Genomic DNA, 71639 nt, shown 5'->3' with positions numbered 1-71639 from the left:
TGTGCAGTCCTGGTTTTGAGCCCCTGCTAGATCTTTTCTCTCAGTCAGAAGCACATGAAGGTTTCTGTGGAGGCATGAGGCTCCAAGGATATATCTCTCCTTTCTGCTGAACACTGATTTGGGTCACTATTGCTGGACTATGAAGGCTGAGCTTCTCCTGAACAGGGAAGAAACACTGAGAATTGTTCATATTTCAGTAGATAGTGAAAGGAATGTGGCAACTGTAAGAGTTTCCTAGAAAAAAACATTTACGGATACAGACCGATCGATATGGTAGCAGTGGGCACCTTTCTGGACAGCTTGCTTTGGGACAGCTGTATAGCTACAGGCACGGCTAATACAGGGGTTCCTTGCAAGCTCATCATTTCAAGTAAAGGGAGCTTATAGGTGTGGTCTCAACCAGGGAATATAGTAGTAATGTCAAGTACCCTTGCATCACTCTTGAAGGTGATTAAGTCCTACACAAGGCAGGCACTGCCTGTGGCTCCAGAGCCTATTGATACACAGCAGCTTACAGAGATGGTCCCTACAGAGCTTATTATAAAAAGCCACACTATGGCGGAAGAAGCAGAGTGAATTTTCCTCAGGATCTCCGATAAAGAACCAAAAAGCATCTTCCAGAAAACAATACAGAGATGACACAGACAAAAGGAATATTCTTTCATATTTGGACAAGGTACTTTGCAAGAACACCAGGAGAAAAGCCCACACATTTAAAAAGAACATTGTGACTGGCTCCCTCCTTGCTTACATTTGCCTGAGGGCCAGCCCTGCTGCATTTCAAAGACATCTTGTGTGTCCACAAGCTTTGTGTGTTTGTTTCATCTCAACATCTCTGCCCTCCATCTCTTCATTGTGGCCTTCAGAGGTTGCTCCTTTGGTTAATGCTGGCTTTTTGCAATGACAAGGGTGGAGGCCAGTTCCCCACCCATTTCCACCCTCACTTATAATATGTGCTTTCTAGATCCTTTGCATTGCATCTCAGCTCTCTGCTGCTCCTGGCTCATATCCCCAGCCTCAACACCCAAGTTCCGTGGCTGCCCTGTAGCTAGACTCCTGTCCTGCTTTCAGCTGGGATAGAGTTAATTTTCTTCTTAGTAGCTGGTACAGTGCTATGTTTTGGATTTAGTGTGAGAATAATGTTGATAACACACTGATGTTTTAGTTGTTGCTAAGCAGCGCTTATCCCAAGTTACGGATTTTTCAGTTTCCCATGCTCTGCCAGCAAGCAGGTGTACAAGAAGCTGGGAGGGACCATGGCAAGGACAGCTGACCTGAACTAGCCAAAGCGATATTCCATACCATAGAACATCATGCTCAGTATATAAACTGAGGGGGAGTTGGCCAGGAGGGACGAATCTCTGCTCAGGCATCGGTCAGCAGATGGTGAGCAATTGCACTGTGCATCACTTGTCTTTTCTAGGGATTTATTTCTCTCTCTTTTTTTTTTGTTATATTCCTTTTCATTACGATTATTATTATTATTACCCTTGACTCAGGATAAGCACTACTTAGCAACAACTAAAACATCAGTGTGTTATCAACATCATTCTCACACTAAATCTAAAACATACTGTACCAGTTACTAAGAAGAAAATTAACTCCACCCCAGCTGAAACCAGGACAACCCCCTTAGCTGTTTCTTTCTTCAGGCTGAGGAGACTGAGGACATCCTTCCTGGTCTGGGCAGGAGAGGAGGTTTAGGGAGTGGACTTTATTTGCCTTCTTGAGAAGTTGGGCAGCAAACAAAGAGGTTTCCAAAACTGTTGATAGGTTATAAAGAGGGATTAAAGAGGATAGGCAAGTGTCTTGGCCAGGGCAGGTGAAAGCTGTGACCAGAGCAATCACTGCTGTATGAAGACAAGATTGTAGCTGGATGACTGTTGGGACAGGCATCAATCATGCCATCTCTACCCTGGGACTGTGCTGACAGCCAGAGAGGAAGGTACAATTGGTGTTTTCCTGGGGTGTTTTCCATCAGCTGGCAGAAAGGTATCATTTTTCTAGCTGGAATAAAATGTAAAAGTATGCACAAAGTAGAAATCCTTGTGTAAATATGTTTTTCCCCAGTTTGCCATGCAGTGGGTTCAGTTTAGATAAGCTCCTCTTGTTACATTAGATTAAAGCCCTAAAGAGCAGCTGCAGTCAGTACCCAAACACAGCCAGAGCAAGAGATATTGGTCCATGGCCTAAGGTTCAATTCTCAAATCTAAGTCTTTAAACTATATTTTTTTGCCTTTTTTCTATTACAGACCAGGTAGGACAATTTTCTTACTGGGAAGCTTATTGCACCGTGAATCCTCATGGATGCTGTTATTCCTGACTCACCCCAGGAAAGACAAAACACAAATCTGTCTGTCAGTCCTTACCAAGTCTGGGACCCTTAACTGCGTTTCTTAGACTTATTTCTGAGTATCTACTAGCATCTGAAAGTGCCTGTGCAGGCAAGTGACTGCCATTTGATGCTTTCTCACTTGAATTTGGCAGTCCCTGTTTGTTCAGATTTCTTTGTCAAAGGGCACATTACCAAAATTCCCCTCTCAGCCAGTAGCCCAAGGGATGGCTTGTTAGCTGAAGATTGTTACTTATTTACATGGCTTGTTGGCTGAAGATTGTTGGCCTTATTTACACTGACACTAATCAGGCTTCTTGCCTTCCATCTGGAAATCACTGAAGGTTTGTCTAACCAGGGCTAGCCTGACTCTCAAGAAAGTTCAGATGACTCTGCTAAGGTGTGAACTCCATTTCTACAAGTAAAAGCATGCTTGGTGCCTTCTGAAGGGGTAGGGTGCAGCTAAGTTGCTTTCATTTCTGTGGACTGAGTTTGCAGTTTTAGTTGAGTAATCCCAGTTTTCCCACTTGTCCCTGGGAGTTGGGCCAGCAATGGCCAAATTCCTTGGTCCTCCCTTCTGCATCCTTACGCTTCGTTGTGCCCGACGGCTACAAGACACCTACTACATACTGCACCGCCACGAGCTGAGAGGAGGGGAAATTCCAGGAGTGATGTGGGAGACCGCAGGACTGGGCATGCAGCTGGGTCCCAGGACAACCCTCCTGGCTCATTTCTTCCTGTGACTGAGCATTGGGGGTTACTTTTCAAAGGGGTAGCTTGGCTCTTGCTGACCTAGCAGTCTCTGGTTATTGTGTTCTTTTTCTGGCAGATCTGCAGGTGGCTCCAGCTCAGTGTCTGGCCTCCCAGTCACTAGGTGACCCTGGGAAAGCAGCAGGAAGGTCAGCCAGGGATGGGGAGGAGCAAGACCTCCACTTTCAATAGCGTCCTGTGCAGTTATGCTGCACTTGGAGTAACATAAAATTGCTTCTGGGCCTCAGCAAAATGACAGCGTCTCTTGCATCCCCAAGTCAATGAGAATTGGGGTCACGGTGCCATTTCCAGGAAGTCTTCTAGATCTTGCCCTTTGACGGCGCGATAAGATCACTGGCACGTATGACGAGATGGATGAGAGAGGGAGGAAGCTGTTCTGGCTGTTGTCATACCCTCATCTAGCCTGCGAGCTAACTCAGCCTCCCCTGTGACTCCCAGCCCCCTTCTCATTCACGCTGGAGAATCACCAGTATGTTTCCAAGTCCTTTGGGGATAGGGCAGCTGGTTCCCTCTGAAACAAACCTAGGTGCAGTGGGGAGAACAGTTCACCCCAGGATGGCCTGAGGAGGTGGTATGGGCAGTCTGCACTAGGTTTGCCTTCCTTCACTCCACATCGCCCTCCAGCACTGTCCCACACAGGCACCCCTGGGCTTCCCCATGACCTTACCTCACACGGCATGGCATGCAGCAGCTTGGAGGTATCTTCAGCTTCAAGCTGTAAAAATACGTCTGCAGTGGGCTGCGATGCAGCTCTCTCATTGCTTCAGACACTTTGAACTGAGAAAAGCAGAAGAAACACTGAACGTGTCCTAAAGCCCCAGCTGCACTGCATGGAGCCCAGAGGAGGGCTGGGGCAAGCCCACTGTGACCTGGATGTGGTCACCGTGCTCTAGCCCTGAGCAGTATGAGCACAGCCACTGGCACCGGCTGGCTGGGGCAGCAATCATGCATGCATTGGGGAAAATATGTTTGGCAGAGCATCACAGCCCATGATGTCCCCAGAGCCTTTCACTTCTCTTTAGGAGTCAGAGAGAGCAAGACTTGTCAATGACATCACCAGCTACAGTGCTGCTGCCTTCCAAATATAATTGCTCGTTACATCTTTATTACCTGTAGGAACATTAACTTGCAGTTACTGGCATAACTTAGCTACTGGTGAAAGGTCCTTTTTACTTTGTTTGCTTTCACAGACATTTGCTTGCTGTAATTAAGTAACCGCAGTGCTACCTTCATTAACAGGGAGAACTTTCTCTTTCAAGATGACTGCCTGGAAGGTAAAGCACCACTTGAGCCAAGGAACATTGTCAGGGGGCACACCTTTCCTTTTTTCAGTGCTTACCACATGGAAAAGGGCAGAGCTAGCAATGGAAATATGGTTTCATATGCCTTCTTTTTAAGAAGATGTTCCGCCTTGCAAACAATATTTAATAGTGTAATAATTTAAAGGGCATCACAGAGCTCCTCTGTGTGGGCAGAACTTCTTCATGAAGAGCAAGAGGTATTTGCATACACACATGCAATTCAAGAGAAGGTATTGCGAAAAAAGGAAAAAAAAGAGGATAATATATGCCAGCCTTATCCTCTTGATCTCTTTGCTTCTTCCTATATCCATCCCTTTTTCCATATTCTCTTCATGAGGATGGTATTTTTTTTACTCACCTGTAAAAAAGGAGTGTTGTGGTTTAACCCCAGCCAGCAACCAAGTACCACACAGCCACTCACTCACTCCTCCCCACTCCCAGCGGGATGGGGAGGAGAATGGGGAAAGAAAAAGTAAAACTCATGGGTCGAGATAAGAACAGTTTAATAACTAAAATAAAATATAATATAATGATAATAAAAAATTAATTATAATAATAATTGTAATGAAAAGGAATATAACAAAAAGAGAGAGAAATAAAACCCAAGAAAAGACAAGTAATGCACAATGCAATTGCTCACCACCCGCTGACGGATGCTCAGCCAGTCCCGGAGCAGTGATCCACCCCTCCTGGCCAACTCCCCCAGTTTACATACTGAGCATGATGTTCTATGGTATGGAATGTTCCTTTGGCTAGTTTGGGTCAGCTGTTCTGGGCATACTCCCTCCCAGCTCTTGTGCACCTCCTCACTAGCAAAGCATGGGAAACTGAAAAATCCTTAACTTAGGATAAGTGCTGCTTAGCCACAGCTAAAACATCAGTGTGTTATCAACATTATTCTCAGACTAAATCCAAAACATAGCACTGTACCAGCTACTAAGAAGAAAATTAATTCTATCCCAGCTGAAACCAGGACAGATACAAAGCCATCACCCTGCGTTGAGGCATTGGCCAGACCCTGGCAGTGGAGCACCCAGAGGACAAACTGACAACTGCCTTACATTGGGGAGTGCGAGGCCACTGCTTCTACGGGCCCTTTTCTATACATACACCCCATTTACCTGAGATGAAAGCACTACAGCTCTTATGTCTAGTGTATATTTGTGTGTGGGAGGATATGTAAATGCATAGAGCAACCAACCCAGGTGGAGGTACGAGCTACGGGTAAAGCCGAGGACCCCTGAAGGCCATTGCAGAGAGTGGAAGAAGAAATGCTATGGATCATACAGTCAAAATATCATAACTACCAAACTAAACCACAGCCCTGACAGTTGCATACCTGTGAGGGACATACAGATTTCCTTTGAGGGACATGCAGATTTCCTTTCTATGAAACCACAGCAAGCTCTGCTATAGCACAGGGAAAATTCCCACCAGAAAGAAGGAGAGGTTTCCTGGTGTAGGGCCAGAAAAGCATCTGAGGAATTATCTAGGATGACTCACAGAAATGTTACTTTTAACAGACAGAAGGATCAGCCCAGCATCACCTCAGCAAGTTCTGGTCTGTAGTAATTTCACGCTGCAAACTCAATTCTTGCTCTGTCATACAGCCAAATTCTTCTGCCTGGTTTAGGCAGCACTTCATTTCAGGCAACAGAAGACCTTTGTAATTTTTGTCGGTAAGATTGCAAGATTTTTGTCCTTGATGTTAAGGCCTTTAGTCTCCAAATGGACCCTTGTCTCCCTAGAGTTAAACTGAGAAGCTGGAGCATGAGCTCCTGTCACACCATAAAAATTGTGCTTGTTTAGAGCTTTTATGGGCCCTTAAGGAAGAAAAGAAACCCAGACTTTGGGCTGTTCATCCCCAAAAAGCCCAGTCAAAACCACAGGGTGCTTTCTGCATCCCCTGTGTTGGCTCTCGGTGCTGGCTCCTCTCTGCAGTCTTCCTCCAGAGCTTCACTCAGGGGCTCTGGATCAGTGCCCATGATGGAGGCAAAATGACTCTGGCCAGCTCTATCTCATCAGACTTCCACAGCTGGACCCCACATCCCACAGGCACCTCATATACTTGTGTAATATGGCATCAACGTGCTGTATCCTCCTCTCAGAGAGAACATGATGTAGATGCCTCCTTAGGATACCTGGATCTTGTCTGCAACTTGGACCTCCACATGACAGTGGGTGCTCTCACAGGAGTGGTTTTGGGTGACAGAGGCTCAGTGGTTTGCTGGTGCCTGGCACCCCTGTCCTGTGATCGCCCGCAGCAGAGAGGTGTCCCGGTATGCGACCCAGAGCTCCCCTGGGCATGCTGACCTGGGAAGAAGCACCAGATAGATGTCCTGCCCCTGCTCCGGCTGCTCTTTGAGGGGAGTGGGATAAATATGACAGCACCTCTTTTCCCAGCGAGACGTATCTGACAACACATTCCAGTATTGCTGTTATCAGGAAATACGGGTGGTGACTGCAACACTCCCTATTTCATAATAAGAGAAAGAAACATCTCTGACCCCATCTCTCACTAAAGGACAGCATATTTCCCACCATGGGTGTGGGATTAAACTGACACGGTGAAGCTTTTGAAGCCTGTTATTTTTCTGATTCGCTAAGGTGTCCGCACGGGAGCGGGCAGCCTGCTGTCCCCGATGTGCTCGCCTCCAACTGAGCACCCCAAGAACACCACCTGAAGGACAGGAAGGAAACACGATCGAAGAGGAAGCCAGCCGCCCACTCCCAACCTGAATTTTTGGCACTGGCAGTGCGTGGTGCTGCAGAAGTGCAGAGGCTTATTCTAGAGCGGATTTGAAGCAAACAGAAGTTGTCGTGGGTTACGTGCGCTGCTCAGGGGATGCTAGCCTTCCTACGGCCAGTCCTGCTGGCAGCCACTCTTACCAGGGAGCTGGCAAGCCAGGGTCATCAAAAGTGGACATTGATCCAAGGGAGAGCTCTGGCAATGCTGGCACTGCAGCAGGCACCTGTTCTTGTCTTAAAAGGATGATATGAAATGGTAAGAAGCCATGCTTTCTCGGGGGAGCAAAGGGACTGGGTGCTGAAGACACTGGCATTCCTCCTATGTGACACATGGCACATTAGGCAACTGATTCACTGATTTCCCACTAACTTCTGTCTCTTTTCTACATTTACGCCATAATCTTGCAAGCTGGGAACTTCTGGGCAAACAAGGAAGGACAGGGAAGGTGGCCACATAGGTTAGAGTGAGACTGGTCTGACAGTAACATCTCCTAAAACGACTCCAAGTTTTAGCTACTGTACAAGAACAAAAAAAGATGGGTAAAATCATAAACATCATCAACCCCCTGGGGCTGGACTTTACCTGGAAGTTCTAAAAATAAAGATTCCCACTGTAAGTGATTTCCATTTCACAATTGTTTCTCTTTCTATTTTCTATTTTGAGAATCAATTCCAGTTACACAGTTTCTAGTTACGGGAGTTTAGAATAGAGAATTTCTTACTCAGAAAGGGGAATTAATTTTTAAATATACCCAATACTCATCATGGAAAAGTAGGTCCCCTCCCAAAGAAAATTCAGGTTAACAGCCAGTTACCCGAATTTTCCTGCCAGGGCCAGGAAATGAAAAGGAAGGACACAGAAAATGGAAGAACTTAAAGGCAAGACAAAAGACTCAGAACAAAAATTGCTTTTGCTGTGATAGTCTACCAAGAAACGTTGAGGTAGCAGAGAAAGAAAATGCATATTTGCTGCTTTTCAACATGAGGCTGTTTTCTCCGCTGAAAATGTTGTCCTTGAAAACATTTATGAATCCCTATCCCTGACTCCACTATTTTAGACAACCAGTCCCTGAGGATTTCTTGCTACCCTGAAAAGGACATTTTCATATAGATCCTCTTGCCCGTAATCCTCAGTCAGATATTCAAATATTCACAAAGCTTGAGTGTTTCTCAAGCTGATACGGACCCATGTCTACTTTCTATAAAGTCTCTAAGAAATTCTGGAAATAAACAGAAAAATGCCTTAAAATCAGTTATGAGTTTGAAATCTGAGAGGGCAGGTGGGTACTTAGTCTAGCAGGTAGCAGGGGACTGTGATTTTGTGTATGTGAGAGCATGTGTGAGCCTATATACATATTCTTCAAGGATTTAAAACTCCATTTTCAGTTCGTAATGGTAGTACCCATTTCGCCCCTTTCTGCTAGTGAGAACATGAAAAGTATTCACATGCAAGATTCCTTCAACAAGCACTTTTTTTTTTCTTTTTCCATTTTGTGATTTTTCATACTATCTCCAGTTGGGGAAAATCTGTGGCAGTGAACTATTCAAGCCTGCTAAACATCAGCTTTTTGCTTTTCCCTAGAGCCAGTGTTAAACTGCATTTTTTTTTTCTGGTTTTGTTTTTTTTTTTTTGACCTGCTCTGTAACTATGCTGAAGCTGAGTGGGATTTGAAAGCTGCAATAGGAAAAAGAAAATGAAACATGACCTGGTGGTGCCCTCACAGAATACGGTCAGCAAAGTCTGGGCACGTCATTGAAGACCAATGTGTACAAATCAATGTATATGAAAGTTTTGCTTGGATCACTGTTGCAGCGTATTGTTCCTCACAACCTGTTAAACTACCCTGATCATAGCTTTGAAGAATTTTTTTCATAAACAGAAAGAAAGTTAAATTCACATGATATTTCAAGTTTTACTTTGATCTTTCCCATGTAAAAATGGACTTTTTCCTGGAAATGACAAATTCCCAAATGCAAGGACTGATTTTGATAAAACATCATTTCTCAGCAAAGAAATATTTAAGTGGAAATATTTTGACCTTTTTCATGGTTATCTTGGAATCTTTCCATTTTGGGGAGCACAGTTAATTGAGGGTAATAAAACTTCCCTGAATACTTTTTGAGAGATGTGCAGAAGGCAAGATGATCAGAGCCGGTGTTGTAACTGTAGTCCCAACAAAAGATGGATTACCCCATCACAACTTCCTCTGAACCATAACATAAGGTTAACCAGTTCAGTTGGCTTGAAATAGATATAAATGTTTTGTTTATTGTCAGCACTTGTCCAATGTCTGTCACCAAGACTGATGGGTGTAGTGACTATTGCCAGCACCTGTAGGTACAGCTTTGTTGCATAAGCAGCCAAAAAAAATGCTCATCTTCCTCTTGTGCTGCTGCGTCTTTGCCACGCGTTCCCCTCCTAATCCTTCGTGCAGCTCTTGTTCCATGTACAGTGCACATCTCTCTGCTCACTCTGTCTCTGTTTGCATTTCTGTTTCCCCTTTCCTGCACTCTTCTCCCCCCAGATCCTTTCTGAGGTCTCAGAGCTCTCTGCTGCAGCTCTGGCCGTGCACCACGTGTCCTCCGTCGCCCTCCCACGCCTCTCACCCAGCCATCACCACTCTCCCTGTCCCCCACCACCCCGCAGCACCCATCGGCAGGGATGCTTTGTTCATCCTCCAACAACTGCTGGCCTGAATTACCTCCTCTGCTCCTGGAAGCGGGCCATTAGCTTTTCATCTACCATATGTGTCTTTGGGAGCTTGGCTGGGAACGCAGAGTTACAGTGGTCAGCATGCCTTTCCACATGGCCAGAAAGGAGAAGTAGCACTTTGCTGTCAATCAAGTAATTAGATAGAACAGTGGTCTCTTCATTAGAATAGTGGTCTCTTCATTACTGTGTCATGGCACTCTTTTTGGCATCTTGGGAGCATCTTGAAAATCTCAGCACAGACCAGATTCATTATCAGGATCAGATGTGGTCTGATGGTGAGAATGCTGAAATGAAAATCTGGATTTTTCACCCATCCTTTCTGCTTTGTGAAAGAAGGGATTGAACTCTCAGAAAGTGTGACTGTATGAACTCAGAGATGGGAAAATGTAGATTGAAGTCCACATGTAGTTTGTTCTTTTTAGAAGAAAACAGACACATTTTCCAGCTCTTCAGGAAAAAGAGGATACAGAGTCCAGGGTTTTGTGGGGGCTTGGGGAACTCTAGACCTTTTTTCTGCTTCCTTTTTAGGTCAGTACTGTAAGAAACTCTGGCCACATCTATACAGGGAAGTTATGCTGATTTAACTAAAGTCCATTTTATAATTCCTTTCAAGCTCTGGAAAATCCAGCTAGGACAGATGAGGATGCTGCTGACATTCCTAGTCCACCAAGAACCAAAGCCAGAGGTTTTCATTCCTATGAGGGAGTGGGCAGAATGTGACACTTGCCCGTTCGCCAAAATCTTAGCACAAAGCTACTGTCCTCTATGCTTTGAGGACCTTAATGTGACAAACGGTGACTCTCTGGGTACCCCAGAATATCGAGCTGTGAACCAGGATGCCTAAGGCACAAGCAGGATGCAGATCTGCCAGCTCTGCTGAGTGAGAGCAGGGTCTGCTGGAGAAGCAGTGCGGAGAGCTGCCAGTGCTGGCATCTTCAATTGCTATGCCAAGCATCACCAAGGCTCAGCTGTCAGAGACTTCCTCTTATGTGGACTCAGATGCCTTTCTTGTTTTCCTCCTACTAGGTTTAAACGTGGCTTGTACCAATTTGGCTTGCAATCATTTCACTGCACATGAAGCCCATGCACTGCTAACAGCAATTATAGTGATAGCAATGTCAAATATTGTGTAGCTGGTTTTGTCAGTAGATCTCCAGGAGCTTTGCCATGGGAATATCATTATCTCCATTCTTAACAGGGGGCAAATTGGTCACAGAAACTCAGGTGTCTGCAAACAGCCCTACTCAAGACCATTTTTAAATTTTTTATGGTTCTTGGTATATGACGGAACTTTGCATAAACTACATTTTGAACACTCTTGTACACTGCTAATGAAACCAGCCAAAGCAATGTCATTTGTGATGCAGTTCTCCAGAACGTGACAGAAATAAATTAAAGGGATGAAAAGATTTTCCTTACTGAATGTCAAGGCAACAACATAGCTTTCCTAAAGGAGCAGCAACCAGGAACCTTGCTAGGTTTCCCTTCAGGGTGAAATGTTGCCATGCGGTATCACACTGACATGCAGGTGGGAATCACCATCCCAGTAACCGTCCTGCTCGTGGTCTCAAGGAAGACAAACAGACCTGACAAGAGGACTTTACTGTCCTCCTGCCTCCAGCTGGCCTCTCTGCTCCAGTACTAAAGCACACTCACAGCCCAGTAGCAGAATATTTTTCCACCTTTCACACCTTGACGTTTGTTTGGGTCTTTCACAAATTCTGAATATATTAACTCTAAGCAGGATGCACTGGCTTAAGCAAAACATTGACCTTCCCTAAGACTTCTCCATAGCTAATGTGCCCGCAATATTTTTCATATCTCTTTTCTTAAGAAGAAACCATATTTAGGTCACAGTAGTTTATCTGCTAGCACTGTACATTTCCTTAAGAGCAGCTGGAATTGCTGACTGTCTTCACAACAGAGCAAGGAAGAATATTTTAGGCTGATGGTTTACACTTGCTTTGCCAGACAACTGGCACAGGAGGAAATGGAGCAGCAGATGGAAGTGCAGTAATACAGATCATTTAAGCCACCTCCTGCAGTTCAGGCACCACTTGAAGGGGAACTGTGGAATTAGTGTGAGGGAGTTTCCTCTGTTTGTACCTTTGCCTTCTCCTCACTCACTGCTTAGGTTCTTGCTTTTGATTAACAGACCATCATGCCCTTGCAATCCATAGGACTCAATGGAGATGAGGAACCCCAGTCCACATCCTGTATCAGAAGTATTTTAGCAGTTCCCCTTTAATCAGCTGCATACTTATTAAGGAGGAGTCTGAATTTAGATTTTTTTTTTAAACCTGATCTTACCTATTGAGCAGCCTGACAAGTATAAGTTAGTAGCAGGGCTTCTTTCTGGCTTTTTGAATTATGGAGATCTCTAGAACATTTTTCCTTCCTTAATCTTCAGGCATCTATATTATTTTCATTCATTCTGTCACAGGAGAACACATTACAAGGAAACCAAAAGCTGCATTTTGCAACCTTTGTCCCAAAACCTCTGACATAGAAAATAGGAGATGATACAGCCCCTTAGCAGCATAACGCTTGATACACTGCCCCAACATTCAAAACTTCTGCTGGGACAAGAAGATGTTTCAGTGTTTCAAATGTTTATCACGGTAAAGTCTGGGCTGACTTTCCCCATCGCTGGGGCTGGCAAGGGAATGACAGGCAGCACAGCACAGAGAGCACTGCCGCTGCAGGCAGGAAGGCGCCCCGCTGGATTCATGAACAGAGAAGGACTTGTGGGTGATGTGTTGGTTGGAGGCTGTCTTGGGCTTAGTGATCATGAAATGATAAGAGTTTTCAGTTCTTGGAGAAGTAAGGAGGGGGGTCAGCAGAACTGCTACCTTGGACTTGAGGAGGGCAGACTTTGGCCTCTTTAGGAGCCTGGTTGACAGAGTCCCTTGGGAGGCAGTGCTGAAGGGCAAAGGAGCCCAGGAAGGCTGGACATTCTTCAAGAAGGAAAACTTAAAGGTGCAGGAGCAGGCTTTCCCCATGTGCCAAAAGACAAACCGGTGGGGAAGAAGACTGGCCTTGCTGAACACAGAGCTTTGGCTGGAACTCAGGAAGAAAAGGAGAGTTTATGACCTTTGGATGAAGGGGCAGGCAATTCAGGAGGACTACAACGATGTCATGAGGTTATGCAGGGAGAAAATTAGAAGGGCCAAAGCCCAACTAGGACTTAACCTGGCTACTGCAGTAAAAGACAATTTAAAAATGTTTCTATAAATACATTAGCAACAAAAGGAGGGCTAAGGAGAATCTCCATCCTTTATTGGATGCAGGGGGGAAACACAGTGACAAAAGACAAGGAAAATGCTGAGGTACTTAATGCCTTCTTTGCTGCAGTCTTTAACAGGAAGACCAATTGTTCTCAGGATACCCAGCCCCCTGAGCTGGAAGACAGGGCAGGGAGCAGAATGAAGCCCCCATAATCCAAGGGCAAATGGTCAGAGACCTGCTATACCACTTAGACACATACAAGTCTATGGGACCAGATGGGATCCACCCAAGGGCACTGAGGGAGCTGGCAGAAGTGCTCACCAAGCCACTTTCAATCATTTATCAGCAGTCCTGGCTAACTGGGGAGGTGCCAGTTGACTGGAAGTTAGCAAATGTGATGCCCATCTACAAGAAGGGATGGAAGGAAGATCCAGGGAACTACAGGCCTGTAAGTCTGACCTTGGTGTCAGGGAAGGTTATGAAGCAGATCATCTTGAATGCCATCACGTGGCACATGCAGAGCAACCAGGTGATCAGGACCAGCCAGCATGGGTTTATGAAAGGCAGGTCCTGCTTGACTAACCTGATCTCCTTCTATGACAAGGTGACCCACCTAGTGGATGAGGGAAAGGCTGTGGATGATGTCTACCTAGACCTTAGTAAAGCCTTTGACACCATTTCCCACAGCATTTTCCTGGAGAAACTGGCTGCTCGTGGCTTAGATGAGCATACTCTTCTCTGGGTAAAAAACTGGCTGGATGGACGAGCCCAAAGAGTTGTAGTGAATGGATTTAAATCCAGTTAGTGGCCGGTCACGAGTGGTGTTCCCCAGGGCTCAGTACTGGGGCCAGTTCTGTTTAATATCTTTATCAATGATCTGGACAAGGGTATCAAGTGCACCCTCAGTAAGTTTGCAGATGACACCAAGTTGGGAGGGAGGGTTGATCTGCTCGAGGGTAGGAAGGCTCTACAGAGGGATCTGGACGGGCTGGATCGATGGGCCCATGCCAATTGTATAAGGTTCAACAAGGCCAAGTGCCGGGTCCTGCACTTGGTCACAACAACCCCATGCAACGCTACAGGCTTGGGGAAGAGTGGCTGGAAAGCTGCCTGACAGAGAAAGACCTGGGGGTGCTGGTTGACAGCCGGCTGAATATGAGCCAGCAGTGTGCCCAGGTGGCCAAGAAGCCCTGCAGCATCCTGGCCTGTATCAGAAATAGTGTGGCCAGCAGGAGCAGGGAGGTGATTTTTCCCCTGTATTTGGCACTGGTGAGGCTGCACCTCGAGTACTGTGTTCAGTTTTGGGCCCCTCACTAGAGGAAAGACATTGAGGTGCTGGAGCATGTCCAGAGAAGGGCAACAAAGCTGGTGAGGGACCTGGAGCACAAGTCTTATGAGGAGTGACTGAGGGAACTGGGCTTGTTTATTCTGGAGAAAAGGAGGCTGAGGGGAGACCTTATCGCTCTCTACAACTACCTGAAAGGAGCTTGTAGCGAGGTGGGTGTCAGTCTCTTCTGCCAAGTAACAAGCAATAGGACAAGAAGAAATGGCCTCGAGTTGCACCAGGGGAGGTTTAGGTTGGATATTAGGAAAAATTTCTTCACTGAAAGGGTTGTCAAGCATTGGAACGGGCTGCCCAGGGAAGCGGTTGAGTCACCATCCCTGGAGGTATTTAAGAGATGTGTAGATGTGGCGCTTAGGGACATGGTTTAGTAGTGGACTTCGCAGCATTTGGTTTATGGCTGGACTTGATGATCTTAAAGGTCTTTTCCAACCTAAACAATTCTATTCTATTCTATGACCCTCAGCAGCCTTGCTCTGGGCGCTGGTACAGTAGCACTGGTAGTAGCTCCTGGGATGGCTCTGTGCCCAAACCAATCCTCCCTGCCAAGACATAGAGCTTATCATCCATGGCACAGTGCCAGACTTACAAAAGGATTCTGAGCTGTTCTGGAGATGCCCTGTGATGTGGTACCATGCCACATGCATGTCTAGAGCCAAGCACTGTGACACTGAGACTTTGCACACTTCTGTCCCAGCGGTGGGGGTAGAGGTGCCCTAAAAGGTTTGTGTCTTAGCTCTGGTAGGGACAGGCTCTGTATTTCCGCCGGACTTGTGGCTAGGGCCTTTTTCTGAACATTGCTGAGTTCAGTGTCACAGACCTGTCTGCTGCCAAGTCCCCTTGGGCTTTGGGTTAGGCTAAAGGGATTACTGAATGTCACACCTTTTTCTTGGATAAAGGGATGCTAAAAAATAAACAAAATGTTCACAGAAAAAGAAAGATGTTCCAGTTACTCCAAGCAAATGCAAATTAGTTGGTCCCTGCTTGATCCTTATGGGGTTCTGCTCCTACCACACACCTCACCTCCTCTCCACCCTCACCTTTGGAAACCAGGAGCTCAGCAGAAGAGGCTGCACGGTGCCTACTGCAAGCTGTATCTCTCCCACACTGGCTTTATTAGCCCTTAATTTTACAAAGTACTGAACATTTGCAGAGGTCAGTTGTTTTTAGAGGGTTGCTTTTCTATTTTCTCTTGCATTCATCACAGAAAAGACTTACTTGACAGTTTCTGTAGCTTGAATGGTTGTCAGGCAGTACAAACCACAGAAAGTATGTGCCTGCATTCTGAAAAACTCCCTCTTTGCAGTTGGAGATCAGTCACTCTTACTGAAAAAAGGAACGCTTCATTATTTTCATCCCTAAACACTAGTGTCAGTTCTCTCTTTAAACTCCAGATTGTTATGTCCTGCCCATATTAGGACAGCTACTTAAGTGATGATTTAACCAACCCAGTCTGAACTGCTGGTATGTAAATGTCTTCTAGACTTGTCCCCAGAGCAGCCCTTGTGAGGCTCTTGAGGTGCACACCAGCAAGAGCAGCCGCAGTGCTCCAGCGAGCCTCTTCGCCTTGCCCACTGGCAGCGGGAATACCTGCATCCTGACCCCCAGAGAGCAGCCTGCAGCATTTCCCATATGATCTGAGTCATTATACACCAACTGAACAGTACTTGTCCACTGGAGACAAGCAAAGTGGATTTCATGGGCTTTTCGATGGACTTCCCTCACAAAACCCTTCTGCTTTTGACCCTGTGGGAAGGGGGAAATGCATTCACATGTTCCCCAGGGTGTAATACTGGTGGAGAACTGCCCTTTCAAGGAAAAAAGAGAGAAAGCCACACTGCCCATGCCCTTCGCCAGGGGCTTTGAATCAAAACTGAATCACTGTGCTCTGTATTATATCATGCTGAGCCCATGCACTTCCCCAGAGGCTTGAAACCAGGAAGGCTTTTTTCCTGTCTTTGATGAATAATTTCGGTGTCAGCGGGAGCTGGGGCTGGGGGGGTCGGTGCTCTCTGAAATACCATGGCTTGGCTGCAGCTAGGGACAAGCCATAGCTCCTCACCCTCGAGCACCCCAGTGACTCTTAATTCCTGGTAAATGTGCCTTGGGCATCCAGGGCCAGGAAGGAACTGGCCAGGATTCAGCACTGGGAAACTCCTCAGGGTTGGGTATGGGATGTTGGCATGCAGGTGAGGGTCAGGATCAGGCCCAATGAGGGGAACCAGTGTCAGACACAGCCCTGGGATGTCCAGGCAGGGCCGTGGTAAGGCCCATTAGGGTAAGCCCCAGGCACGTGCTGCTGGTGGTCTGCTAACTCCAGCTCTATCTAGGCACGGTCCTGAGGGCAGCAGCAAGCTCTGGCCTGGGGTCACGTCGAGCAGCCGTTCATCTCAGCTTCTTTAAAAAGTGCCAAGATGCATCTGTCTTTCTGCCTGTCCCTCCTCCACCCTCTCACTCAGAAACACCCTGCCAGCCAGCCCAGAACCTGTTGGCCAATGCCAACCACGACTCTCAGGGGCAGGAGTTTTGAAGAAAACTAAATTCTGCCAAATCTGTGAGAAGAGGCAGTTTGTCAGGGCGAGTGGTCCAGGGGGCCCAGGGGGCCCAGATGTGGAGGGATGCTGTGGCAGGAGGATAGCCCTCCTTGGGCACCAGCAAGTCCGCAGAGAAGGGGCACCTTATAAACAAGCCCATCACAGGAAGATCTCCAGTCAGAGCTTGCCCATTACAAGAGTTGCAGGCACAGCTCTGTAGGAAAGGAGGCTCCATGAGCTCCAGGGCTAACACACAGAACTGGCTACCCTAACTTGCTCTTCAGAGGCCCCAGTGAAGAAGATGCCACAAAATGAGACTTGGGCTGTATTTACACCCCTACCCCTATATGACCATATGTATTATCCCTTTGGGTCTCCATCACTTGCCTGCCAGAAAGCAGCAAGAGGAGCTTCATAGGGGAGTGAGTAGGTTTGATAGAGTAAACCTGACCCTATTCCTCAGGGATCCTAAAGTATGCTGTACCTGTGAAAGGATTTAATATCACACCTGTCTGAGGAAGTTTGGTTTGCCAAGCAGTCTGCATAAAGCTTGCAATAGCTCCTCCCTTTTGCTATGTAACCATGTAACATGCCCTCTTGCAAGAGCAAAGGTAGCTTCACGGCACCAAGCTCCCCTATATCCTACAAGGAATACAAAGAGTCACCATTTTTTCTAGCCTTGTGACGGACAGACAAGACAGGCAGACAGACACATCGCTGTATGTCATCTTCTCCTTTTTCTGGTGCGCACTGGGCTTGCTCTGTACTTTCCAGTTGTGCTGGGGCTGTTGGCCTCCTGCCTGCCTTCAGTCAGCTGCCGGTGAGTCACCCCGGCCGCCCGGCAGGATTTTCTGAGAACGCCCACAAAAGCCATCAGTGACAGCGGGTCAGAGCTCATCCTCAGAAGATGTGCACCTTTCCTCCCCCCCACTCACAAACTTTCACTGAACGCAAACTTGCTGGCTCTCAGTGACAGCCACTGCCGGTCCCTACCACAGAAAAGGCAAAAAAAAAAAAAACCAACTGGGTTAACAATTTCCAAGAATAACAGAGGAACACTTTTCTTTTTCATGCATCGTTTTCATGAATGAATTATTCATTCAATTGTGGTAATTCCTGCATTCATAAAAAAAAAACAACCAACACAAACATGGTGACTTCTCTTGGCTGCCAGTGGCTGCTCAGCACTGGGATCTGCAAGGAGGGGACAGACCCACACTGAGCTTCTAAGCCACAAAGAAGGAAGGAGTAAGTATGATACAGTGGCACCATTCAGCACAGCAACTGCCCCACAGGCAACATGGGTGCCCTAGTCTTGGACCTGAATTTGTACACAACTAATTTTAGGTTGGGAAGTGAAATACCCCAAATAACTGCAACTATTTTAATGCTGTGGTATAATATTGATTTTGTATTCTGGGGAGATAAAACCTGTCAAAATTGAGCAATGTTATATGCTTTGTCTCTATGTGTATCAGCAGCTCACTTACGAGGGGTATCCTGCTGGGTATATCTTGCTGGGTTTCTCTTCCTACCTCTGAGCCTACAAGGCATCTCATGAGGTTCAGGCACTCCTGCTTGATTGAGTCCTGCTTTAGCACTAGAAGCTCCTCAGGCAATGGGTGCACCATCCCCTCTGCCCAGCACCCACCTCCTCCGAGCTGCCAAACCCACTGCCTGATCACCGTTAGAGAAATCAGAGGAAATACCATTGCTGCTGGACTGCAGCTAAATCAGTTGGTCAAAGGTGGAGAGAGGGGTCACGATATATTCCTTTTACCTTTTCAACCGTTCACCTAGTTCTGAAAATTTTCATGACACTCAGAGTATGGGATACCTAGACATAGGATCACAGGGTATCAGGCTGGAAGGAGCGTTGAGAGGTCTCTACTGCAACCTCTTGCTCAAAGTAGGCACAGCTGTAAGCTCAGACCAGGTTGCTCGGGGCTCTGTCCGGTCAGTATTGAAAACCTCCAAGGATGGAGACTGCACAACTTCACTGGGTGACATGGTCCAGTGCTTGACTGTCCTCATGGGGAAGTGTCTCCTTATACCCACCCTGAGCCTCTTGTTTCAACTTCAGCCCCTTGTCTCCTGTCCTCCCAATGTGTAGTGCTGTGGAGGTCCTGGCACCGTCTTCTTGCTGACCCCTCCATATGTCCCAGGGGGCTGCTGTTATGTCCTTCTAAAGGCGTCTCTGCCCCAGGCTGAACCAGACCTGATCCCTCAGCCTTTCCCCACAGGGCAAGTGCTCCAGCTCTGACCAACTTGGTGGCCTTCTGCTGAACATGCTCCAACTTTCCTGTACTTGGCAGGGAGGAGGGTGTACAGAACTGGTCACGGTATTCTAGATGTGGTCTGATGAGCACTGAGTGGAGGGTGATAATCCCTCCCCTCCATCTGCCCCCTCTTCTCTTGTTAACACAGCCCAGGATGCCGCTGGCCTCCTTTGCTGTGAGGGCACGTTGCTGGCTCACGTTCAGCTCACTGCCTGTCTCCTCTTTGGCAGGAAGTTTCCTACTTTCTTCAGTTCTTCTTCAAGTCTAGAAACCACTGGAAAAAGCAAATGTTCTCTTTAAACCAGCCCTGTAAGCAGTCACAGCATACGACAGTTACATTTGCAGTGAAGCTTAATGAACTTGAAGTACTTGCAACAATAGACTGCCTTAAGCTGGCAATAAGAAATAAGAGTTCTTGCAGAAGGGTGAAAGATATTTTTGATTCTCTTGCTTCCACTGAAAAAAACACAGCACTACTTCTGAATTATAGACAGCAAAATACTTCAGTCAGCATAATCCTCAGTTTATAATATGAAATGTCTATTTTGGGGAATGCTACACGAGTATGCTACAGAAATGGGGTTCAGAAAAGGACAGACCTGGAACACAGGGAGAAGCATCCTCTGCCCTCGTTTCCTCTGAAAAACACCTGAAACACCCTCCCTAACTAATACCTGAAAAATAAAGGGGTGGACAGGCATGACCCTTGATTCTGGTCTCAGTAATTCTCAGAGAGAATTACTACCCCATTGTAGTTATTCTGGCCTGGCACCAGAAAACAGCGCTCAGGACCTTCAAATGCACTCAGAAACTCGAGTGTGGGCAGGACCTTTCCTTGGTGTGGTCGTCTAAGTCATGCAATACGGCACCAAAGCCAGCAATGCAAAGGGGAGGCAAAGCCTTGCAGCCTGGCAGTGGGAACAGTTGATTTTATTCTCAGTGTTTACCAGAAAGAGGAATGATCTGATTTAGCCATGCTGCTGCCCCCTCACTGGTAACCTATCCACCTCAGAGGTCTGTGTGTATTTTTATAACGTGCCTATGACCTGACAGGATTCAACCCACTTGTAACCTGAAAGTTTAATGGTGTTGGGGGGGAAACACCACCCACTGCGTGTCTTGCACACTACCAGCAATTGCCTGAAACTTGCTCCCTCTCCTTCCCACGCACACCTACCTCGCCCGCGCTGCTGCCACCAAAAGGGCTGCAGCAGAGGCGACCTTCCCTCCCTGCAGCCGCCCTGCACTGCAATCATGACCAAACATTATTCACAGGCAGGGAAGGGCTGATGAAACAAAACGAGAGCTGGAGGGTGAAGTCTGAGAGGGTGCAGGTCATGCCTAAAGCCGAGGATGCGGAGCACAGCCTCACCGAACAGGAAGCCGAACGACGTCAGCAGAGTCGCATGCCTGTAAAAACAATGTGCATGAGATCAGCCTCTGGCCTCAGCTGCAGCGAGCTGAACAAGCCCTCTGGCATAGCTGGCAATCACCTAAATCACACCTATGTTTGCCAGGTCAAAAATGGGATAACCAAAAAAAGAGGAAAATAGCTTTCCTCTTTAGAGCTGACATCTCTATCAGAGGGACTACATGCCCTTAAAGGTAAAACGCTTTTAGATGACTGGTAGAAGAAGAGCTATGCAGAGAAGAGTTGCACTTCAGAAATTGCAGAGCTTTTGTCAAAACAGTAGAAAAGGTAGAAAGTCAGTGTAGAGCAAAAATAAGCAAACCAACAGACTTGCAAAAACTGTTCATTAAAAATTAGTCATTATGTGTCCGGCTGGAATCAGTAGCCACTTTCACAACAGGGCTGATGACCTTTCTTAGTGGAAATGATCCACTTCCATCTGCCTGGTGTTGCTGGTCTTATGGTAAAAAGTCACCAGGATAGTCTGGTAGAAAATAGTTTCATTTCAGCTATTAGAAAATATGAATTTCAAACTAAATCAGTTGTTGTTGGGAAATGAAAAATAATAGTGGCTTTCCCTGGTCATACAGCTAAAAATCACTTTCAGTAAAGTGGCAGTCAGTTCTTGTGAAATTGCCACATACTTGATACACAAGAACTAGATGCATTAAGGAGTATTGGTAAATGTGCGATATGAATGATTCAAGTGGTGTTCCTTTGTTTTTTCCTCCATTACATAATTACAAGAGTTTGGCTAATGCAAAATTCTTCATAAATTCAGCAGAGGCACAAGAATGAATTAATATATGAATGGATATACAATATATGCATATATTTGAAGTTGATACTTGAGGACAGAATTTTGCCAGGTAAGGAGAAGGTAAGGTTGCCACCTTTGAAAGAGAAAGTTAATAAGGCAATTGCTACGCAAACAGTGGCTGCTGATTACGATCCACAGCACCAAAAACTACAGACACATCCACACTGAAACAAGCCAAACCAGCCAGGTGGCATCTTTAGCAGGATGGCACAGTATGGGAAAGCAAGGACTTCTGCCATGAATTTATATCCAGGCAGATAATAAATTAATTTTCAATTTGGGGTCTGTACCACACACTGGTACTAAAATAACATAGCTGTCCTATTGACTTCAATTGAGCTGTTCTGATTTATCGAGGATCCAGCTCTTTGCTTAACTATCTGCTTGATAAAAGTGAAATAAAAGATAAGTCTATAGGACAGGAAGGCGTAAGGGACCTGATCTGAACTTCTCTGAAAGTTTTCAAAAGAGACATTAACCTCATTTGTGTTTGTTTCTGTAGAAAGCCGAGTCCTAAAAAGTTTTGCTGGCATCACCGTGACAGGAATGTGACTACCTGGGTTGCCTCGTGCTGCTCCCCATCTCACTGTGGTGCCTTGGCCGTGCCCCAAACCCCACCTGGCGTCAGCACCCCACCATGATCACCCAGCTGTTGTCCCGTGGGGTGCGCTGAACGCTACCACCCAGCCCAGGTGAAACCACTGGCGTCCGTTAGGAATTACTCGTTTGGCACAAAATCAAAATAAGAAATATGTCAAATTTCTACTGCGCTCATGACCCAGGGCATGGTGAGAGGATGCTTAGGGATGGGTGGGTGAGGACAAGATCACCAGTTAGCACCATTGCCCTCCTGCCACCCGCAGAGTGGCTCAGTCACCCACGTACACTGTAACCTACCTCCATCATGATGGCCTCCAGCTTCACTGCAGACATGTGAAATGCCAAAGCGAAGCCGTGCCAGGGCTCACAGCCCTGCTAACCAAACCAGCCCTTGCCAGGGCTGGGACCGGCAGCAGCGACAGCGTGTGCCAGTGATGTGGGGTTTAAGGCTTGGTGCTGCCACTGCTCCGAACTGCAGATCAGGGGCACAGAGGCACCTGAGACATCCAGCCTGCAGCAGTGGGTTCTCTAGGTTGGCTTTTCACTCTAAAGATGGAAAGCAAAATCTGAAACTAGGCCTTGGCATTATAAATACCTGTTTTCCCCACATTTCTTTAACGGGAAAAAGAATCCTTCACTTCCTTCCTGCAAATTGGAAGTGTTCGGTGCCAAATGACATTTATATTCATACTGCTTGGCTCCAACTGCAGAGTGCACAAGTTAGGGAGCTGTAAAGTAAATGTGAGGAGACACCTCCAGTCAGTAAAGCTAAGGGGATACTGGACCAGCTTGCCAAGAGTGAGTGTGAAACACTTAATAAGAGCATCTGTCAGGATCAGCTGAGGTGTGCAGGGTCCTGCCTCAGGGCAGGGGTAGGACAGATCCCCTCTGAATGCTGGGCTTCTTACCTTGTCTCTCATGACCTAATAAATCTGGTATCAACCTGCTACTGCAAAAAGTGCTGTAGCCTCTGCTGATGCTAAAAAGTGTCAAAACCTCCGTTTTAAATATCATGAGAAAGATAGTAACTATGCAGCAACATAGTTTCTCTAACATCAGGCAGAGGTAAAGGATCAGCAATGACTCAGAGAAAATAATGCTGCCTCCTGAATCATTGCTTCCACTGCTGCCACGTTACCGCCTGCAGCACCTGGGAATTTCCTACACCATCTCCTACCCTCCAGCAGGGCCCGGAGCACTTTATCTGCTGATGTGTGGCCGTGTGATGACCTAAGGCTGTGGACAGCGAGAGACTGTTGATTTGGCCGGGGTTATTTCTCAGTAACAAGTGCTCTACCTATCTGTTATGGAATAAAATTCTCCAACATGCCAAAAAGCACTTTCAGCTCTCTAGAGAATGGTCACTTCTCTCAGATGTCAGCCACATGGATAAAAGTGGTTGCTTCTGCAAGAAGGCGAGCAAAGTGAGGGTATCTAGGCAACTCAGTTTATCTCTCTCCTTATCTGACAAGGATTATAGCTGTCACTATGTACCCATAGCGTAGTAGCACACTGCAGACTGTGGCAGGCCAGCATTGCGTTCTGCCCTCTCACGGTTCCTCTCCCTTGTGCACCACTTTTATCCACATTGGCTCAACAGACTTCACAAAGGAGAGCAGCATCCTTATTCACATTTGATGGATGAGGAAACTGAGTCAGAGACATACCAGAGCAGAAGCAAGAATACAACCTGGTCTTGCACACCAAGAGCTGGCTAGCAAGCAGACAGTCCTCGTGAAGATGCATGGCCATGTCACCGTGATAAAAAACTGTTCCTTCGGTCAGTGAAGGAGTTGAGCTGAGGAAACTGGGCCCAGAGGTCAAGGGACAGACTGCACTTCTTTCCCTGAAGCATTAGCTCATGCAGCAACACCCTCCTGGGGCTTAGTGCCAGCTTTGAGCAGGCAGATACCTCAGCTGCAGGTACCTCACTCAAATGCAGAAGGCATCCTCTGGTAGTATAAGCTACCGCCTGCTTTCCCGACAGTAGGGGGGTGGGAGGGGAAGGGAGGGGACATGACTCTGCTGTCCTGATACTCAGCTGTGGTATCCCCTCCTTAGGACAATTAGATGCTGGCCTATATAAAAGCAGAGCCACAGGCTGGTCTCTCTGACAGCCATCAGGCCAGGCACACAGCGATCTTCAGCTCTGGGATGTATGTGCCAGACAGTGCAGTTTTAAGACAACCTCAAGTACACACCAGCTAAGACACTTGCCCCTCTGCAGACTGTCCCACAAAGTCCAATGGAAACCAACACAACCATTTTCTGTGCCTCTTGGCAAGAGAGAGGCAGAGGCCCAGGGAAAAGACTTGGTACCGACACTTGTTTTTCTAGGAAGACCACTATGGCAGCTGCAGTGGCTCTTCATTCGCCTGAACTGTGTCACATCCATAAGGCTCCATGATGGCTGGAGAAGACAACCTGTAAACAATGGCCCATCTCTCACTTATCACTCTTTCTGCTTTACTCTCAGATGGTATCTTGCCACTGACTAAGGCCTCAGTCCCTGCACATGTGCTTATCTTTATGTGATTAGGACCACCGAGGTCACAAAGAAAGTGTGCATACAGGTCCCAAGTCCAAGGCAGAACAGTCTGGAGATAAAAATTATCTCCTTGATGTATGTGAGAAGAGCAGTTAGAAAGCATCCTTGATCTCTGACAGGACTCTGTGATATTTTCTAATAATGGCAATTATATATGCAAATGTTTTAAATAGCCACTCAAACACTAATTTTCTGGCTACAGCTGTAGTAAATGCCTTCATCTGAGAAAATGTCATGTTCCTCTAGGGCGACTGCATTACTTTGCCTTTCAATTATCTATTTTTGCTTCAAAGCTCTTCTAATGTTTTTCTTAGAAAAGATGTTATCCTCAGCTAAAACCAGATTGGATGGAAACTGTGGAGCAACACCCTGGGAGACCTGAAAGCCCCCTCACCTTTAGATTTCTGTGTGGTGCTGCACGCAGTCTTGTGTACTGTGCATTTATAATCACTGAGAGACCACAATCACCTTTTGGAAGTGACTGAGGGGCTCAATTTCCAATTGAATAGGTTTTCCCTGGGATGTTCTTCCAAAAGCTTAACTTGTACGTAACTGAAATTTACATAAGAAAGTTTGAACAGTTTTAAAGGCTTTTCCTCCCCACTTGCTAAAGCGGAGAGCTAGTGGCTTCCTGTTAAGGAAACATTTAGTCTACTCTTGTCTTTGTTAGTCAAGTCTGGCATTCCCCTCTGAAAAAAAAAAAAAAAAAAAAAAGAGAAAGAAAGAAAAGAAGATATTGCTTAAAAGAAAGCAGTCAAGCGATGCTAAATTAGCCTATACCTATATAAAAGCTAACCAGCGTGGGCGCATCCTCCCACGTTTGGTACACAAAGTGGGCTGAGATGACTGACCGCTACACTCACCACTTCCAGAGGCCATACATTTCTAAGAATATAGTGGCTTTTCATTCCCACAGGGGCTTTTCATTCCCACATGCATGTATCTTTAGCACACAGTTTTACTCCAGCCCAGCCCAGCGAGGATGGGCCTTTCCACCAAAGACATAGCAGAAGACAGAAACACAACGTACCAACGTCTTCAATCTGCCATCTCTTGAAGCAACTACTCCAGCAAGTGAACCAGATAAATCCTTTTTGGGGTGATACTGATCACGTAACTAAGGCAAAGAAAATGGGTTGGATGTCAACAGCCATCCCTAAGCAACAACTGATCTGTTGTGGCCACTGACAGGTATGAAAGAATCAACAAGGTTAAAAGAGATTTAAGGTCTGCAGCAGCAGATTCGCTATTTGCAGAGAAAGTCATAAATGCTTTTTCATGCCAATATGCTGTGGAAATGAAGGGAGACAATAGGAAAGTATGAAAGTGGTTTGACCTTTCTTAGATCAGCATCTCATACTTAACTCTTTTAATTCTGTAAACATGCACCTGCTAGGAGAAAAGCACTATTGCTTAAAGCCATGAGAACAGCAACTTTGCAACCTAGCACATATTACCACGATGCAGCATCACCTACCTGAGTTACTGTGCAACTTTTCAAGCCATTTCAGCAACATGTAACAGCAGCAGACTCTCGCCCCCAGTAAAATAATGGCAGGAGGATCATGCATGTTCTCGCTCCAGCCATGGCAGCCTTGTACTACTGGCCAGAGGCAACCCTCACAAGGTGAAACTACCCTCTGTCACAACTGCCAGGCAGGGAAATGGCAAAGGCTTGCAGCAGCATTAAACACTTGTGTTTGAAAACCGTAGAGCTCAGTGCTTCAACAACTGAGGTGTAATTCTTGCCAACGCACACCCAGAAGCACTCTCCTGTCTTTGTGGGGCAAACCATTCAAAAGAGACTGGTCACCTCACTTGCCTTCATTTGGTGGTGTCTTTTGAGAGGTACTTAAACAGATCGGATTCTTCTACAGTGCTGCATGAGTCCCCTTCCCTGAGTTTCTTTTGCATGTCGAGTACACAAAAAATAAGACACCCCAAAGTAAAAAGTAATCTTTGAAGATCTGAATGGCAAAGGCGGCCATTTAAAAAATAATTACTAGTTACGTAATATTAAAAAGGATGCTTCTTTATACCTTCCTAAGGAGGTTATTGCTATTTTTGTGTATGTCTCATTCAGTTAAAACATAGCTGTACGAAGATGTTTATTACCTGATTTGGCCATTTTTGGTTTTCTTGAAAGTGAGTGCAGCTTTATGACTCATAACTTCTTTGTGGATACAGTCCCTACACAGAAGAGCTACAAGTCCTCCTTTTTTGAGTGGGTTAACAGGATGATGTTTCACTCTACATGTGTTTAAGAGACTGTGTATGTTGGTAAAGAGACTTTCTATCCAATGTCTACACACGCAGGTCTATTCCAACTCAGCTAATAACAATTTCAAGATGTGTTTGAAATATCCACACTCCAACAGCCCTCTCACTTACTAGAGCCAGCGACCAAGCTTTTAAAAAAAACAGAGACCAAAAAAGTCACTTTGCTCCTCAGACAACCCCAGATTTTTTGGCAAGTAACTTTGTAAATGAGAAGTGTGATTTTTTTATTGGAATCGTACGATTCTTGCTTCAGACATAGTTTTTCAAGAAAGAGCTAACTTCCGTCAATATCATTTTTGTCTTTTCCTGCAGTATAGAAGCATAAAGCACCTCCACAGCTGTGTAAATACGTCTCCTCTGGAAGCAGATGGCTGCTTGCCCTTAGCTGTACTACTACCTGCATATGAAGATGGAATGGTTCAAAAATACCTATACGATTTTAGAGCTTATGCCAGATTTTTTACATAAATACTTGGGACTTCAGTATACATTTCTTTTTTTTTTTAATCAGTATAAACATGCTGATAAGAGAGGTGATTTTCTGTCAACATATTTGTGCTGGTAACAGTTCCGATACATAGCTGTAGTAAATACTTTTTATTAATTACCAAGCTGTTGAATTGGAGCAAGTTGCATTGGTATGAAACAGTATTTTGTATATATTTATTTATAAATACATTTGTGTTTATTTATGTATTAATACAAACACACTACCCAATGAATAGCAATAGTATTTTAGTATGAGAAAATGTACTTATTTGCCAGTGCCCGCGTCCAGCAAGACTGGTATGGAGAGTGGTATTTGTGTGTGATTATCATAAACCAAGGTTCATCCAGACAAAGAAACCTGTCAGGCTGCAATATGTTGGCTGAATTTGCCTCTTTACCATGTTCACAGATTCCCAGAGTCACTGAGGTGGGAAGGCACCTCTGGAGGTCACTCAGTTCAGAGGAAGGTCAACTTGAGCAGGGTGCTCAGCACTGTTGAGTTTTGAGTATCTCCAAGGGTGGACACTCCATAGCCTCTCTGGGCAACATCTTCCAGTGTTTGACCAGCCTCACAGTAAAAAAGTTTTTCTTATGTTTAAGTGGAGTTTTCTGTGTTTCAGTTTGTGCCCCTTGCCTCTTGTCCTGTCACTAGGCACCACCAAGCAGAGCCTGGCTCCCTCTTCTTTACTTCCTCCCCTCTGGGTATTTGTACACATTGATGAGATACCCCTGAGCCTTCTTGTCTCCAGGCTAAGCAGTCTCAGCTCTCCCAGCCTCTCCTGGTATGACAGATGCTCAAGTCCCTTCATCACCTTTGTGGCCTTTCACTGGTCTTGCCCTAGCAAGTCCATGTCTCACTTGTACTGTGGAGCCCAGAACTGGACCCAGCACTCCAGGTGTGTGTCTCCAGTGCAGAGCAGAGGGGAAGGATCACCTCCCTCAACCTGCTGGTGACATTCCTCCTGATGCAGCCCAGGATGCTGCTGGCTGGCTTTGCCACGAGGACACATTGCCAGCTCATATTAGTAATAATCCAGACTTTTCAGTGCGGATGAGACAAATGTCACTTCTGAAGGTGGGACCTGGACTTCCAAATCATTTAGCTATTTCTGAAAATATCTTCCAGCCCTTTTTTTCCCAAAGAAGGTGGTGTGTGCTTGGGTTTGTGACCTGTTTATCTAAGCAGTAGGAGGTTTATGTGTTCTTCAACAAAGTGATCACCTACAGCCTCAGAGAGTCATATGCCCAGAGGGGCAATTAGATAATTTGCTGATTCCAGTGTTACAGATCTCCTAGTCACCCCTGCACTGAACATAGTTGCATTCAGTGGTTGGCTGATGCTTATCATCCAGAGAGCTCTCCTGTTTTGATCTGACATTCAAGAGATGTTGGCTCCATCTTGTATTTGTTCCAATAACAATTAACCGTAATTTAGCTATGAGCATCTAACTTCTCATTTGAACTTGTCTAGCTTTGACTTCTAGCCACGGGGGTTTGTTTGCCTTTTTCTACCATTAGCACCTAGTCCTGTCTCCTGTAGAAAATGCCTAACAAAAACCAAGCTGATCTTTCAGCCCAAAGTTTTGTGCCCTTTAAATCTCCCAGTGAAAGATATTTTCTCCATCCTACAAATATGCCTCTTCCTTTTTGAAAACCGAATCTTCTGTTTCAAACTGGAAGAAGGGCTTGTGCACCCAGTTTTTTGTCAGTTTTTTTCCAAATATATCAGCTGCTCAGGTAAGATATGAACTCTACCTACACTGAACTGCCTCTCCATTGTTTCCCTGTTCTTTAAAAAAAGGAGTAGAAACTTTAGGACATAAGTTCGTGTGTTTGCATGCATCAAGCCACTGTGAAAAACAGATACTTCCTTCCAGATAATAATCCAGATGTTCAAATGGACTGGATTAGAGACAACACCATAAAGAATTAAAATTAGCAGTCCTGCTGCTGAATCCTTCTCAAAAAAAATCTTATTGCAGGAGAAGACATATGCCAGAAAGATCATCTTCCAGAAGTGTAACCAGATAAGCTAGAAGCTCCCTGACAGCATGTCTGCCATAAAACCTCATTAACGGGGTCCTTAATAGCTTGAGAACTAGAACTAGAACTTGAACTTAAGACCTCCTTAAACTGTGTTACTGTTTCTGTGTTCGCCTCCAGATCTCAACGTACCTCTCAGGAGCTGCTCGTACCTGTTGCCTCCTCCATGTCACAGGTCCCAAACCGGATTGACAGTCCTTGTTGCAAGCAGATCCTAATATGCCACAACAGCAAATACAGCAGAGGATCAGTTGTCTAAATGAGATACATTATGTGATAGTGGTGAAGAAAAATGATAGGTTGAGGCCTGCAGCATTTTTTGCTCACAGCTAATATTAAACATTTTCCAGTAGTTGATGTCTGGCCCACAATTTCATCTGTAGTTAGAGCTGCAGCAGAAGAGAAGGTAAGAATCAGCACAATCCCTTTGTTTAATGACTGCTTTCTTGAGTTTACCTTGGAAAGACTGGGGATACTTTTATATTATCCTTTTACTTATTACTTCCACAGTGTAATTAAAGAAAGCTCCAGTCCTAGTTTGAAGCCACAGTGTTAAATATTACAAAAAGTTAAAAAAAAAAAAGGGGGGGGGGGGGAGACAAGACATTGCCCTTCTTGCTATGAATACAGAGTATGTACAAGAGAAAACTTGTGTCTGAGACCAAGAGAAGCCACTAGTGAAGACAGCCACCAGGAAAACTGTGTATACTGAATTTAAAAATATTACTGATAAATGTCCCACATGGTGTCAGACTCATTGCTCTGAATCTACAGACTGTAATGACATTTGAAATAAATTTCATTCCAATCCTATTTTCATGGTGGAGAAGAAAACAAAGTTGTGGGTTCCTTTTTTCTCAGAAATTAAATGTTTCTGTACCCAAAATAGTGACTTGAGTAAGGACCTATACTTGGTTTGGGGCTTTTATTTTTTCTCCACTGACTTTTTGATAATTAGTGACCTACATTGTAGAGGGGGGTTTTTTTCTCCCCCTGCTCCCAACTGGCCTCACAGATTCCTGTCACTCACAGAAATTTTTAAAAAACAAACCACCAAATGTGTGATTTTAGAAGTATCAGTTACAGTTTCATTATCAGTTATTAGAGGGGATTCCACATACTCTCAGTGCAATGGAAAGGAGTACCCCTTTGCTCATTAAGATACAGGTGAATGTCAGTTCTAGGAAACTGCCTTTAATTCCAAAGCCAGATCCCTCATCCATGTCCCTGGCTTTGAGCTGTTGATACCAGAAGCTCTTTTGATTCAATCAAATCAGACCCATCCAGACCCCAGAGATTTTTGTAAAATCAATATTTATTAAGATTTCCTTCAATGTCAGGCCTGGGTTTCTCCTCTAACATGCTTGGTGTTCCCGGATAATTATTCATCCCAGACCCACCCCTGGTTATGTTAAATGGTGAAACAACTACTGGACTCCCAGACCTGCCCCTAGTTATGTTAAATGGCAAGACAACCACCGGACTCCAAGGTAACTGCAGACCCATGTTTATTTATGCAGTGTTTCTAACTCAATGTGACTGGAACAAAAATGCATGCCTTGTTTGATTCTTAGGGGAAAGAGCAAGATGCAGGGATCTGGGGTTTGTTCCCAACTCTTCAATGCTCATTTCAAATCTTGATGGGATAGATCTGTAAAATGGTTGTGATACTTGCCCACTTTTCTAAAATCCTGCTACTCTGAATGCCAAGATATTAATTAAGATTACTGTATTAATAACACTATTATTCACCAACACAGTATACTACACTATGACGAGGCAAGCCTCACTCATCTTGCATTATAGATAGAGAGAAACGTCCATTTCACCAAACAGCTTGCTAACACAGGTTTACGTTGGGCACAAAAATGTTCATCAGACATTTACAAACCAAACACTCAGAGTAGGAAATCCCAGAATTTAAGTTACCTTTGCAGCTCTATTTTAGTTGCTCTGTGCCTTAGGAGAGAGTCCTTTCATGATCGCACAATAACTTTTTCCACCCCACTGCCATCTCTTTGCATGCACAGGCTGCAAAGCTAGTCATCTGGTGAGCAGCTCTTTGGGCTTTCGTGTCCTCCCCTTTGCTCAGCGCCTAGCCTCACACTTTACCTACTACTCAAAAATGGCTCTGAAAATAAAATTACTCAGAGACTCTTGCTCTTGCCTCATCGCTAAAGCATCTGAGTATCTTTGAACGTTAGCTAATCTTTGTTCGTAAGCCCTGCAACATGAGGGGGTGGTACAATCCACATTTTACACATAGGGAACTGAAGCACAAAGTGATTAAGGTCAAAAGTTTCCATTACTTCTGTGTACTCCCTAGGACCTGATTTCTCAGTTTATTTAATACTCTACTTTCTGTCTCCAAAGCACAGTATGCATTACCTCAACTACAGCTGTGAGAACTCGGCACTCCTTCACGTCAGACCCGAAATCTCCACCCACACATGCGTAATACGAGGAACACCCAGTCGGTCATCACCTCTGACAAGGTAGGTTTCAAAAATTTGCCCAGCACCGCACAGAAGTTTTGCAGCAAAGAAGCGGATAAAGCACAGTTTCCCAGGCCAGCATGTGACCGCCTTCACCACGCGGCTGTGCTGGCTCTCGGTGCAGTCCCTTCCTTCAGCCTGCAGCTTCAGAACAAGATGGCGAGGAGGGTGGAGGTCCTGGGTACACAGGGGGATGTCCTCTTCACTCTGCCTCGAATCCCTGACTCCCCCAGGACAAATGTCTTACGTACTGTGAAGGAGATGGGCATTCGCATGTATCACATTTAGTGACTTTAGTGTTCTTTAATCGCAGGGGGAGTGATAGGAAGTGTGGGACAAAGGCAATGGATAATCCCTGGTGTAGAAATAGCAAAACTCAAGGAGTCTGAACACCAATCCATGCCCAAGCACAGACTGTGTCTTTGCCCACTGCATCACATTTTCTCCTTTTCATTCCTCACTCCTCCCTGTTCAGGTTCCACCTCTTTCTTTCTTAACCCTCTAATTTTGTTCTCTTCAACTTTCAGTCTACATTCCTCAAGCTTTGCCACCAAGCTCCTGTCTCCTTGCTTTATTTACCATGTTACAGTCTTCTTTTCTAGCCCTTCTGGCTATGTCTTCATCTCTTCAAAATTGATAATATTGGACATTTTGCTGATAGCCTTCACCTTCCCTGTTCTCTGGTTTCTGACTCCTCATCGTAGCCTTTTCTCTGGGCTCCTCCTATCCTTGTCCCACTGTTGTGGTTTAACCCCAGCCAGCAACTAAGCACCACGCAGCCGCTCACTCACTCCCCCCCCACCCAGTGGGATGGGGGAGAAAATCGGGAAAAAGAAGCAAAACCCACGGGTTGAGATAAGAACAGTTTAATAGAACAGAAAAGAAGAAACTAATAATGATAATGATAACACTAATAAAATGACAACAGCAATAATGAAAGGATTGGAATGTACAAATGATGCGCAGTGCAATTGCTCACCACCCACCGACCGGCACCCAGCTAGTCCCTGAGTGGCGATTCGCCCCCCCACTCCCCAGTTCCTATACTAGATGGGACGTCCCATGGTATGGAATACCCCGTTGGCCAGTTTGGGTCAGCTGCCCTGGCTGTGTCCTGTGCCAACTTCTTGTGCCCCTCCAGCTTTCTCGCTGGCTGGGCATGAGAAGCTGAAAAATCCTTGACATTAGTCTAAACACTACTAGCAACAACTGAAAACATCAGTGTTATCGACATTCTTCACATACTGAACTCAAAACATAGCACTGTACCAGCTACTAGGAAGACAGTTAACTCTATCCCAGCTGAAACTAGGACACCCACTCAGTTCCTTCCTTTACTTGATCTTTTTTTCTCCAGTCATTTCCTTTTCTCATCCTCTATTTTAGCTCCTAGTAAGAGTCGGTGCTTTTCCATCACCGATTTCCCCAGTCCCAGTTGGTTTCTATTCTAGTACTGTTGATGAATCAATTGATTGACTGAATCCTTTCCCTTATATAGCTTCTCATCTCCCGGTTTCCCGTCTCCCGCAGAAACTGTTCTGTGTCCCCAGTCTCCCCAGATCTGAAATTCAGTCTTCTTCAACTTTAGTTACCAGCAATCGCCGCCAAGTCTCAGCTGCCACTCAACTAACACCAGGCTCTTCCCAAGTCACAGATATTCCCCTCTTCTACAATACTTGCCAGCAAGACAAAGGCCACTAAAAGCATGAGATAGGGAGAGGCTCCCTTGTTTCATTTACATTGCCTGTCACCTTGATTTGGACTAGTGGGGGGCAGGAATTGTAAGAGGTCCAGCCTTGCCCTACAGGTCTGGGCTGAAGCAAACCTTCTCTGGATCACGCTGCACGGTTGCACATCATGGGCAACATTGGATCTGTGAGAGGATGGCATATGCTCCATCACACTGTGAGGAGCACACAGTTGCAGGATGGCAACTTACTCCAGTTCTGGATAAAGCTGGTTTGGTTTAGTGGAAGAATGAAAAATCAATAAAGGTAGTGGTTTGATCTGGAGGAAAACACAATTTTTTCTGTTCCTTTTATTAACCTGAAAAATTATATTCACCTGCATTTTTACTCATTAGAAAACCTTTCCAGGGTAGATTTAAATTAAATGTAAGGAAAAAGTTCTTCACTGTGAGGGTGGTGAGGCACTGGAAGAGGTTGCCCAGAGAAGTTGTGGATGCCCCCTACATGGAAGTGTTCAAGGCCAGGTTGGATGTGGCTTTGAGTGAGCTGGTCTACTGGAAGGTGGCCCTGCCCATGGCAGGGGGGTTGCAACTAGATGATCTTTACAGTCCATTCCAACCCAAACCATTCTATGATTCTGTGATTTCCATTTACAGCTTTGGAAGCATAAAAAACAAAGGGCACAAAGTGAAGAACAAGGAGGCAGTGCTATAGCTTCCTGCCTTTTAACTAAGGAGCCTTTGGTTAACTTTTTGCTATGTGAGGAAACCCAGGCTCTTCTTCCACAGCTAATATCACCAGACGGTACTGTCCGAGGTAAGGTGCTCCCAACTTTGCATGTTGAGACTCCCCTACTCTATTTAGAAATATTTAACTATTAATTGGAACAACCTCAGCAAGTTTCCTCATTGTTAGTCTATGATGAAACCTAACTCCTTGGTGCTTTCTCTCCTACCCAGAAAATAAATAATTATTTAAGTGCCACAGTTTGAGCAAGAGGGACTGAAAGACTCCTTCTGCATACTCTGTGCTTCAGCATAGCTTGGAGATTTCCTTACTTCACTAAGCAGGTTAAAGGAATTCTAGGTTTGCCTCTGTCTTCACCTAGCTTTCTGTGGCAGAGGCAGAAATTAAACTGTGCCAACCACATTCTGTACATGCAACCCCCCCGGGCCACTGGGCAACGGGGGGAATTGGCACTTCCACTTTTGTTCACCCTGAAATATTTTCCAGGTGCAAGTATTTGATCTGATTCCTGATGGTTTCAGGTCAACCAGAGCACATTTCTTGGATGGCAGGCAAATATGCTATTCACTGAAAGCAGCATGGTCAAGCCAGGGCATGGGGTGAGCTCTGCAGGACGTGGTCCAGAGACACAGCTCCAGCCAGGACAGAGCAAGGCACAGTGGTACGGCCACCATGAGAAGCCAAGAGGAATTTGCACATGGGCACTCATTACAGAACCACCTGTAGTTTGAATTTTAGAAGTCTCTACCCACAAGTGCAAATAGCAGTTGACTAGCAATAGGTTTGGACTGACATTTCTTTGAGTTGCAAATAGCACATCCCTGATGCATGAGTCTTTCTGTTACTGTAAGTCAGGTTTCTGCTCCAAAGAATGGGTCATCAGAGCGATTTAAAGAAAAACTTGGTGGAATTTTTTACACAGACAAAATGATGTATTTTTTTCCTAGCATTGTCCCTAGAAAAGAATGAGCTATTTTAAGTCAGACTTTCCCTCTTTCTCACCCCTGTCACCAAATTCACTGTGGAGACCAATATCAGACACTTCATCCAAAAAATATGTGGTTTGACAAACATGGAAAAAACAGGAAACTGGGTTTTAACACCAGCGATGCTGAGCACTTTAGTAAACTGGTTTTGCCTGATTCTGCTTATAATTAAGACATTAAACTGAAACACATGCTCTAATTTCATTCTTGAGAGACATTGTATCAACTTTCTCTAAATAATAACAGTGATGGCTTAACATTGAGCAGATACACTGAGTATTGAACTAAGGCAAGAACGGGCAAGTGTGCGTAGGTGCCTCTAATCTGCAAAAACGCTCTTGCAATGGTGAATGTTCAATTAGGGGATTTACCTTTGACGAGCAATTCAGATGTTAAATCAGCTATGGACTACAACAGCATTGTGGGGTTTTTATGCACAGTTCAGTGGAAGTAGGTGAACTACTGCAGAGCTTCATTAGAATCGTGCAGGGCTTCATTAGAAGGAGTCGCCCTCTCTGCCCAGGATAGCTCCGGTACCATGAAGTTTCTCCAGAGTTTGCAGGCTCCCACTTGGAACTTTGAAGTAACGGTGCTGCTCTACTTTGGCCTGTTGTAAACTCTTCCCATTCTAGTGCCATCTGTCCTACCTATAAAGGAACTAATCTCTCTGCAGAACAGGAGGTCAGCGTAATCCTTGTTTCACTAAAGCCCAATTATGGCATACACACCAAGCAGCCAAGGGGGCAGAACAGATCTTCCTTCTGCAATCTCCACAAGAATCTACCACAAAGGCAGAGAGTGCAGAGATTACTTCCTCCCTGCATCTCTAGGGATTCAATGTACCCTAGAAACAGAACAGAGATAGATCACATAGATACCTGCTCCCACAGCCAATATAATGTACCTGCAGCCAGAAGAGTAAATAGTCATAGGAGCACAGGAACTCCTGAAATAATGTGTGCTTAGAGTAAGGTCCTGCTCTGTGACCAGGAATAACTAATGACTGCTATTTTGGATGGAGGACTTTTAAAAGACAGACAGGTCCAGGCTGAGTGTGCTTGCAGGGGCTAGATAAGAGCGACCATGTCAGTGCATACCTAGCAAGCCACACAGAAGCTGAGATACTACCCCTAGGACTGATGATTTTGAAGCATCACAAGAAAAGCCTGAAGTTTATCACTCCGTTCCATTTTCCATCACACTGAAATGAATCAGATTAAGCACCTCTCAGAACATGGAGTCTGAATCATGGTTATAACCGATCACATTGCTGTTAGATCTGCTGGATACACCGAAAGAGATACTTTCCTGCTCAGGTAGTTGGATGACCAGTAAGGGTGCTGTTGGGGCAGACAGACTTGAGCTTACGCTGCCCTGGTTACCCCCAGAGTCAGGAGCTCAGGGGAGTGCAATGCAGGCAGACTGGAGCAGCAGGGACGGATGCCCTCGCGGGTACAGCCTGCAGGCTAGCTGCACAGTAGCCTGGCACTGTACCCATGAGAACAGAAAGGCACAAAGATTCAGAGGACTCGTGAAGAAGACCTGAAAAGCTATTGCTGAGAGTGTCAAAGAGAAGAAATTCAAGGGGAATTTGTGAAAACCACCCACTCTGTACTCTATAGATATCATGCCACAGTCTTTATCCCTGTTGTTTTCATTCTGCTGCCTCTATCATCTTAAGATTTAGCCTTCTCTGTTCCACTTCTCTACCACCTGTGCACACATGTGTACATAGATGTATATCCTTACTGGAGCATACAGCCCATGTATTACTTTCATGATAGAATAATTATTATTCACACGCATATTCAGCATATGCTGTTCTGTGTTTCTCAGCAGATGATGTGACACAGGGCACTCTCTTTGATACTCATTCTACCTCTCTTTTTCTCGTAAACTGGAACCGCCCCTGAAATGCAGCCATTTCTTCGGGATGATATCATAGCTGTTCCTCAGTGAACACCTAAATGACTTTATTTAGGCCAGGAAATGACAGGATGCCATAAACTTGCTGAAATTGCAAGGGAAAACCTATCTAGGCAGATATAATTGGCCTCATTGAAACACGCCAAGCCAGCGCAGGCCTTTACTGCAGTAACAAATCCCATGGAATAGTTACTGACCATGAGCTCCTTGTGTTTCTGCCTCATGTTCCCATGAAATTTCATGACAAGTTATCTGAGAATTAGCCACAGAGTTAGTGTTTCCCTTTCAGCTATTTTTAAAATGAATGTGTTTGGGTAATGTGCATAATCATAAAAGGGAAAAAATGGCAAAACATCAGAACAAGGAGGCCGAGGAGATCAGGATCAGCTGTGCACTGGACTTCTTAGGTTGTTTGATTACTGCATCCACAGCCAGATGCAACCCAGCTAGCATAAAGCTGTACATACTGTACTTAAATTTTTGGTGTTGGACTTTCAGGCTTTACCTTGTCCACAGTGGCATATTTCCTTCGATCTATCTTCAGCTATCATGCAAAAGCATCTACTTAGTTTTCTTTTTCAACATCTATTCTTCTGCATGGAGAGGACTTGAAAGGTAAACATATTTTGATGACAATGAGGACTTGACTAGAACTTCAGCAGCTGTCTCATTTGAAAAAAAAAAAAAAGTTTTGCAATGGAAAAAGCAGCTTTCTGTAAAACTGGTCTACCAAATAAAGAAATGCCTCCTCTAAAGAGTATGGCAAATTCATCAGTCCAATTAGAAAGCATGGAAAATGCTCTTGGACAATGAACTATGACAGGAATATACCAAAATCATAAATCCATGGCCCCTCAGAAGTTGCCTGTCCCACAGAGTCTGGACTATATTACTGCTCCATGAAAAGGGACTCCCACTCCTTATGAAGGTCAACACACAGAGAGATGCATTTGCTTGGTGCAGGTGATCCAGATCATAGAGTCCTCAATTTTAATGCTCTAGGACCATGAGGATGGAAACAGTTACTTAGGGTGCTCCACATAGGCCACATGCATAGAATTCTATAGCATCTCCTGGACATGATATGCTACTTCTTTCTCTACTATTCCCAAATCTATCTGGGACAACTTTTACTTCTCTCCACCTGAATGAGTGAACAGTAATTTATAGTAAGCAGCTTGTGGGCTGTGTTCTGCAGCTGCAAAAATTACGGAAGTGGGGGCACGTGACATGAAAACACATTCCCTGCATGTACATGACAGAACTCTTACAAAACTCTCTCTGTGAAGACAGGAATAAATTATTATGTTAGTGTTACCAATAAGTGCTGTCATTGCAAAAATGGGGAGTCCCTTCTCCCTGAAATCAGTATGAATCAGAAGAAAACAATATACTTTTTGAGCTAAAACACATGATCAGTGTCACCCCACGGACATTGACTAAACCCATGTTTACAAAGCAAAATCACCATTTCCCTGGTGGGAGATGATTGTTAGTTTTTAGGAAACAATCTATGGACTCTGTTATTTAATTCAGCAAATGCTGGTAAATTCTCATGCGTAAACAAACTTTCTTCGGAGGAGGAATTTTTCTTGGGGAAATTCTGGAACTGCTAATACAGGACAAATAGATTTTCTCTCCACTTGGAAAGCTAGCTTGAATTTCTGGCCACTCATATAAGCCTCTCCATGTTATTCCCCATGCACAGAATTTGCTCTGCTGTTTTTTTTGAAAGTCCAGGAATGAATTCACTTCCTCATTGTCGTTGAAAACGGCTGTGAGCTTTGAACAGACCCAAATGTAGTTAACCTCTTAACATACAAGATACTGAAACCTATTCAATACTTAACGCTTTTGAGGTAAAACCCCGTGAAACTGTTTGTCTGGGGGTGTGCCAAATGAGATTAAATCCCACACCTACACTAGTTATTCTAAAACGAGACTTACAGTAAGCACTGGGGGTACCAGACCCCTTATACTATTGTATTCTATGACAAAATCAGAACAGTCTCTTCCTGAAAGAGACACTGTGCATCTAGCAGCAGTTATGGGGCTGACACAGAAACTACAGATGAAGCTCATGGGCCTGTGTTATTGAGGAAGTCAGATTAGACAATTATGAACATAAAAAGCTGGTCAGAAGCATTCACCATGTACTGTAGAAACTGACATTTCTTGGCTATTTCTCCACATTTTGATGAATTGGGGGAAATTACAAAAATTACACAGGGAAAAGATTGACGAGCTTCATGCTCTATGATTTGTGACTAAAGATTACCTTCACATGGTCACTTTTTATTCACTTAGCAGTCCCCACATAATTCCATTGCTAAGAGCTGCTGAGGAGAGATATTTCCATCCTGAGAGAAAACAGTGTCAGCAGTTCTCCCATATTAGCAAGGAATGATACAGAGTCACTCATTCACGTATTCACCAAGCACATGGAAATTAACCACAATTTAAAATAGCTTTACTGATTTTAAAGACTGTAAGGTTGGCTTAATAAATGGAAACGTACGTAAGAAAATACATTACTGGAAATTTCTAAAAGAAATGAGAACAAGTTGCAGTGAATTTTTCACCATTCAGATTATACAAACTGCATATATTTTGGGAGAAAGTAAAAACTTCTGGTGAGACTAGAGTTCACTGGGAAAGGAGCACAGGATGCTAAAGACCTGAAAGACTGGCAAGCCTGCTGAACTGCAGGCTGTTCTATCTAAGAAAGTTTGACTGACTGCATTATATATTGAAATTGTTCAAGGAATAGAGGAGAAAGGAGCAAAGGCTTTAATTACGTGAGCAGGCATTCACTAACTGCATTCCCCACCCCTTCCCATCCACTCCCAGAGGGTATAGCTCTGTGCTAAATGCTTACTTCATACCTGAAGTTAGAATAGCTGCTTGTGAAATCCCATCAGACGGGAATACAGAAAGGAAAACAATAGTAGTTCCCGCCAGACTTCAGAGGAGGCATTGTCTCTAGCTATTTATTCCTTAACCAGTTGCCGACTCACGGATGCTGAAGTGCTGGCTGAAGCAAACGGCTCCAAAATCCAGACTCTGCTTTAGGGTCCGATGCTGTAGTGTGCGCTGCACCTTTAGGCAGCACAGCAGTTGCCCCAGCCTAAAGGCTAAAATGAGTGGGCTTGCACTACCCAAACCCAGCCATTTGCTCTGTGCATTAAGGCAGGCAGTTTTGGAAAGAGAAGACCATCCCTGTGCAGAACCCATCCCTCCACAGCATTACCTACATAGTGCTTTATGCTTACAACCCTCAACCTAAATGAAAGACCATTATGACAGTCGCAGTTCACAGTTAAGTGAAGTCTCTACACCTAGATGGTAACTTTCTTGAAGCAGGGACCACACTGTAAATATTCATGGTAAATAACCACGTGTCTAGATGTTAAGGTACAACAAACACAAAACAAGAAAAAACTCTGTCCTAAAGAGTTTGTAGTAAAAATTAAACAAGCAAGATACAGAAAAGTGTGAGACAGGAAACACCCTTACACTTACCATACAATTGAGAAACTGAGGTACCAGAATGCTAAGTCACAGCCCCAAATGCCACAGGAAAACTGTGGCAAAGTGCGGGCTGGAAAAGTATCAGGAACAACCCACTCCGTTTCTACGCTCTTTCCTAGGCATCTTCTCAACCACCGTGAGAAACAGGGCGCTGAGCTCCATGGGCCTTTGATTTGCCTTACTACTGCTGTTCTTACTTTCTTCAATTTAGCCACAAGCCCTGTCTGAGCCTGCTTCAAAATCCACTGAAAGCACTTTGCTCTCCTAGGCAAAAGTAATGTTGGCCTTCTGCTTATTTCTTGCTGGGGGCTTATTGGAATTCTCTGTATTGTGCACTGCAGAGGGTCAGTAATGCTGGGCTGTGCTGCTATCTCAAATATAGCTGTACATAGCTATATGTCTCTGCAGTTCTTAGGGGCCCTGAGGCTTGATCCAGTACGTACAGATATCAGAGGAATGTATGACAGATAAAAATCTAGTTAGAAAGATATTATCATTACCACTGCACCTTTTCACACATTTCACAGACTCTCATAAAACAGCACTGGAAAGGCACTCTGAGATTTCAGTTTGCCTGTTACCTCCACACCAGGAGGTAAGTATGGTTAAGGCCAACCTTAACTATGGTTAAGGCCATACTTCACCCTCTTCTAGCTAATATAACCTGTTCTAAAAATGTCCAATATTTACCTCCATAGGTCTTTTATCGCAACACTTCACCAGCCTTAATGGGAGAATATTATCCTTAATGTTTAACCTCCAGGTCAACAAGAGGGGCTAAGGCAAGATTTGAACTTTTAACTTCTTTGGAACCCACTGCAATTCCAGTCCTTTGCTTCTGACATTTCTAGCACAGATATTAAAAAGAAGAAGAAAAGGAGGAAAAAAAAAAAAAAGAAGAGAAAAAGCAGAAGAAAAGCAGAGGGAGCCTTGGCCTGGTGGCATAAATACAAACCCCTACTCCCAGTACAGCCCCTTGCCACAATACCCTGGTAAAAGTCTCCCTGGGAATCCAGAGTTTCTCTTACTGTATTCAGATGAGTATAATGGAAAATTCACAAAACCAGTTCAGCTCTTGCTATCAAAGTGGCAGAGATGAGTTTGGGTATTTTTTTTTTTTTACCATCACTACTTGATTCAGTAGTAAGCACCAGTTTTCTGTCTGATAGAGGTTTAAGGGATTTTCCTCCCTCTTTCTCCTCTGCACCGACAAGCTCTTCTCATCACTTGTCCGCCAGGAAAAAAAGCAATGAAAGGGCTCCTGGAAGACAGAAGTGCTGAACTCAAGCGTGACCTCAAGCACTGCTATTGCAATAGAAGGGATTTCCCTTTTATGATCCTTTTCCTCCCTTCTAGATGAATCACACCTCTTACAGAATTATCTGATATTAAAAGAGCTGGCAAATGATCGAGCTATTAAAGACTGAATGTTACTATCCATAAATATTATCACAGTCATCATCCTACGATAGAGTGTTATATCAATACTGTTTTGACAATTAGTCTTTCCTAATACAACCTCTGAAACACTTGGTGATGGTGTTCTGAACACTCTGAGGTCTTGGTTTAATTTAGTAAGCATGAGCTCCTCCTTCCCAAACAGTAAAAAGAAGTGAAATAATTAAAATAATTTAGAAATACAGAGCTGAATGGGGCCTTGAGAGATTTATTCTTCTTCTCAAGTACAATAAAGAATTGTTATTGATTGATGTGCATGAAACTGATTACTCAAATACCCTCCAAAGACGGATATTCTGCAGCTTCCCTAGACAGCCTGCTCCAGGGTTATTGAAACTCACCACTTATAAGGGTGGGTTTTTTTACCCATATGCCTAACCAAAATCTAGGTAGCTGTGATTTAAAGTGTTTCTTGTCCTGTCCTCAATGGCAAGGAGAACTTCCCCCGTCCCTCAAGAGATAGAGCTATGTATATATACACAAAAATATGTGTGTATCTATATACATGGGGGGTGGTTGTGTATGTGTGTGTGTACACACACACTTCAAAGAGGAAAATTTTCATTGCCCTTATATATATGTATATATGGTTATATTCTGTCAAATATAAACATTACATCATAAATGGTGGGACAAACTATGAGGTATAATTACAAGAAATAGGAGTAAATCAGAAAAGAGGAACGTAAATTCATGCATTCTATAATTATTGATGTTGTTGGTGTTTTTAATGTATTCCTATATTGCCTAGGAGATCCGGCTGACAAGACAAAACTTCATTTTGTGCTGTGCAAACTCAGATCAAACGAATTCCTGCCATCCTGCTCAGATCTGTATGATAAACATCAGCCTTAGCCACGTGCAATCAACTTTCAGTTTATCAAGGTGTAAACAGTAATTATGAATATTCAGATGTGCTTACCATTTAGAAAAACAAAAATAAGCTGTTGCCTTTTCAGGTTTTCCTGGGACTCAGCATCTCCCTCATAGGCTTACAGTTAATACCTGCAGAACTATTACTTTCCTTACTCACACTTCCTTTCCTTTCCTTCTTCTTGTAAGTGAAAACCAGAAGGGGCTAGGACCACTTGTTAATCTATTTGCTGCAGTTTCCTTCGCAAAGCAGGGTATAAGTCAACTCATTTTTCCCTGCTTCCCACCCTAGCTCCTCATTCCCACTCCATCACTTGAAATGCTCCCTGCAAAACTCTCCAAGTAGCCAGAGAGAAATGGTTTAGATAAAAACAAATTTTTTTTTTTTTTTTTTTTTCTAATCAGATCACTTCAGTAATCTGGTACGTCAGCCCACATGAGGGGACAGGGAAAAATGTCCAGGAGCAGGGAATGGCAAGATGCTGAAGGAAACATACACTCGGTAATCACACCACGGATGCTGCCCTAGTTACGCAAGTAATTGTTCAGGCCCAGTTCCCTGAGGCATCCAGCCCCCTGGATCTCAGTCATCCCTCAGGCCATCAATCCTTAAGTGCTGAGCCTTCCCACCCCACTGCTACTTTCCAAGGCAGCAGAGAGGCTAGGGGAAAAAAGGGGAAAAAAAAAACCAAAACAAAAAGCCAAACCCACCCACAAAAATATTTAAAAGAAATCTCTGCAAGGAGAGGAGAAAAAAAAAATTGGAAGGGATTATTCTTTTTCCAGCCATATCCTTGACTTCTTTTTGAACAAAGGCAGAGAAAGAAGGACAGCAGGCTGCGCAGAGCCAGACACAGGCCTGCAAACCCTGGGAAAGAGCACGCTGCCACGTAACCACAGCATGTGACACGAGCGCACGAGCTGAGCCAGCTGCTGCTACTAGAGGTGAGGTGAGGGAGCCCAAGGCTCAACTCGTCCGAAATCCACCTGTTCTCTGAAGGAGTCAAGATTTAAGACCTGATTTCAAGGTGTGGAGCAACCCTAGCTTCTCATCGAGTCAGTAGGAGCTCCAGAATGGGCAGGAGCTCAGCATCTGAGAGTCCTCTTTTAAGACTGCAAGAAACTTTGTTGAACTGTATTTAATTTCTGGGTGCCTTCAGGTTGCAAGCCTGGAGGGCAAGGAACTGCCCTTTTCCCAGCAAAAATCCCATCCGTAAGTCATATTTACAGGCCTTAAGTATTGTGTTTTATTCAGTGAGTTTTTCCATTGCACAGATTTTAGGACATAGTTTAAAGGTGTGAATTAATTGATTACAATGATTTAATTTAATGATTCCTACAAACTGGTAGGCGTGGCCAAGAGTTTACAAACATGGGCACTAAGATCCTCCTGATTTGATAACTTTATTCTGAAGTTCCGCCCCTTACCTATGACGACCTTACCTTGAGCAGGGCTGGATTAAAGCTCATTAACACCTCCAGCCTAAAATACCAGCGTATGGATTTATGGGATTACGTATCAGTCTAACCTCTCATTAATGAAGTCACTTGTGGTTACCTACAGTACAAAGCCAAAACCGTGAAGCAGATGCCACCCTAAATGAAAAAAAAAACCCCCCAAAAAACCACCCCGCAACAAAAACTTGCTTAGGTTTGAAAACAGTCTAGAAGAGCAATAGCTTCCAATGGGATGGGCTCCCTTTCCATCCTGTTGGGTTGTTAGCTGCAGGGGTGCGGGCACCTAGACCCGGGGAACCCACACCCGGAGACCTCTGCACAGGCAAGGAGCCCAGCAGGGCCCTCGCCACGCTTGTCCACGTGGACGAGGACGAGGTAACGGCTCCAGGGCAAGTTGGAGCCTCTTGCTACTGCTGCTACCGGGCGCTCAGAGGGTGCAGCCGGGGTGCAAGGGTGCTCCCTCCGGCTCCGGGCACGGCAGGGCAGGGCACGACTGGCGGCAGCCGCCGGTTCCCCAGCACAGCTAACTCCCTAGTGCCCGAGGGACCTTCTACACCTCCCTGCACCGGGACACAGAGCTGTTCCCGCCCCAGCGACTCGGGCCGCGGGCTGCCCTCCCCCGCGCCGCGGCGCCAGCCGAGCACCGGGCCGGCCTGGCAGCGAAGCGAGGCCTGCGGGACGGGACGGGACGGGCACCCCCCCGCCCCGGGTGGTGGTGGTGGTGGAGGGGGAGGAGAAAACGGAATAAGGAAGGAAAAAATGACACCCCGGCTCCCGAAAAGCCCGTCGGTGAGTCACGGCGGGCGGAGAGGCGGCGGGGCTGCCCGGCGGCGGCGGCGGGGCGGGGTGCGCGGCGGCGCCCCCTGGCGGCGGCGGGCGGGGTGGGCGGCGGCGGCGGCCGCGGTTGTCACATGCCGGAAAGTCCCCGGCGCTGCCGGTGGAAATCCCCGGTGGGGTTTTTTTGTTGTGTGTTTTTTCTTTTCTTTTTTTTTTTTTTTTTGCGCTCGGGCGCTGAAACAGAAAGGGAAAAAAAACAAGAGGCTCGGCTCAGCCCTTCATTCCGCAGCGGCGGCGGCAGCGGCAGCAGCTCCGGCGGGGAGGGGGCGGCGGAGGGAAGGGAGCCCCGGCTCGGCGGGGGGTTGATGGCTCCCGAGCTCGGCTGCGTCCCACCGCCCCAGCCCCGCTGCTGAGCAGGAGTTACCGGCAGGATCGCCCGGAGGAGGAACCCGCCGGCGGAGAGGTGAGCGCCGCTGCGGGCACGGGGAAGGGAGGCGGGCAGGGCACGGCGGGGCACGGCACGGCACGGCACGGCGGGGCGGCGGACCCTCCGGCCGGCTTCGTCTCCCCCACCCCCCTTGCAGGAGGGCTCCTCGGGCCACCGGGCGGGTTTGGCCGCGGGGTTTGGTCGTTTTCTGCCCGGCGGTTACCGCTGCGAGGGGGGCCGCGTGTTGGACATCTGTGGCCGGGCGGTGAAATTGTGCCCTCTGTTGACCGGCGCTGGGGCGGGCGCGGCGGGACCCCGGCCCCCCCCCGCGGGGGCTGAGCGGGCTGCCCTCAGCGCGGGCCGGGGGGACAGCGAGTGGCGGTGGCCGCTCCGGGCTTGCTTCTAGCGCTTGCCGCTGCTGGGAGAGTCGCTGGCTTCGAGCTCCTGCTGTAAAGCTGGCGGGGGGGAATAGCGGTGGTTGTCCTTTCCACCTTGCATGCACTTGCTTCCAGCAGACCAGTCAGTTAGGGAACCAAGCCGTGTAAACCGGTCCGGTGGTACATAGAACACCCTCCATCCTCATCTTCTTCCTCGGTGAAGAGTGATAATATGCCTAGTTCTGTACCAAGCACTCAGACAAAGACCCGGGCATAGAAATCCATGGGCGCTGTAGATGTATTAAGCATGTTTATTTTAGCATTGTCTTAGCACTCAGAAGAAAAGAGTTTATTATTGCTGTTTTCTGGATAGAGGACAGAAAATTAAAATAACTTTATGAAGCCACTGGCGGATCTCGGAACAGTATTGAGCTTTCGCGAGCCCAGCATCCTCAGTATTACCTGTTCGGAAAGGATGCTGCCTCAGATAGCTATTTAATCATTGTTTACAGCGGTGCTCTTCAGAGAATTCGTAGTCATTACACGTCAAAAGGTTAAAGTAGTATAGCATACAGTAAAGCACAGTACAGTGTAAATTAATATAATTGTAGCTGAGCTTTCTGTTCCTTAAATATCTAGCTTAGGTGACTATTGAGTTCTGTTTGTTTCATCACATTGTTTTTGAAAAGAAGGGTTGCTCAGCCTTTGCCTCGATTGACATTTAATGACCGTAAATAGCATAGACAGTAATTTCCACGTGTGGAGGGGAAAATATGCCTGTAGAATATAATATTGAATAATATAGTTTCAGTGAATGCTTCTGTAAACTCAGTACTTTCTGTTAATATTATATAAATTATATAAATATTATAAATAACCATTTCAAGGGTCCATGTCGGTAGTGCTTAATTCGTGTAAAAAAAGCCCATTGACTCAATGGCTCTACTTACATAAGGAAGGAATTCAGTATTCTGGTCATCTCGGAGTAAAGTATAGCTGTGGTTATTAAACAGATTGATAAGGGGTTCTTCATATTTCATTTCTTAAATCATCCATACATTTAAATATAGGATTACATAAATAGCACATGTAAAACTATATTGGTGGGTGGAGTGGATGAGAAAATGTGTTATTTCCATTTTAAGGCTGTATGTTGGTGGGGGAATGATAAGAATATGCCAGCTTTATTAGCTAAAGGAAAGCTTTTCCACGTGTTGCAAGATGTGACAGCTCTGAGCCCTGTCCCTAGTGCTCTTACAGGAGCAGAGGAAACACTGCATGAATGACATTGCCCTGACTGAGCAGAGAGAACTTTGCAGCATCTCACGTTTCACCTGCCTCTGTTTAGGGCTTGACAGGATGTCCACTGAATCTCTCCATCAGCTGGTTCTCAGAGAGGTTAGAGAGGGCAGCTCTTGGCAGCAGGAGCTCAAGGTCCCCTCTTACCCCGGCAGGGTCCTTTCCAGCACTCCAGCTGAGCGGTTGGAGGTGGATGTCGCCAATGCAAGTGTCCGGGTGAAGAGGAGAGAGCAGCTGGTTCCCTGCAGGGAAGGGCGTGCTGAAGTCCTTCTGTGCAAGAGGGGTCTTCTGCCTCCACAGACCTGAGAGTGCCTTCCTGGTCAGCCCATCAGATTGTACTCCTTCTGCCTCCCTCTGGCCCTCCAGACTCCCATCTCCATGAGGAAACTTCCTAATAGTTGCATAAACCAGTTTTCAGTTGCTTCTTGTCTCCCTGTACTTGGCAAGGTATATAACCAGACCTTAACACATACTTACGCCTTGGTATTTGTCCCTAGATTCATAATCACAATGGTGGGTTCCCCTAATGTGACCAGCTGTATTCTAAACATGTTAGGCATGCATACCTTTATTTGTCTTAATAGAAATTTTGCTTTGCTTTTAAACAGAGCAATAACGTACATGGCCAGCATGGAGAGTCTCTCCATGTAAAAATAGGTTGTTGGTTGTGTTACTGCAGCGTGCGGGAGTTTTGAGGGATGTGGTCCCTAGGTTTGGCTCTAGCTAGCCGCAAAGTTAATGTGCTCTGAATAAGTATTTTAGAGAGTGTAGACAGTTTGAGGTTATGGGGTTTTTTTTGTTCTTCCTGCTGTAGCCCATAAGGCTAGAGATACTGCAGAAAGGGATGCAGGCCAGCAAACATTACATGTCCCACTGTGGAAAAATATTGGGGTTTTTGAGCTAAGTGGAAATGCTTTTTCAGCTATGTTGACTTACCGCTGAGTAATAGCGGCACTGCAGTCTGCACCCCCACACGTGGCACAAGCACCTCTGTGCAGTAGCTCTACCACTCACAAAATATAAGGAGCCTCAAGAAGAGTAACCTAAGTCTGTCCCCGAGTACTTGCTCTGCGACAAATTCCTCATTTGCCATCTTCGGCCACCGTAAGTATGGGACAGATACTAGCATGGCATGTAATTCTTGGGGCTCTTTTTGTAACTGTACCAAGCATCACTTCTCAGAATGTATGGGTTGTGGAAATCTGAAATGGTCATTATCTGCTTTTTTTGGCATGTCATCAAAACAAGAGCTTGAAACGTGCTGAAAGTTCAGCAAGTTCATATGGGATTACACTGTACAATTATCAATTAGTCAAGTTTCCAGGATAATTATCCCTTGCCTTGATATTGCCTTCTTTTATCCTTACTTTGATTTGAATGCTTTTTTTTTGGAACGATGATGCAATTTCCTTAGTTATGAATAAATTCGCTTTAATATCTCAGTAAATGATCGCAGTAAATGATTGGAATAAACTGATCAGTGCCTACATCTGAGTAATGCAGAGAGGCTGATGGATATGAGCTTTAAAAATCATCATCTGTCTAAGGCTCGGTGGACTGCATCCACCCTGTGCTTATTTTAGGCAAAACTGCAGCCAGAATCCTGCCCTTGAAAGTGCCTTCTCAATCTCTGCAGAAGTGATAGCACTGTGATGCAAGGACACTAACCTGTCAATAAAAGGATCCTTTTTCATTTCAGATGTCTTCTAGAAACATGGCTGGCCAACACATTCTTCCTCAAGCTTTGTATCAGAGCAATATGCTGAAAGCCATGAAGATTAGAGAGAGGACACCTGAAGATCTGGTCAAACCCCCCAGTGGAATAATTCACCACTTCAGGACTATGCACAGATACACCATAGAAATGTTCAGAATGTGCCAGTTTTGCCCTCAGTTTCGGGAAACACTTCAGAAGGCCCTGACTGACCAGGCCACCCAGACTTCGCTGGAGCGCCAGAGGAAGCTCAACTGGTGCATGGAAGTTCGGAGACTTGTCCCTTTGAAGACTAATGGTAAGTTATGAGCAGGTCTTTGCACCCCCATTATAACGGGTAATATGAATGTAACACCTTTATTAATAGCATCTGAGTTCACGTTACTGAAACAGAAGCACACAGCTTTAAAAAAGTGGTGCCTTTTAATCTTAGTTTTGCAAGCTAAAATTCTTTTCACATGATGTACTGTCCTGAGGCTGTAGTAGACCCCTGCCCCTATCACGGTATTATGAATAGCCCGAAAATTTCACAGATATTTTCATAATATCAGTAACCTGTGGCACGTCAGAGTAAAATACCAGGTGGGAAACTTGACTTGCAACCCATCGCCTTTCTGTGAATCCAACTCTGCTATGTGTCGGCTGCCTCGTCGGAAGTGCTGAAGGGCCTTTAATGCCAAGCAAGAGGAGACTTCAGATGCTTTGAGTGACGGGGATGCATTCCCGTGTATATATAGCAGAAGCTAATATCCTGCCATAAGCCCTGCCGTTGTAGCTGGCAGGCAAGGTTCACTTGCTGATCCAGCTTTAACAGCAGTGCCAGCAGGAGCGTCCTGGACGTGGAGCCTCTGGGAACCTGAGCTTGCTGGCCCTGGAGCCAGCGCCCCGCACCTGGCCGGCTCCCTCATCCTCAGCTCCCTGCTGGGGTTTGCCAGCTCTTGCCTTCCCTCGGGGCTCTCCAGTAACTCCCGCGCGCGTGACTGACAGCCATCTTTGTGCAACACAAAGTTTGCAGTGCCCTTTTCTTTCAAGGGTCACTGCTGGTTTTAGGACTTGGCTTTTGGGTTACTTTGTGTGTATTGCATCAAAGTGCTGTAAATTAAAAGGTACAGCAGTAGTGCAAAGATTTCCTGAATAGGTAACATGTGTCCACAGTCTTGAGCAGGAAACTTTTGCACATGACTGTAAGAGTCGCTGGGCATTTCACATTCAGTGGAGGAAAGATTCGGTAATGGCTATGACTTATGGTCACGCAGCTGCAGACTTGGACTCAGGATTCCCTGCAGCACAGATTGCCCCAAGCCGGGAAGGTAGACTGGGACAATGAGGACTCCAGGAACATGGAAAATACATACTCTTTGCTCAAGGAGCAGATCACAGTGGTTATAGAAGCACTGGGTGTGGTGGACCTGCAGCCTCGTTGAAGTCCTTATATTATGTTCTGTGGATGCTTCGTTTCCTATCTGCTTATATACACGTTGCCCTTATCTTCCTAGTCCACGTTCTTCCCATCACAAGTTCTACGATATTTCTCAGTCTGATTGTACACAGCTGTGTTGTGCAAAAGCCATAAAAACAGAACCTCTGTGTAGATGTCACTGCCCCAACCTAGAAGAGCCTGACCCTAATGTGCGTCTCTGTAACTGTCATAGAGGCACTGACCTTCTGGTGGGCTTTTGTGGGCTGCCTCTGCACTGGTGTAAAATTCTCATGACTGTGATTAGGCTGTGCATAGAGATCACGCAATCTTGAACTTCCAGAAGGACTGGAATTGCAGCTAGGGCAGGCAGTGCTTTACAGGTACTAGGAAGGTAGCATCGCTCCAAGTACTGCATCTTCAAAACTTCACCCCAAGAGATACGGTCTAACAGATTTACTAGGAAAATGGACAATGTGCGTAATTTTTGCCCAGGGCAAAGAGCAACTGGTTTGGAATCCCCCATCTCCTGTCAATATGAGTCCTGCAGGAGTTAACACTGCCTGGACAGGCCCTTGCTGCTGACAATGCTATAGTCAATAATTGTGACCTCTTGGGTTGCCTCACGACTGTCGGCAGTGTTACAAATAGGAACAATTTGTAGACTGGTGACTTGGATCCCATCCATGAGCAGGTGTACCGATATATAAGACGCTGAAATATTAGGGCAGGTTGAGGGAGGGAAAAGCAAGGACTCGGTCTGTGGTCCCCCTGTATCCCGTGCAGCCAGTGAACTCAGCTTCAGTTCAGTGCTTTAGGGTCATTAAGTACATGAGTAGGAGTGGCTTTGGGAACCTGTGATTTATGCAAAGTAGTCGCACCGAAGGACCTTTGCAGGAGAGAGAACATAGACTGGACTGAAGGAGAGGATCCCTGAAAGAAGGGACAGAAGCCTGGAGAAGCCCTGTATTATCCCAGAAAATAACATGGTTGGGGTTTTTTCTCCCACGTGGCACGAAGAATATTTTTTAAAGCATTTGGCTGCTTAACCCATAGATGTGGGAGGAATATATTAGTTCTTTCAGTCAATGGTGGGCTTTCTTCAGAAAATCCTGGGTTTTTTTCTGATGAAGGTTGTAATTGTTGAAAACAGAGAAAGTATTTCCTGTAGGATCTTTTGATGTTTATTTTACCTAATATGTATATGAGTTTGTGGAGTGGTGGGGTTTTTTTAATTAAAAAAAGCTCTTTTGAATCACCACACATTTCCTTGCAGACGTGTGAATGGAGGATAGAAGGAAAGCAGTAGGAGGTATAAAAATCGAAACTGTTTTGTTTTTTTTTTTTTAAATTTAAAGATTCCAGCATCTATTGGCTGTAGAGATTTCACTTGTATAATGAATCGGCATTCATTCCAGCTCGCCCAGCCACACCCCCCGGGAAAGTCCGAGGGAGGCTTCGCTGTTCAGCCCTACGTGCTGCAGAACAAAAAGTACAACTGTTGCTCAATTGCTAGTCAAACGGTGCAGGGGAATTCCAAGTGCTGTGTAAGGAATTTTGGGCAACGCTTCTCAATAAAGAACTGAAAGTGAGCTCTCAGAGAGAGAAAAAAAAAAATCTTATCTTTGCTCTAGATTTTGCAAAGGGAAAATTTTAATGGGATTAATATGTCATCTTTCTTGGTCAGAAGGAAACCCAGTCAGTTTTTCTGTCTTATATGTTGTTCCCTGATTTTTGAGCTCAAGTAAGCAGCCTGCAAACTTGAAGTAAGCTTTGCAAGACAGCATTCAGAAACCAGAAGGCAGTTGCAGGAATCTGATATGCACTGAGTCCATAACAATTTATGAAGTGTTGAGTAGATTTCAGATTATATCTTTTTCAGGATCCGGGGTCTGTTGTAGGTGTTTCTCTGCAGTTTCATAGGAAAAGTAGCAAAAGTGTTCACAAATGGTGTAACTGAGCTCATAATGCATGTGGCAAACTGGGTTTAAGTTTGGTGGGGGGGGTTCTTCAGGTGGGGGTTTTTTTCCCACATGAGAAAAATCTGGTAGCTTTACCATGGTTGATGTCCTCTATTCCAAGGAAGTTGATGTGGTTTCTTAGCATTGGGTGAAGCTGTTTACCACTGTAGTAAACACTGGATCTAGTTTTCAATCTGAGGATATGACAGTAATGATTCTTGATGTCTCCCTTTCAGGGGAGACATCCCCGTTTGAAGAAGATGGCTAGAGATAGAATTTGAAACCCAGCCATAGGCATATTTTGTCACACCTTTTAATTAAGTTAGTTAACTCCTCTGATTCTCAGTTTCTTCCCCTCTGAAATTGCAGAACATTGATTTCCTTCCTACCTGGAGAGTAAAGAGGACTTTTTCAATGCAAAGAGGGTGTCTAAATGAAAATCAAATCATTGTGGTTTTCATTTATTTAGCTTTAACTTTGTGTTTTTAAAAAACAGCCCTGTAAATAAAATATTTAACAGCCCAGCATACTATCAGTTCTGAGAGGAAGGCAAGTGGTGTTCCTATGATTGCTTTACATAATTCACCTACTCTTCTGTTTCTGTCTCTTTTTTATTACAGTTCCTCCATCAAGCACAGCCAAGTGCCAAGCCCTTCAATGCAGTGCTTGTCAGGGGACATGAGGCTTGGTGTTTCTATAGTATTTTCTTAGTGGTTTCCATTATCTCTGCCCTGTGCCATCAGGTGTATATTTGTATAAACACTGATGAGGGAGATTTACATGTTCTTTTGTAATTTTAAGATGACTTTGTTGTGTTTAAAAGCTATTTCAACTGTGTTTGACGTTTGCAGTTGACCCCAAAATTTAGTTCATGATATCAGTCAAAGTTAAGTAAGATAGATAAGGGGCATTGCTGAATGACAGCTTACACTAACTGGTGAAGGGACAAAACCAGTAGAGGCGACTTCCTTTCTGAGCAGAGCTCATAGCTGTAGCCTCCTTCGTAAAACCCTTCTGTCCAAGGCTTAGAGAGAAGTGCACAGGGAATATGCATATGCGCAGTGTAATTCTACATCTCACATGCTTGTGGGGTTTTATTTAAGTAGCCATTTAAAAATAATGTCCTCTTTCTTTTTTTGCAGGTGATGGAAATTGCCTCATGCATGCTGCATCTCAGTACATGTGGGGTATTGAAGATATAGACCTTGTCTTAAGAAAAACATTGTTTAGCGCACTCAGGGAGATAGACACACGGAACTTCAAGCTCCGTTGGCAGCGGGAGGCTATTAAATCCCAGGAATTTGTAGAAACGGGACTCCACTATGACACCCGGGTAAGGTGGCCTGAGGGAATGGTGCTTTTTTCTAAGTGCTCATCAGCGTTGCCTTGCTGATTTCGTTTGCTTTTTGGCTTCATGGATTCTGCCATTAGTGGAGAGCAGAAATAGTCTTCCTTTGGAGGAAATGGGAAAATGTGATTATTTTGAGCACTGCTGTGCTGCAGTCAGTTCCTGACCTCCATGTCTTTGAACCATTGCTGATGGATGTTTCTTTCCTCAGAATTGGGAGGAGGAGTGGGAATACCTCATTGAAATGACCTCCCCAGAAACATCCGGGGCTCGAAACAGGCTTCCATATAATGCACTGGAAGAAATCCACATCTTCATCCTTGCTAACATCCTCAGAAGACCAGTCATTGTCCTTGCAGGTAAGTTGCCTAGCCAGTAATCTCACCATGTTACTCTGTGCTGTGCTAGTAATCTTACTTCAATAATTGTTGTTTTCAGGTAGATGCATTTCAGAATGGGGTGTTTTCAGCAACTGTTTGAAAACACCCAGAATATGTTTTCTCTTGCCTATAGCACATACTTACTTGTGTTTATTTGTGTTTTCTTTTTCTTCCTTACGCAGATAAAGTGGTGAGAAGTTTAGAGTCAGGCTCCAGTTTTGCTCCTCTGAACGTCGGTGGTATTTACTTGCCTCTTCTTTGGCCAGCTGAAGAATGCTACAGATACCCAATTGTGCTCGGCTATGACAACATGCATTTTACACCACTAGTGACTCTGAAGGACAGTGGGCCAGGTATTTCCTAGTACCTTGTTTGGTATTTGTGTAGCTTCTTCAATATTGTCGTGCTGATAACTCATTTAAAATAAAATCTGGTTTAGATTTGCATTTTTAAAGTTAAAATAAATGCAAAAGATTCCTTTGGAATATATTTTTAAAATGTGAGCAGAAACAGCTTTGTCTGTAAATCTGAATAGAAACTAAAGGTTGCCTTCAAAATGCTGGTTGAAAGTAGAGTGCAACTCACCTGGTTGCAGGCTGGAAGCAGTCAAAGGGTGGCCTCTGCTTCATTGTCTTCTGGTCTCCTTTGCACGCCTCATCACAGGAGAAGAAGCTTTGAAGGACATGGTCTCAAAAGAGTGTACTGCTGCCTGGCAGGGATAATGAAATAAATGCTTTGCCATTTTTAATACTCTCTTACTTAATACATTTTTAATAATCTCTTCTGAATGGATAGCAGTTCTCTTGGTTCAGGTTAGGGCACCATCCTGTGGAAAGGTATAACAAACTAAGATCTACAAAGCTGCCCACACTGAGAAGAAAACTGCTATGGGGACGTTAAAACTCTTGTGGGATGGAGCTAGGTTTGCGGTGCAGATGTGTCTGCATCCTTCTCTAGTGGCACTGTTTAGAAACTGGTTGCTCTGGCCAGCCGTTCTCTCTTTCCAAAATTCAGCAGCAGTGGTGACATCTCCATGTGTTGCATCTTGTGGTTACTCCTGCCTGGTAAAATATATATATATGCTAATCCGCCTTGTTTCCCCGCAGAAATCCGGGCTGTCCCTTTGGTCACCAGTGAGCGAGGCAGATTTGAGGATTTGAGTGTGCACTTTCTGACAGATGCAGAAGAGAGGGAGAAAGAGCAGCTGCTAAAAGACTACTTGATCGTCATAGAAATTCCAGTGCAAGGTTGGGATCATGGTACAACTCATCTAATTAATGCTGCGAAGTGAGTGTCATTCCTGTTTCCTCAAAGTTATCTTCTTTATGGAGGTGGGAGAAGCTGGGCAGCCCAGTATGTTCCTTCGGTCTTTCCTTCCTTCCAGGGTAGCACACGTGTTTACCCTCTGAAATACGAAATATTGACATTACTGTTGACATGCTTTGAAGTGGTGTGAGCTCAGACCAGTCTTAAATTTAAAGGTAAAAATGTCTTCAGACTTAGCAGACTGAAACTAATATTTTAGAAGAGTAAACCCAACGGATTAGTTTCAGTGACTTTTAGATTACACAGGAAGGTGGCTGAAAAGTAGTTAAACCCAGGAACTACTTAGATCTTGCACTTATGTAAGGGCACATTGCATAAAGGGCAGCTGGTGTAATTTTGGCTGCCCTAAGGAAAGTACTTGGCGGTATGTTCTTAGCGCAGATGCCTTGACACCCCGGGCAGTTGCAGTGTGGCAGTAGGCAGGAAGCTGTGGCCAGCAGAGGAACCACCGTCTGCGCTCGTCCTCCTGACGGTTAAGCATCAGTAACGTGCAGGGAGCAGCTGGCAGCACCCATCGGCTTCTCGCATTTAGGGGACGCTGGCAGCGGTGTCTGCCCAGCCCCTTCATGAGTGCGGGAGGGAAGCGACTCCCTGTATCCTCTGTCTTTGCTTCTATTACCACACAGGGAGGTATCTTTGTACTATTGGGTGGTTCTGGTTTAGAAGCCTTGAAAACTGAAGTCCTCCTACCGGAAGGATATGTGCGTACATAAAGAGTAGCGATCGAGCTCCCATAGTCCCACGGCTAGTCCCACTGCACAGATGCGTTCTGGAGCATTACCAGTAACGCTAGCTCCTCATCCTACCAACTGTGGCATGGTGAAGCTCCCGTGTGGGTTTTTCCCTGCGGTCGCGGGCAGAGTAGGGATGGTGTGATGGATGCTAGCGTTACACACACCACATAGAAGCCCTGTAGTCTGAAGAATTTTGCTGGTAGATACAGACCCAACAGGGCAACACCAGGAGCAGATTTCATGATAAACTTGTTCATAGCATGGGCTGGTGAAGAAAGAGGTCTTCCATGCTAACCTCTGCTCAGCTCTGCACTGGTCTTCAGAGGAATCCAGGATTTGGGGGACTTCTCTTTTCACTTCTGAGAGATTATCCGTACACTTTGTGCAAACAGCTCTCAGACAGAAAACCCTCACCTGGAAAATCCTTTTAAGAATACTTCTGTTTATCATTGTGTCAGACCATTTCTTTAGATGTGAAAGTCTCCATTTGACATCACTGAACACCTGCTTTTAAAATAATTTCCATTTACAGCAACAGTTTAACATCCTGGATTTTCTACCTGACTAATGCAGATGTGCATTAAATCTACATTTCCTCCCCACGTTGCTTGTATTTGCCTCCATCCCCATCATCTGCCCTTTTCCACCACTGATGCAATCTTCCTTTTTTGGCTGTCAGGTTAGATGAAGGCAACCTACCCAAAGAAATAAACCTCGTGGAAGATTACTTTCAGTTGGTACAGCATGAGTACAAGAAGTGGCAGGAGAATGCTGAGCCTGCTAGAAGAGAGACCTGCTCCAGAAACAGACAGGAACGGTCTTTTTCCCAGCTCTCCCTCTTACAGGTGAAATGTGAAACGCCAAATTGCCCTTTCTACATGTCTGTGAACACCCAGCCCTACTGCCACGAGTGCTTTGAGCGCAGGTCCCAAGGAAGCAAAGGAAGAAAGCAGACCTCTAAAGCAGCACCTGAGAAACTGAAGGCAGCTGGGTCAGGCTCCTCCCGTGGGGACGTTTGTGAACCTGGGGGATGGACGTCCGAAGGGCCTGTAACAGGGCCTCGTTCGGCACCTCCAACTGCTCCGAGCCTTTTCCTATACAGCGAGACCACGGCCATGAAATGCAGGACACCAGACTGCCCCTTTACGTTGAATGTGCAACACAATGGGCTTTGCGAACGCTGCTACAATTCCAGACAGCTTGGTCCTTGCAACAACTTGGATGATCAGAGACATTTAGACTATGCCACATGCAAAGTGTGCCGTCAGAAGGCCAACAGGACCTTCAACGGTATATGCAGCACTTGCTTCAAAAGGTCTACAGAGCTCTCCTCGAACGGCAGCCCCGCTTTCCTGCCCACGTGCCACCAGAGATCAACGTCTGACCCGTCCCAGATCTCGCAGAGCCTCCTCCAGCATTCCTGCCATCAGGCTCCCAACAGCTGCGGCGAAGAGCCCCCACCGCCAGCACTGCCTCCCGAGGAGAAGAGAGGAGGTAACCTCTGCAGGAAACCTGGCTGCAAGTTTTTTGGGACATTGCAAAATGAGGGCTTTTGCACGCTGTGTTTCTTTGAGTACAGGGAAAACCACGGTAAGTGGAGGTGGGGTGAGCTTTGGCACTCTTTTTGCCGGCTGCAGTTCAGCCTCCTTGAGCTATGGAGCTCTGCATGCACTGGGTGCTAAAAGGGCAGAGGGTGATGGAAATGGTGTGGAGCAGAAGCAGCAGTGTGAGGAGAAGGTGCTTTTTTGGCCCTTATTAGCCCATAAAGGGGCACACAGTAACAGTGGGGAAATCTGTGAAATCTCTTGTAAAACTTCCCATCAGCTTTCATGGAAGCAAAACTAGCTCAAGAGGGGGTGGGTTTTGATACCTCCCCATGATCCACTGCAATCATGGTTTGGTATGAATTTTCTTCACAGCTAGACAAGTTGTAGGGGTCAGTGAGGGAAATGCTGTTATACTGAAGGTACTGAAAACCAGTTATGTTAGCAAGGTTTTTAAAAAGCTTGGGATGAATTTGAAGATCTGTATCCGTTCTGTAACCGGATGTAACAGGTATAACACTCTGGAGTAACTACTGAAGTTGCCTTGATGAGCAGAGCAAGTAGAAGTTGACTGTAGCTAATGTGCTTGTGTTTTGGAGTACATTGTTATAATCGATTAGGAGAGTATTGTTATAATCTACCTTGAAATCTTTCTCAGTAATATCACGCGTGTGCATGCACGTGTGTGTTTAAAGGCAGGCCTTCAAAAAGGTAATAGTCCGTGAATAAATCACATCATGAAATCTTCATCTTTCATGCTACTGCCCTGTTACAGGCAAAGAGCCCTCGCGTATAGAGGGTGAAAGGCACATGTATGAGAATTATTGCTTATCTCTTAAGACTTTCATTTTTGACAAGTGTGCCAATAGAAACATAGAATGGTTTGGGTCAGAAGGGACCTTTAAAGATCATCTAGTCCAACCCCCCTGCCATGGGCAGGGACATCTTTCACAATGCTGCGCTTTCCACATACCTTCCAATTAGGAACTTCTATGCCAGCTTGCAATAGCTTATTTTCCAGCATTGTTCACAATGAAAATTTTTCCTTTTGATTGTGCAGTATATAAGATTGCTTCATGAGACTAAAAAGCATAAGGCACTGTTTCCCCATAAGCTCTGTGCCACTGTACTTCTACTACCTGATGTGCCTGAAATGGGGGAGGCCAAAAGGCAAGTGTCAGGGTAGGTCACGGATGACATGTTGAAGCCAAAGCTGAAATTCCTCTTGACTTCAGTGGGATCTAGTTTTCCCACTGAGGGCAAGTTTTTCGCAAATCAGCTCTTTCAACAACTTCTGATATGAAAATCAGGCTGTGTTAGCTCCCTTATTTATGTAACATAAAGGAAAGTGCACCAACTGAGGGGTCTCAGGATTGTCAAAAACCCGTGTTTGAGGCTAGTAGATTTTTTTTTTAATTTTTTTTTTTTTCTTTTTAAACTGGGGAGCTTTTTATAGTTGCTTTGGGTCATCAGATCTATTGGGCGCATTCAAACTCCTCCTGTCCTTACTTTGCGTTACAGACAGTGCTTTGCTACGCCACCAGAGGAGATCTCAGAGGAAGTCCTCGGCAGTGGGGCAGCCGGGGACCTCCGCTGCCGCCTTCCGTAACACCGTGTCCTGCCAGCGGCGTGACTGCGGCACCCTGGGCAGCACGATGCTCGAGGGGTACTGCCAGAACTGCTTCATTAAAGCCCAGAACCAGCGATTTCAGGAAGCCAGGAGGACAGAAGAACAGCTGGTGAGGCAGCCAGAAGTAAGTATGAACTTCTCAAAATCTTCCTCTTGTTTAGTGCTGTACGTTTTTCTCTTGTGCAAACAACTCAGGATGTGTACTAGAAAATCCTCAAACGACTGCATCCGAAGTATCATGGAAAGACAAGCGTAGAGCATCTCATGATTTTTTTCCTGTTGCAGCTGAGCAGCACTCCTAAGAGTCATTCTCAGTTTAGGGTTATCATGGCCGTGCTCAGTTTTACCTCAGCTGGGAATTTGCCAGCAATTTTAGTGGAAGCAATTGGACCAACAGTTGGTTGGTTTGATGGTTGGAGAGAGATTTTCATTCTTACCCTTAGAGCTATGCAACTGCATCAAGGGGTTTAGTCCGCCTCATGTTGCCTTTTTCATTGAGCCCATTACAGATTTTCTGTGTTCCAGATTTTTTTTTTCTTACTTGGTTTGTTTTGGCCCTTTTAGAATTGAGAGTTACCAAAGATAAAAACCATTTTTTCCTAAGAAATGACAGAATTTGAGATTTTCTTTGGTAAAGCCCAACTTGGCTCTTGGTATTGTACTTTTCAGAAGAAGCATGTTTCTGCAACAACCCCCAGTGGTAACCTATACAAACCATGAGCAGAGTTGAAAGTAAATGAAAAGCCGCTTGTGCTGCCAGCACGGCAACTGACAATGTGTTTTAACGTTTTTCAAGAGAACGGGACAGCACAGAGATTTGCAGCGAGCAGCGTTGAGTAGCCAGAAGAGACAGTGTGCTGTGGCTTCGTGTAGAAACAACCTGGCCTGCAGAAGCGATGACTTGTGCCAGGAGTGCCAGCGCCTCGGTCAGCTTCCACCGTCGGGGAGTGCCAGGGACCTGGCTGCAGAGGAGCCCCCGAAGCAACGCTGCCGAGCCCCTGCTTGTGATCACTATGGCAATGCCAAGTGCAACGGCTACTGCAATGAATGCTACCAGTTCAAACAGATCTATGGGTAGCGGCGGGGAGGAGTTGGTAAAGAACAAGAAAGCAAAACCAGCTACTCTCTTCACTGAAATGGTGCTATGTCCAAAACACTTAACAGTCCTGGGAGTGGGGAGCAGGGGGAAATATAAGCTGTCTGCTAGTATTCCTGTTTATTCCCAAGAACAGGAATAAGTCTCTACTTCCTCTAAACACTGCATACAAGGACTGCTGAGAAGGGCAGGTTGCCTTCTGCACAGAGCTGTTGTTCATGACTAAGCTCCTACAACGCTGTATTTAATTCTTGGACTTCCCAGGAGGAAGTGTGAAGCATTTGAATCCAAAGAACTTCCCAATTCTGCCTCTCTCTCAATACATCACCTGCTCCTAGGTGAGGAGCTGTGGCTACTGTTGGAGGTGCAGGAGCTCTTTGCATTGGCGTACATCAGTCAGAGGCAAGTCTTTCCTGAGAGGGATCCCCCAGGGCAGGCTGATGCAACTTGCAGTTGATGTCTGAAGAAACTTGCTTTGGGTTGCCGATGTCCTTGCTGGTGTTCTTACAGAGCTCATCAGGCAGGAGCTCCCACAGGCGTTCAGGGTGTTAACGGCAAGCGGTTCTGTGTCTGCAGAGCCCTCGGCAAACCGCAGCCAGAAACAAGACTGGCAGTGGTTTGCTCCTTTAACACGCTTAACCCAACTAGCATTTAGATCCTTTCCCAAATCCCAAGACAGCTGGAAAGACAGGTGATTACAGAAGCAACTTTCATGAGCGTACACATGTGATGGGAAAATGGAATCCTCCCTTCCTACTCATATGGAAGGAATTGCCTCCAACAGACAAAAAAACCCAAACCCCTTTGTCTTCAGCTTCTGTTCTGAAACCAAAACAACTCTCTTCTCTTGCACTGTAACTGTCAGAATATGTGTGCTGCTGTTCACACACTCCCCCCCCCCCCCCACCATTTCTGTCACATTTCTTCCTTTTATCCTTAATGTGATTCTGTTAACATACTAACAGCTTGGAGCTCAGTAACAGAGTGCTTTAGGGTCAAGATTTTACTCCCGGAATTCATGCATCCACTTCTCAATCTGCAATACTTTCTTTAGTGACCTTGCCTTTACTGTTGCGCCTGGTACCTGCTTCTCTCCTTTCCTTTCAAGTTCCTTTTAAGTTTTCAGCATCTGTTTTGCTGCTATGATTTTGGAGGTGATACCTCTTCTAAGTTGCTTCTCAAGTTTAGAATCTTTTTCTAATTATTAAAAAACAGTTTTTAAAAAGAAAAAAAACCTCATGACTTATTTCTGTTAAATTTTATATATTTTGTGAACCTTAATGTGAACATATGTTTTATTAAAATATTTATATTATTTGAAACAATGCAACTTGAAATTTGCACAGTTAGGACTTTTTTTACGTATATTTACTCTTGTGTTGAAAGTTACAAACTTAAATGTATAATTGAAAAACATTCTCTGATATAAAGAAATAAATTATTGAAGGATTGAATTTGCTATTTTATACTGATGAGAGAGAGCACAGTTGAGCATGGACACCCCCTGAAGAAAGCATTTCTGTTCAGGACCACCATTCAGCATGTTACCAAGTGCTCCCTCGTTCAGATGATGTAGCCAAGCGCTTTGAGGAGGCGATAATTTGCTGTAAGCCTCTGCATGCCCTCACCTTACATCATCGTCCTCTCGGGAAGAGCTCCCGGGGCCGTGGTGTGCAGTCAGTGTGCATAAGGACTTAGCTCCTGTGGGTGCAGAGTATCTCCAGTCCCCAGAACTATGGGCGTGGGAGCATAAGGGTGGTGCAGGACCAGGCTGCAAGGGAAGCTAAGGTAGACTGACTTGACTTTGCTTTCTTCATTCACCCATCAGTTATGCCAAGGATTCCCAAACGACGTTGCTTGAGTGCCACTTTGGGAGGCGGTGATGGCAGCAGGTGATGCCCACCTCTGCCCGGCCATGCGTGCAGCCCCAAAGGCACAGGCCAGCCCTACCACCGCCCCTCACCAGGGGCAGCAGGGAAGCCTTTTGGTCATGGTGTCTGGGTTGCTCGATAGCTTCTGAAAAGCAAGTTGACAGCTGCTACTTGAAAAAGTAGTTGAAAGCAGTGTTTTCTTCTCATCCCAAGCTCAGCCTAACCCAGCCCTACTGCCAAGGGATTTCTGCACTGTAACGGTCCCTCAGTATGGCATGAGTATGCCTGTGCGGGCACTCGGGTGTTTCAGACCTCTGCCTGGACAGGCAATACTGTACACTACCATGACTTTTAGGTGTTGCCCCTGAGCTGAAGGAAAAAATTAGTTGGGGCTGCAAAAATCCCTCTGCAGTCAGGAAAGAGGACCCTTCTCTAAGAGGCTGACCTCTCCAGGTCAGCTGCTGTCTATCCTGGTTAACTCTTTAATCCCTTCCGACTGTTCAGGAGCACACTTCAGCACATGCTTCAGTGCTGTCCCAATTGAAACTATGTAGATGTTAAGTTCCTGAGCACTTCTGCCACAGGTTAGCTGGTCCTTGGAATTCACTCAGCTCTCTAGCCCGTATTCCTGGATGCCTGTCCACCTTCCTGATGCGTGCTGCTCTCCTTACAATTTAGCCCAGCTCCCTCTGGACTCATGTACCCCTCCTTTCAGAGCATACAACCTAGAAGTCAGCCTACTCCCGCCAGAGCAGAGCCTGCTGGATCTACCAACCCCATCTCTACAGCATATTCCTCTTTTTCAAGATCTGACTCTCCATTTATCCGTACCCTCCTTCCCCTTTCTTTACAACTCGTGCAACTCATGTGCCCACCAGATTCATCGAACTTCTGCACCAGGCAGACACCTTGGTGCTGAAAGAGTGGGCAAAGACTGGGAGGGATGTCTGCAGCTGGGCACCAGGAGATGGAGGCAGCTCATAGCATCCAGCCTCAGCAGCCATCAGCCCCTGCTTGCTGAAACGGCAGAGCATCCATCATGACACCTTCAGTGTCAGGAGGCTGATTAACTCCAGTTGCTGTTAACTGCAACTTCTGCAGAGAGGAAGGATTTCAGATGCAATGCCTCAGATCCCACTGATATTTCTCTGCTGTTTTCTGGGCCCATTACTCATAACCCTGAAGTCACATGAGACTTGTCTCATTCTGAAGCTCCCATGTAAATGAGTGCCCAGCCTGTCTCTTGTGATTTACTTGTGTGGGAACATTAAAGCCAGTAGGGCCTTGTTTTTAAAATACTCTGGTATTTCCCTAATGTCCTTCGGGGATTTTGACCCTCTGATGTTTTCTGCTCTTTGTCCAGACACCTCTTCAAGTTCATGTATTTTTTTCCTTCCTGTTCTGCAAGAGAGAACTTTTATTTGGAGTCTCCCTTTTCATGACCACTTCTGGAAGTCTCTTCACTAAGACACAAATCTTTCATAGTCAAATATTCTTTTCTTAGCAGAAAGGCAAAACTAATATGAAACAATTGGCTTAACAACTACTTGCATTGCGCTGCAATTCCCTATAACATAGTGCAGGCTGTGCAGGCTGTGCTTACATATTCATTTTGTTTGGGGAAGGGATACTTTTAGATGATTATATGATGATCTGAACATTATCTATGCTTCTGGATTTCTCAGGGTTCTAACCACTATATTAATAGATAACTTATGATATAGAAAAGAAGAAAGCACTTACTACATTTTCAGTGTAGAGAGAAAGTAGATTAATCTTTTGATACATCAGTGCTCTGCTTGGCAAGTCTTTGGTGTACTTTGAAGCACTAGGCCACTTAACAGGTCTGGGAGCACCAAACAGCATGTACTGTGTTAGATCAAAACACTTACATCAAGCTACTGACCTAAGTGTGTATCCCAGGAGCCCCAGGCAGGACTCAGTGTGGTCAGCGGTTTGCAGGGAAAGCAACAGCAAATCCCTGCTTTTACAATTTCAGGTGCAGGCTGTGATATTCTACATTTACACAGAAGGGAAAGGCATCATATTTATGGCCTGTGAGCCACCTGCCCATCCTTTCTTCCTGCACTTGTTCAGCCCCATCCCCATCCCACACAGTACTCCCCCTCACCCAGCAGAGCTGAAGAGAAGAGTTACCTGCAGATGGAGGGGATCCACAGTCTGCAGTGCTACTCCTTCGCTGCAGGCAGACCTCACAGGAGAGCTGTGCCTCTCCGAGGTAGTTATCAAGAAGTGGTTATTTAAGTAAGGATGTCTTATCTGATGAGCCATTCATGAGTTGCTTGCCATGCAACTTGGTGTACAGATTCCAGCTGACCCACTGACAGCCTGGAGCAAGTAGGAGTGTAATAAATAGAAATGAAAAACTTTCATCTGAGTTAGTGTAAATGTAGGAGTGGCATCATATCTACTTTTTATGTGCTTGATTGAATTACAGGTGACAGCCATTTTGCCAGCTGTCTTTCATCCCAATTTCCCTGCATATGCTACAGACTGTCCTAATCTATACCACCCCATTCCTCAGAAGTGTCTAAAGTCAGTTAAATCATCCATATCTGGCAGCTGTGACCTTTATGCTGACAGTGATAGGCATAGGAGAAAAGGTGGTCCAGTGATTAGGATACACACAAAAAAAAGACTCCCATCATGAGACCAAAGCTCTTGGGATATGCTAAGGTGTCTTTCCCACCTGGGACTGGGGTATTTGACTCTAAGCTCCTTTTCTGAACAGGCACAACAGGGACTTTAAAGCTGCTATGTCAAGGAGGTAGTCCACCTACTGAAAAAAATAATCTTAACCTGCTCATCCCTAGCTGTATTTAGGAGGCAGTGAGTATGCAGGGATATCTGGCAGGGCCAGACTTGGTAGTTCAGATGCCCAGGACAATGCTTTGTTTGAGACTCCTGCTGAGACTTTGGCACCAGGAAGGCCTCTGAGCACCTCTGCAGCATGGGAATGGGGACACAGCCTCACCAGAGAGATCCTCAGTATCTGGGGATTTTACTGACAGAGGGGCTGAAGGACTTTGAGGCAGTATTTGTGGGGGCCTGTGAAGATTTCAGTTGCATCTAGATGTTCGATAGAAGTGTTCTGGATATAAATCTCCAAAAATTCATGCTGAGCATAACTTTGTGCACTTGGGGCCCTGAGGCCACAGCACATGACATCAGCTTGTGCATTCAATCTGTGCAAAATAAGTGGTTCAGCACAGTGATATGACGCATGTTTTGTTCAGGTGAGAGCCACAGGGGAGGAGCAACTGCATAATTTTATCCTACATACTTGAGTAGGACACTATAGTGTAATATGTACAGCACCGAAATAGAAAATGACAACACTGAACAGTTACAATTTCAGTTTATATTAAACTGCCACGGTCCCTTAAAATCCAGACTTAGAAGTACAGGTGCCTTTACCTCCGAGTGCTCCAATTCTCAGGTGCTCGCATTTAACATGCAGTGCAGCAAACCTGGCGCTGATGGGAGCAGATTCAATGGACTAACATAAACATTCAATCATTTCTGTGCTGATGCTTTCTCCCACATTGGTGATAGATACTGATAGCATCAACCCTTGCCTGGTTCAGAAGGGCTGTCCTAGCTGCATAGGAAGAAAGACAAAATGTTTGGAAGTGGTTTAATTGAGCTGCTACTTCGTTAACTCCCCTTTCCTTGACCATCCATGGTTATTTTGGAGAAGACTGCCACTAGCTCTTCACAGGTTATTCCTCTAGCTCTTCAATTGAGTAGGACACATTTATATGGACCTCACAGCCCAGCCCTGCTCCTGTATGAGCGTTATCACTTTTCAACCTGCGGCCGAGCCGACTCTGTCAGTCACCCTGCGATCCGGCAGCTGACTCCCGCTGCCGGCTGGCCGGAGCCGTGGCTGTCCTGGGCAGCCCAGCACCCCTACAAAGGGCTCTTGTAGCCCTTTTGCGCCAAACAGCTGCTGTAGGAAAGCTAGTCAGCTCAGTGTGAATATGTCTCCATTTGTCAAGATAAATGTCTATTGAACAAAAGCCTGTATGTATAAACACATACATATATATATTTTTTTAAAAAAGTATTTAATGTCTGTCAAACAGAAACCTAAAATAAGAGCAGGTAATTTTGCTTGGGAGTTTTATGATGACATCTTTTTGTACTAATGTTAATTTTCAAAAAACTCCCTGTGTCTAATATTGAAAGACAACCTACGGCGTGCTATCCAGACGACCCCCTCCTCCAGCCTCACTAAAGTGAATAATATTACGTGCATAACCTCTCCCCTTTCCCACCACCCCCGATCTCTGACAGCAATGATTCTTTTTGTTATTGATTTGGTTTTTTTCTCTCCCCCCCTCCCCTTTTTTTTGGTTAAGCTCTAGTACACATCCGTGGTGTTGGGCAGGAAGTCAGATTTCCCCTGGTGAATTACTGGGGGGGGGGAACTTAGATTTTGTTCTCTGGTTATGGCTCCATGTCAAGGGATTCGTATGAGCTCATATGAATGCACATCGTGAGTTAGTTCAATTCCCACCCGGTACTGTTTTTTAAAAAAGCCACTGTTTGCTGGCATGTCACAAGAAAGGGTCAAAATCCCCTTCTCATTTACAATGTAAAGCAAAGCCAGTGAGCTGGGGATCTGCTACGAGGAACGCAGCTCTGTGCGGTGGTTTGCGCTTCGAAACCTTATCTATATTTTTGCTTTTCTTACTGACCGCTCTCAGAGATGCCACTGAGTACTGTGGGGCAGAATTTGAAGTATGGTGTAGCATGAGATCACCCGGTCAAAATTCCCACTTACTAACGTTACTTGTTGCAGGACTCGTTTCGTTTCCTCTTGCCTGACACTGGTGACAGAAGAGTGCGCGCTGCAGTGACGCCTGGTAAACATCTTACTGCAAACTCCAGTAACATTTATACTTGTGTAAACCTTTAATAATTCGATTGGCTTCTGCAACTTTACTCCAGGTATTCTGTAGGATAACTAAGATGGGGATTTGGCCAGCTATCACATAAAAATAGTCTCTTACTTCCTTTTATATGTTCTGGAGTGAAAAGATGCACCTTAAATTGCTGCTGTTGCAATCCTCATGCCACAAAGGCATGCCTATCTGAGCAGACCTGGTTGTTAAGACATTACATTTATATAGATGCATGTCTTGGTTGCTGGTTACAGTTTAATGGGGATTAGGTGTCTTAGCCTTTGCTGTGGTCCTTAACGCAAAACCACTTAAAAGGCAAGAAAAGTAGCCAAACAGATATTTTAGCATGATATTTCAGCTCATTTATCCTGTAACTTATTACCTGCACTGAGGACAAAGCTTATTTTTACTGGAGGGAAGAGATCACATTATTTTTCATTTACGTATTATTAATGCACAGCCTAACAGAAAAGGATGATGTTGCATGGCTTTTTCACAATCATGTGCATGTCTAGACCAGCCTACATTTGCCTAAAAGAAAAAAGTCGTCATTTCCAGGGCCTTTTTTTAAAAAAGGGAAGTTTAGGTGGTGGTGATAGAGCAATGAATGATGACCCCTGGCAGAGCTCTTCTCTTTGATGGCTGGCGCCAGGTCAGGTGCTTGGAGGCAGGAAAGCCTCTGGTGCTTGCTGGCGCTCCTGTGCATTTGAGTCATATCAGTAGTGTGCCCCATTAAAGTTCAAAATGCATTACTCAGACCAGACATGTAGCTCAGGCCCTGTCAGGCCCAGCCAAACCTGAGTCTACATTAATGTCAAATTTAACATATTCATCACCAGAATTTTCTTCCTCTCGCTTTTTTTTGGGGCACTCAGCAGGGAAGACCTATTAAGGCAGAATTTCATATCATTGGGGTTTCATTATTTAATTAATTGACCTTTGGTTTAGACAGTTTGCTGTTACATCAGACAGTTAAGCTTTGATCATCTCCCTTGAACTGGGGCTATATCAGATTTCCACTCTGTGCTTTGCTGTGCAATCAGTCCTCCTCGGAGTGGCAAGATTTTTTCTGAGGATTTGGGTTTTTCATGTGTCTGCACATTGTAAGTTGACTGCAGCCGCAACGTCATCTACAATGTTGAGTTACATCACTGTCACGCATCTGTTCTCTGATACAGGCCCACTCACCTCTCCCAGAAGAGAAACCTACCAACAGCTGGGACCAGGAACAATCTGATCTTTAATGTGCGGAGCTTCATTATACTTCCCACACCTGCATATGCTGTAGATAGCACAGCATCTCCAGCTTTAACCAACTCCCCAAGGTACCTGTGGCTTCATTTTGCACCGCAATGAGGCTTCTGCCTCACTGTTCCCCCACCCTCACGCCGGGTCTGGCTGCACCCCAGTTTGCTCCCACCGGTGAGCCAGCTCCCAGGGCAGGCATGTTCCTCCGCTCCCCGAGGCTTTGGAGAAGGTGAGGGTCACAAGCATGGCTTACTGAAAAGTTCCAGCCCCTAACGCTCCTCCTTATGCTTGCCTTCTTCATCTTGCAGATGGCTTCATCTGTAGAAATGCAGAAATCTGGCCGTGCTTTGCAAAGGGCTGATCTTTCAAATTCCACAGTATTTAATCTTTTGAGTTAACAACACTTCCTATTTGGAAATAACTTTGAATTAAGCTCTCATCAAAGTCCAGCAGCAAACACAGCAGTTACGGGTAGGTTTTATCTCTTTTTTAATTCTGTACAATGAAGTTTCAGCCTGTGATAATAACATCTGTAGTATAGTTGCCAGAGCTGTGTTTGTGCCTAACCTCTTTTTATTAACATGATCTTTCTGTTATGTTTCAGGGTGTAACTAAATATTTTCAGTTCCAGGGAAAGTCTGGCTAGATCATATTGTTCATGACTTATTTTTCCCCAGTCAAAAAGCAATAAGCTATTTAAAAATACTTTCTAATGTATAAAAGATTGACTAAATCTCTGTTTTAATACTGCAATGATGAAAATATCATCAGTAGATAAAATTAATCCAGCAAAGCCTATAATAAATGGAAAATAATCGTGGGACATCACAGAGGTCAGCAAAACCAGGAGATGATAACTTTATAGGCATGTGGAGCCAGTTAAGTGTTTAATCTATAAACTCTCTTGTTTTGAGCTGGGTGAAGCAGAGACAAGTAGACACAAGAAAAAGTACAAACAAGTTCTTTATTCTGAAACTGCATTAGAGCACTCTAAAGATAGCATCAAGGACTGCATGGAAATCCCCTGGATACGTTTTGTAATTTTTTCCGGTGAATCTCAGGATAGCAAATATGAGAGGCGAGGGTAAGTGGATGACCACAGCTGGTATAGGCCGCATTTTGGTATTCTGCTTTTGTGGTGCAGACACCCAAGGTGGAATTTGTCTCCATTGCCTTTCCCTTCCTTGACTACAAGGAGCATCCAGATGACTAGTCCAGATGTAGATGTTTACACTGTAAAGGTGACACATTTGATGAGATGAATCTCACAACCCATTTCTAAAGTGATGTTTCCTCTTGGAGAAACTTAGAAAATCAGGGCAATATGCAGATTACCTTTTATTTCATAGATTCCTGACTCATCAGTTTGATGCTGGGCAAACCACAGAGACACTCAAAACTTATGGCAACTAGCACCTTCTGAAATCAATGGGTGTTAGACATTTAAATACCTTGCATATCTGGGGTAATTAACCTTTCACTTCTTCCATTCATATATTTGTTCCTCATGAAATTGGAGAAATAACACTCTCCTAACTCTCCTCAGTAGTTATGAGATTAAATTCATTGATGATTACAGTATCCACTGACATCCTGAGATGAAAGGTCTGATATGTAAATGACATTACTTAATATTTCTATCTGCATTGAGGACGTACTGACTCCCCACTGACCACATAACTTTGGGATCAACTGAGTCTCACCTTTTGAGACGCCTCTTTTATTTTTCTGAAGTCACTTTGTCTTGTTTTCTTTCAGGTACTCCGTGGGATATAGAGGAATCAAAATGAAACTTGCCCAAAGGGAGCATGTGGAACCAGATGCATATCTCTGCACTAAACAACAGCTGAATACTAAGCCCACTTCATTACCATTTCCTTAGTTATTTTACCAGTGTTCTAGAAATGTTTTTGAATTCTCAAATAATTCCCAGTTCAGGCCCAATATGTTCCCAGCGCAGAAAATCAAAGCAAATGCAGTTATACCAGGGCAGGGCTGTTTGGAATAAGTATTAATGGCAAGATACGTGGCTTTGCTGCCAAAGACTATATCCTCCACTTGCATTAATAATGCATTCAAGAAAACAGGTTTCCTTTGTAGTCAATAGAATTGCATCAAAGAACTACCTGGCTCCATCATTGATTTCTCTTTCGAACAAAGCAAAAGATCTGAAATGTTGTGAAATGACAAGGAAAAGTACTGGGTTACAGTGCTCTGTACAGCATTTGCAGTTGGCTGCAGATTGGTGTGTTTAGCTGCTTTGAACCGTAACACATTTGAGAGGTACCAGGGAATTTGTATCCAGCTTACACAACGATTAATGTTATAAATTGGGGGAAATAGATCACCCACTTGTTTATTCTGAGGTTTTCAAGGTTATCAAGGGAAATGAGAATAAACCACTGTGGCATGAACAAGGAAGTTGAGTGAGAAGTTCATCTGGCTGGCTTTTATCTATTTCTGCAGGGACTTACTGCCATAATCAAGGGATAAACACCCTCTTTGCAGTGCAAAAATATTCATAATAAAGATAAAATTGTGATCTCAGTGAGACCCGGGAAGTAGCAGTAAAGACTTAGAATTACTAGCATGGAAAAAAATCTCAGCAATGAGAAATACAGGGGCAAGAATCATGTGTTCTCCTAGCTTGCGTATACATCCATGAATTGCATCATTCCCTTTTATCCCCGTAATGAAATGTGAACTCATATTGAGCTATTTGCCCACTATGCCCCCTACCGTCTTTGTTGTTCTCAGGATATAATACCCCACCTTGTATTTGCCAGTATTAAAGTGCATTTGTTTCAGTGGGTCTAGTTTGCTAATCCATGTATTTTACACTGTCTGCCTCCTCTACCTCCTCCGTTTTTACTGTTTTTCCAGTCTTCCTGTCATCTTTGGTTTTTATCCATAGTGACTTAATATTTTCTTCCTGGCCATAGACGAAAATGTAGAATG

At 45.0% G+C, this 71639-nt stretch overlaps 1 protein-coding gene across 4 annotated transcripts; it reads left to right on the top strand.

Annotated features, from left to right (window-relative positions):
- The first annotated feature begins 45599 nt into the window (after window positions 1–45599).
- Window positions 45600–70577, top strand: TNFAIP3 (TNF alpha induced protein 3). 4 transcript variants are annotated; one of them, XR_005933015.1, is made up of 12 exons: window positions 45600–45841; window positions 47637–47928; window positions 49181–49493; window positions 53716–53906; window positions 54133–54280; window positions 54484–54654; window positions 55408–55588; window positions 57041–57951; window positions 59427–59659; window positions 68612–68758; window positions 68990–69152; window positions 70440–70577. XR_005933015.1 is itself a non-coding variant. In XM_041125454.1 (10 exons), the coding sequence occupies exons 2-10, from the start codon at window positions 47860–47862 to the stop codon at window positions 60611–60613; spliced, it is 2499 nt and encodes an 832-aa protein (XP_040981388.1). In that variant the 5' UTR covers window positions 45600–45841; window positions 47637–47859; the 3' UTR covers window positions 60614–66575. The 4 variants fall into 4 exon arrangements, 3 of the variants coding, with proteins under 3 accessions (XP_040981388.1, XP_029879332.1, XP_040981389.1); XM_041125454.1 differs by lacking the exons at window positions 68612–68758; window positions 68990–69152; window positions 70440–70577 and adding an exon at window positions 60332–66575; XM_030023472.2 differs by lacking the exons at window positions 47637–47928; window positions 68612–68758; window positions 68990–69152; window positions 70440–70577 and adding an exon at window positions 60332–66575.
- Window positions 70578–71639: the final 1062 nt, after the last annotated feature.

This window comes from Aquila chrysaetos, chromosome 8 (assembly GCF_900496995.4).
Source record: "Aquila chrysaetos chrysaetos chromosome 8, bAquChr1.4, whole genome shotgun sequence".
In the NCBI taxonomy this organism is placed as follows: Eukaryota; Metazoa; Chordata; class Aves; order Accipitriformes; family Accipitridae; genus Aquila; species Aquila chrysaetos.
Note: the sequence above shows the minus strand (reverse complement) of the source record. Positions and strands in the feature narration are given on the sequence as shown.

What these genes read in the sequence shown, in the direction of transcription:
- TNFAIP3 (XM_041125454.1), top strand. Translation starts at nt 47,860, where the DNA reads ATGAGGAAACTTCCTAATAGTTGCATAAACCAGTTTTCAGTTGCTTCT. An exon ending in ACCAGTCATTGTCCTTGCAG is followed by an intron (nt 54,281 to 54,483) that starts GTAAGTTGCCTA and finishes TTCCTTACGCAG; the next exon opens with ATAAAGTGGTGAGAAGTTTA. An exon ending in CATCTAATTAATGCTGCGAA is followed by an intron (nt 55,589 to 57,040) that starts GTGAGTGTCATT and finishes TTTGGCTGTCAG; the next exon opens with GTTAGATGAAGGCAACCTAC.